The following is a 72,089-nucleotide window of genomic DNA, read 5'->3' as shown; positions in this document are numbered from 1 at the left end:
GCTAGATTCCCTTATCCACTCTCCCAGCTAGATTCCATTATCCACTCTCCCAACTAGATTCCCTTATCCACTCTCCCAGTTAGATTCCCTTATCCACTCCCCCCAGCTAGGTTCCCTTATCCACTCTCCCAGCTAGATTCCCTCGTCCACCCCCACAGCTAGATTCCCTTGTCCACTCCCCCAGCTAGATTCCCTTGTCCACTCTCCCAGCTAGATTCCCTTATCCACTCTCCCAGCTAGATTCCCTCGTCCACTCCCACAGCTAGATTCCCTTGTCCACTCCCACAGCTAGATTCCCTCGTCCACTGTCCCAGCTAGATTCCCTTATCCACTCTCCCAGCTAGGTTCCCTTATCCACTCTCCCAGCTGGATTCCCTAATCCACTCTCCCAGCTAGATTCCCTTGTCCACTCCCTCCAGCTAGATTCCCTTGTCCACTCGCACCAGCGAGATTCCCTTGTCCACTCCCATAGCTAGATTCCCTTGTCCACTCCCACAGCTAGATACCCTTGTCCACTCCCACCAGCTAGATTCCCTTGTCCACTCCCACAGCTAGATTCCATTTTCCACCCCCACAGCTAGATTCCCTTATCCACCCCCACAGCTAGATTTACTTGTCCACCCCACAGCTAGATTCCCTTATCCACTCCCACCAGCTAGATTCCCTTATCCACTCCCACAGCTAGATACCCTCGTCCACTCTCCCAGCTAGATTCCCTTGTCCACTCCCACAGCTAGATTCCCTTGTCCACTCCCACAGCTAGATTCCCTCGTCCACTCTCCCAGCTAAATTCCCTTATCCACACTCTCCCAGCTAGATTCTCTTATCCACTCTCCCAACTAGATTCCCTTATCCACTCTCCCAGCTAGATTCCCTTGTCCACTCCCCCAGCTAGATTCCCTTGTCCACTCCCATCAGCTAGATTCCCTTATCCACTCCCCCAGCTAGAATCCCTTGTCCACTCCCATCAGCTAGATTCCCTCGTCCACTCCCATGGCTAGATTCCCTTGTCCACTCCCACAGCTAGATTCCCTTATCCACTCCCCCAGCTAGATTCCCTTGTCCACTCCCCCAGCTAGATTCCCTTATCCACTCCCACAGCTAGATTACTTTATCCACCCCCACAGCTAGATTCCCTTATCCACTCTCCCAGCTAGATTCCCTTGTCCACTCCCCAGCTAGATTCCCTTGTCCACTCCCCAGCTAGATTCCCTTGTCCACTCCCCCAGCTAGATTCCCTCGTCCACTCCCACAGCTAGATTCCCTCGTCCACTCTCCCAGCTAGATTCCCTTATCCACACTCTCCCAGCTAGATTCTCTTATCCACTCTCCCAACTAGATTCCCTTATCCAATCTCCCAGCTAGATTCCCTTGTCCACTCCCCCAGCTAGATTCCCTTGTCCACTCCCATCAGCTAGATTCCCTTATCCACTCCCCCAGCTAGAATCCCTTGTCCACTCCCATCAGCTAGATTCCCTCGTCCACTCCCATGGCTAGATTCCCTTGTCCACTCCCACAGCTAGATTCCCTTATCCACTCCCCCAGCTAGATTCCCTTGTCCACTCCCCCAGCTAGATTCCCTTGTCCACTTCCATCAGCTAGATTCCCTTGTCCACTCCCACAGCTAGATTCCCTTGTCCACTCTCTCAGCTAGATTCCCTTGTCCACTCCCACAGCTAGATTCCCTCGTCCACTCTCCCAGCTAGATTCCCTTATCCAATCTCCCAGCTAGATTCCCTTGACCACTCCCCCCAGCTAGATTCCCTTGTCCACTCCCCCCAGCTAGATTCCCTTGTCCACTCTCCCAGCTAGATTCCCTTATCCACTCTCCCAGCTAGATTCCCTCGTCCACTCCCACAGCTAGGTTCCCTTGTCCACTCCCACAGCTAGATTCCCTCGTCCACTGTCCCAGCTAGATTCCCTTATCCACTCTCCCAGCTAGGTTCCCTTATCCACTCTCCCAGCTGGATTCCCTAATCCACTCTCCCAGCTAGATTCCCTTGTCCACTCCCTCCAGCTAGATTCCCTTGTCCACTCGCACCAGCTAGATTCCCTTGTCCACTCCCATAGCTAGATTCCCTTGTCCACTCCCACAGCTAGATACCCTTGTCCACTCCCACCAGCTAGATTCCCTTGTCCACTCCCACAGCTAGATTCCATTTTCCACCCCCACAGCTAGATTCCCTTGTCCACTCGCACCAGCTAGATTCCCTTGTCCACTCCCATAGCTAGATTCCCTTGTCCACTCCCACAGCTAGATACCCTTGTCCACTCCCACCAGCTAGATTCCCTTGTCCACTCCCACAGCTAGATTCCCTTATCCACTCCCCCAGCTAGATTCCCTTGTCCACTCCCCCAGCTAGATTCCCTTGTCCACTTCCATCAGCTAGATTCCCTTGTCCACTCCCACAGCTAGATTCCCTTGTCCACTCCCACAGCTAGATTCCCTTATCCACTCCCACAGCTAGATTACTTTATCCACCCCCACAGCTAGATTCCCTTATCCACTCTCCCAGCTAGATTCCCTTGTCCACTCCCCAGCTAGATTCCCTTGTCCACTCCCCAGCTAGATTCCCTTATCCACCCCCACAGCTAGATTCCCTTATCCACACCCCCCAGCTAGATTCCCGTATCCACTCTCCCCCCAGCTAGATTCCCTTGTCCACTCCCCCCAGCTAGATTCCCTTGTCCACTCTCCCTGCTAGATTCCCTTATCCACTCTCCAAGCTAGATTCCCTCGTCCACTCCCACAGCTAGATTCCCTTGTCCACTCCCCCAGCTAGATTCCCTTGTCCACTCCCCCCAGCTAGATTCCCTTGTCCACTCCCCCAGCTAGATTCCCTTGTCCACTCCCACAGCTAGATTCCCTTGTCCACTCCCCCCAGCTAGATTCCCTTGTCCACTCCCCCCAGCTAGATTCCCTCGTCCACTCCCACCAGCTAGATTCCCTTGTCCACTCGAAACAGCTAGATTCCCTTGTCCACTCCCATACCTAGATTCCCTTGTCCACTCCCACAGCTAGATTCCATTATCCACCCCCACAGCTAGATTCCCTTCTCTACCCCCACAGCTAGATTCCCTTATCCACTCCCCCCAGCTAGATTCCCTTGTCCACTCCCCCAGCTAGATTCCCTTGTCCACTTCCCACAGCTAGATTCCATTTTCCACTCTCCCAACTAAATTCCCTTATCCACTCCCACAGCTAGATTCCCTAATCCACTCCCCCCAGCTAGATTCCCTTGTCCACTCCCAGCTAGATTCCCTCATCCATTCCCACAGCTAGATTCCCTTGTCCACTCCCCCCAGCTAGATTCCCTTGTCCACTCTCCCAGCTAGATTCCCTTGTCCACTCTCCCAGCTAGAATCCCTTATCCACTCTCCCAGCTAGATTCCCTCGTCCACTCAAACAGCTAGATTCCCTTGTCCACTCCCCCAGCTAGATTCCCTCGTCCACTCTCCCAGCTAGATTCCCTTGTCCACTCCCACAGCTAGATTCCCTTGTCCACTCCCACACCTAGATTCCCTCGTCCACTCTCCCAGCTAGATTCCCTTATCCACTCTCCCAGCTAGATTCCCTTGTCCACTCCCACAGATAGATTCCCTAATCCACTCTCCCAGCTAGATTCCCTTATCCACTCTCCCAGCTAGAATCCCTTATCCACTCTCCCAGCTAGATTCCCTTGTCCACTCCCACAGCTAGATTCCCTTGTCCACTCTCCCAGCTAGATTCCCTTATCCACTCTCCCAGCTAGATTCCATTATCCACTCTCCCAACTAGATTCCCTTATCCACTCTCCCAGCTAGATTCCCTTATCCACTCCCCCAGCTAGATTCCCTTGTCCACTCTCCCAGCTAGATTCCCTTGTCCAGTCTCCCAGCTAGATTCCCTTGTCCACTCCCACAGCTAGATTCCCTCGTACACTCTCCCAGCTAGATTCCCTTGTCCACTCTCCTAGCTAGATTCCCTTATCCACTCTCCCAGCTAGATTCCCTCGTCCACTCCCACAGCTAGATTCCCTTGTCCACTCCCACAGCTAGATTCCCTCGTCCACTGTCCCAGCTAGATTCCCTTATCCACTCTCCCAGCTAGGTTCCCATATCCACTCTCCCAGCTGGATTCCCTAATCCACTCTCCCAGCTAGATTCCCTTGTCCACTCCCTCCAGCTAGATTCCCTTGTCCACTCGCACCAGCTAGATTCCCTTGTCCACTCCCATAGCTAGATTCCCTTGTCCACTCCCACAGCTAGATACCCTTGTCCACTCCCACCAGCTAGATTCCCTTGTCCACTCCCACAGCTAGATTCCATTTTCCACCCCCACAGCTAGATTCCCTTATCCACCCCCACAGCTAGATTTACTTGTCCACCCCCACAGCTAGATTCCCTTATCCACTCCCACCAGCTAGATTCCCTTATCCACTCTCCCAGCTAGATTCCCTTGTCCACTCCCACAGCTAGATACCCTCGTCCACTCTCCCAGCTAGATTCCCTTGTCCACTCCCACAGCTAGATTCCCTTGTCCACTCCCACAGCTAGATTCCCTCGTCCACTCTCCCAGCTAGATTCCCTTATCCACTCCCCCAGCTAGATTCCCTTTTCCACTCTCCCAGCTAGATTCCCTTGTCCACTCTCCCAGCTAGATTCCCTTGTCCACTCCCACAGCTAGATTCCCTCGTCCACTCTCCCAGCTAGATACCCTTGTCCACTCCCCCCAGCTAGATTCCCTTGTCCACTCCCCCAGCTAGATTCCCTTGTCCACTCCCACAGCTAGATTCCCTTGTCCACTCCCCCCAGCTAGATTCCCTTGTCCACTCCCCCCAGCAAGATTCCCTCGTCCACTCCCACCAGCTAGATTCCCTTGTCCACTCCCAACAGCTAGATTCCCTTGTCCACTCCCATACCTAGATTCCCTTGTCCACTCTCCCAGATAGATTCCCTTGTCCACTCTCCCAGCTAGATTCCCTTATCCACTCTCCAAGCTAGATTCCCTCGTCCACTCCCACAGCTAGATTCCCTTGTCCACTCCCCCAGCTAGATTCCCTTGTCCACTCCCCCCAGCTAGATTCCCTTGTCCACTCCCCCAGCTAGATTCCCTTGTCCACTCCCACAGCTAGATTCCCTTGTCCACTCCCCCCAGCTAGATTCCCTTGTCCACTCCCCCCAGCTAGATTCCCTCGTCCACTCCCACCAGCTAGATTCCCTTGTCCACTCCCTACAGCTAGATTCCCTTGTCCACTCCCATACCAAGATTCCCTTGTCCACTCCCACAGCTAGATTCCATTATCCACCCCCACAGCTAGATTCCCTTCTCTACCCCCACAGCTAGATTCCCTTATCCACTCCCCCCAGCTAGATTCCCTTGTCCACTCCCCCAGCTAGATTCCCTTGTCCACTTCCCACAGCCAGATTCCCTTTTCCACTCTCCCAACTAAATTCCCTTGTCCACTCCCCCCAGCTAGATTCCCTCGTCCACTCCCACCAGCTAGATTCCCTTGTCCACTCGAAACAGCTAGATTCCCTTGTCCACTCCCATACCTAGATTCCCTTGTCCACTCCCACAGCTAGATTCCATTATCCACCCCACAGCTAGATTCCCTTCTCTACCCCCACAGCTAGATTCCCTTATCCACTCCCCCCAGCTAGATTCCCTTGTCCACTCCCCCAGCTAGATTCCCTTGTCCACTTCCCACAGCTAGATTCCCTTTTCCACTCTCCCAACTAAATTCCCTTATCCACTCCCACAGCTAGATTCCCTAATCCACTCCCCCCAGCTAGATTCCCTTGTCCACTCCCAGCTAGATTCCCTCATCCATTCCCACAGCTAGATTCCCTTGTCCACTCCCCCCAGCTAGATTCCCTTGTCCACTCTCCCAGCTAGATTCCCTTGTCCACTCTCCCAGCTAGAATCCCTTATCCACTCTCCCAGCTAGATTCCCTCGTCCACTCAAACAGCTAGATTCCCTTGTCCACTCCCCCAGCTAGATTCCCTCGTCCACTCTCCCAGCTAGATTCCCTTGTCCACTCCCACAGCTAGATTCCCTTGTCCACTCCCACACCTAGATTCCCTCGTCCACTCTCCCAGCTAGATTCCCTTATCCACTCTCCCAGCTAGATTCCCTTGTCCACTCCCACAGCTAGATTCCCTTGTCCACTCCCACACCTAGATTCCCTCGTCCACTGTCCCAGCTAGATTCCCTTATCCACTCTCCCAGCTAGGTTCCCATATCCACTCTCCCAGCTGGATTCCCTAATCCACTCTCCCAGCTAGATTCCCTTGTCCACTCCCTCCAGCTAGATTCCCTTGTCCACTCGCACCAGCTAGATTCCCTTGTCCACTCCCATAGCTAGATTCCCTTGTCCACTCCCACAGCTAGATACCCTTGTCCACTCCCACAGCTAGATTCCATTTTCCACCCCCACAGCTAGATTCCCTTATCCACCCCCACAGCTAGATTTACTTGTCCACCCCCACAGCTAGATTCCCTTATCCACTCCCACCAGCTAGATTCCCTTATCCACTCTCCCAGCTAGATTCCCTTGTCCACTCCCACAGCTAGATACCCTCGTCCACTCTCCCAGCTAGATTCCCTTGTCCACTCCCACAGCTAGATTCCCTTGTCCACTCCCACAGCTAGATTCCCTCGTCCACTCTCCCAGCTAGATTCCCTTATCCACTCCCCCAGCTAGATTCCCTTTTCCACTCTCCCAGCTAGATTCCCTTGTCCACTCTCCCAGCTAGATTCCCTTGTCCACTCCCACAGCTAGATTCCCTCGTCCACTCTCCCAGCTAGATACCCTTGTCCACTCCCCCCAGCTAGATTCCCTTGTCCACTCCCCCAGCTAGATTCCCTTGTCCACTCCCACAGCTAGATTCCCTTGTCCACTCCCCCCAGCTAGATTCCCTTGTCCACTCCCCCCAGCTAGATTCCCTCGTCCACTCCCACCAGCTAGATTCCCTTGTCCACTCCCAACAGCTAGATTCCCTTGTCCACTCCCATACCTAGATTCCCTTGTCCACTCTCCCAGATAGATTCCCTTGTCCACTCTCCCAGCTAGATTCCCTTATCCACTCTCCAAGCTAGATTCCCTTGTCCACTCCCCCAGCTAGATTCCCTTGTCCACTCCCCCCAGCTAGATTCCCTTGTCCACTCCCCCAGCTAGATTCCCTTGTCCACTCCCACAGCTAGATTCCCTTGTCCACTCCCCCCAGCTAGATTCCCTTGTCCACTCCCCCCAGCTAGATTCCCTCGTCCACTCCCACCAGCTAGATTCCTTGTCCACTCCCTACAGCTAGATTCCCTTGTCCACTCCATACCTAGATTCCCTTGTCCACTCCCACAGCTAGATTCCATTATCCACCCCCACAGCTAGATTCCCTTCTCTACCCCCACAGCTAGATTCCCTTATCCACTCCCCCCAGCTAGATTCCCTTGTCCACTCCCCCAGCTAGATTCCCTTGTCCACTTCCCACAGCCAGATTCCCTTTTCCACTCTCCCAACTAAATTCCCTTATCCACTCTCCCAGCTAGATTCCCTTGTCACTCCCCCCAGCTAGATTCCCTTGTCCACTCCCCCCAGCTAGATTCCCTCGTCCACTCCCACCAGCTAGATTCCCTTGTCCACTCGAAACAGCTAGATTCCCTTGTCCACTCCCATACCTAGATTCCCTTGTCCACTCCCACAGCTAGATTCCATTATCCACCCCCACAGCTAGATTCCCTTCTCTACCCCCCACAGCTAGATTCCCTTATCCACTCCCCCCAGCTAGATTCCCTTGTCCACTCCCCCAGCTAGATTCCCTTGTCCACTTCCCACAGCTAGATTCCCTTTTCCACTCTCCCAACTAAATTCCCTTATCCACTCCCACAGCTAGATTCCCTAATCCACTCCCCCCAGCTAGATTCCCTTGTCCACTCCCAGCTAGATTCCCTCATCCATTCCCACAGCTAGATTCCCTTGTCCACTCCCCCCAGCTAGATTCCCTTGTCCACTCTCCCAGCTAGATTCCATTGTCCACTCTCCCAGCTAGAATCCCTTATCCACTCTCCAGCTAGATTCCCTCGTCCACTCAAACAGCTAGATTCCCTTGTCCACTCCCCAGCTAGATTCCCTCGTCCACTCTCCAGCTAGATTCCCTTGTCCACTCCCACAGCTAGATTCCCTTGTCCACTCCCACAGCTAGATTCCCTCGTACTCTCCCAGCTAGATTCCCTTATCCACTCTCCCAGCTAGATGTCCTTTTATAGATTCCCTGGCCAGATTAGATTCCCTCATCCCCTCTCCCAGCTAGATTCCCTTGTCCCTCTCCCAGCTAGATTCCCTTGTCCACTCTCCCAGCTAGATTCCCTTGTCCACTCTCCAGCTAGATTCCCTTATCCACTCTCCCAGCTAGATTCCCTTGTCCACTCCCACAGCTATAGTCCCGTGTCCACTCTCCCAGCTAGATGTCCCTTGTACACACTCTCCCCCCCATGCTAGATTCCCTTATCCACTCTCCCAGGCTAGATTCCCTTCATCCACTCTCCACAAGCTAGATTTCCCTGTAGCCACTCTCCACAGCTAGATTTCCCCTGATCCACTGTCCCCAGCTAGATTCCCTTATCCACTCCCCCAGCTAGATTCCCTTGTCCACTCTCCAGCTAGATTCCTTGTCCACTCTCCCAGCTAGATTCCCTTGTCCACTCCCCAGCTAGATTCCCTTATCCACTCTCCCCAGCTAGATTCCCTTGTCCACTCTCCCAGCTAGATTCCCTTGTCCACTCCACAGCTAGATTCCCGTCCACTCCCACAGCTAGATTCCCTTGTCCACTCCCACAGCTAGATCCCTTGTCCCCTCCCAGCTAGATTCCCTTCCACTCTCCCAGCTAGATTCCCTTGTCCACTCCCTCCAGCTAGATTCCCTTGTCCACTCCCACCAGCTAGATTCCCTGTCCACTCCCACAGCTAGATTCCCTTGTCCACTCCCCAGCTAGATTCCCTTGTCCACTCCCACAGCTAGATTCCCTTGTCCACTCCCACAGCTAGATTCCTTATCCACTCCCACCAGCTAGATCCCTTATCCACTCCCCAGCTAGATTCTCGTCCCCCCCCACAGCTAGATTCCTTGTCCACTCTCCCAGCTAGATTCCCTGTCCACTCCCCAGCTAGATTCCCTTGTCCACTCCCACAGCTAGATTCCCTCGTCCACTCACAGCTAGATTCCCTTGTCCACTCCCCCAGCTAGATTCCCTGTCCACTCTCCCAGCTAGATTCCCTTGTCCACTCCCAGCTAGATTCCCTTGTCCACTCCCACAGCTAGATTCCCTCGTCCACTCTCCCAGCTAGATTCCCTTGTCCACTCCCCCAGCTAGATCCCTTGTCCACTCCCCCAGCTAGATTCCCTTGTCCACTCCCACAGCTAGATTCCCTTGTCCACTCCCCCAGCTAGATTCCCTGTCCACTCCCCCAGCTAGATTCCCTTGTCCANCTTGTCCACTCCCACAGCTAGATACCCTCGTCACTCTCCCAGCTAGATTCCTTGTCCACTCCCACAGCTAGATTCCCTTGTCCACTCCCACAGCTAGATTCCCTCGTCCACTCTCCCAGCTAGATTCCCTTATCCACTCCCCCAGCTAGATTCCCTTGTCCACTCTCCCAGCTAGATTCCCTTGTCCACTCTCCCAGCTAGATCCCTTGTCCACTCCCACAGCTAGATTCCCTCGTCCACTCTGCCAGCTAGATACCCTTGTCCACTCCCCCCAGCTAGATTCCCTTGTCCACTCCCCCAGCTAGATTCCCTTGTCCACTCCCACAGCTAGATTCCCTTGTCCACTCCCCCCAGCTAGATTCCCTTGTCCACTCCCCCCAGCTAGATACCCTCGTCCCACTCCCAACAGCTAGATTCCCTTGTCCACTCCCAACAGCTAGATTCCTTGTCCACTCCCATACCTAGATTCCCTTGTCCACTCACCCAGATAGATTCCCTTGTCCACTCTCCCAGCTAGATTCCCTTATCCACTCTCCAAGCTAGATTCCCTCGTCCACTCCCACAGCTAGATTCCCTTGTCCACTCCCCCAGCTAGATTCCCTTGTCCACTCCCCCCAGCTAGATTCCCTTGTCCACTCCCCCAGCTAGATTCCCTTGTCCACTCCCACAGCTAGATTCCCTTGTCCACTCCCATACCTAGATTCCCTTGTCCACTCCCACAGCTAGATTCCATTATCCACCCCCACAGCTAGATTCCCTTCTCTACCCCCACAGCTAGATTCCCTTATCCACTCTCCCCAGCTACATTCCCTTGTCCACTCCCCCAGCTAGATTCCCTTGTCCACTTCCCACAGCTAGATTCCCTTTGACACTCTCCCAGCTAGATTCCCTTGTCCACTCCCACAGCTAGATTCCCTAATCCACTCCCCCCAGCTAGATTCCCTTGTCCACTCCCAGCTAGATTCCCTCATAAATTCCCACAGCTAGATTCCCTTGTCCACTCCCCCCAGCTAGATTCCCTTGTCCACTCTCCCAGCTAGATTCCCTTGTCCACTCTCCCAGCTAGAATCCCTTATCCACTCTCCCAGCTAGATTCCCTCGTCCACTCACACAGCTAGATTCCCTTGTCCACTCCCCCAGCTAGATTCCCTCGTCCACTCTCCCAGCTAGATTCCCTTGTCCACTCCCACAGCTAGATTCCCTTGTCCACTCCCACACCTAGATTCCCTCGTCCACTCTCCCAGCTAGATTCCCTTATCCACTCTCCCAGCTAGATTCCCTTGTCCACTCCCACAGATAGATTCCCTCGTCCACTCTCCCAGCTAGATTCCCTTATCCACTCTCCCAGCTAGAATCCCTTATCCACTCTCCCAGCTAGATTCCCTTGTCCACTCCCACAGCTAGATTCCCTTGTCCACTCTCCCAGCTAGATTCCCTTATCCACTCTCCCAGCTAGATTCCATTATCCACTCTCCCAACTAGATTCCCTTATCCACTCTCCCAGCTAGATTCCCTTATCCACTCCCCCAGCTAGATTCCCTTGTCCACTCTCTCAGCTAGATTCCCTTGTCCACTCTCCCAGCTAGATTCCCTTGTCCACTCCCACAGCTAGATTCCCTCGTCCACTCTCCCAGCTAGATTCCCTTATCCAATCTCCCAGCTAGATTCCCTTGTCCACTCCCCTCAGCTAGATTCCCTTGTCCACTCCCCCCAGCTAGATTCCCTTGTCCACTCTCCCAGCTAGATTCCCTCGTCCACTCACACAGCTAGATTCCCTTGTCCACTCCCACAGCTAGACTCCCTCGTCCACTGTCCCAGCTAGATTCCCTTATCCACTCTCCCAGCTAGGTTCCCTTATCCACTCTCCCAGCTGGATTCCCTAATCCACTCTCCCAGCTAGATTCCCTTGTCCACTCCCTCCAGCTAGATTCCCTTGTCCACTCGCACCAGCTAGATTCCCTTGTCCACTCCCATAGCTAGATTCCCTTGTCCACTCCCACAGCTAGATACCCTTGTCCACTCCCACCAGCTAGATTCCCTTGTCCACTCCCACAGCTAGATTCCATTTTCCACCCCCACAGCTAGATTCCCTTATCCACCCCCACAGCTAGATTTACTTGTCCACCCCCACAGCTAGATTCCCTTATCCACTCCCACCAGCTAGATTCCCTTATCCACTCTCCCAGCTAGATTCCCTTTTCCACTCCCACAGCTAGATACCCTCGTCCACTGTCCCAGCTAGATTCCCTTATCCACTCCCCCAGCTAGATTCCCTTGTCCACTCTCCCAGCTAGATTCCCTTGTCCACTCTCCCAGCTAGATTCCCTTGTCCACTCCCACAGCTAGATTCCCTCGTCCACTCTCCCAGCTAGATTCCCTTATCCACTCTCCCAGCTAGATTCCCTTGTCCACTCCCCCCAGCTAGATACCCTTGTCCACTCCCATAGCTAGATTCCCTTGTCCACTCCCACAGCTAGATACCCTTGTCCACTCCCACCAGCTAGATTCCCTTGTCCACTCCCACAGCTAGATTCCATTTTTCCACCCCCACAGCTAGATTCCCTTATCCACCCCCACAGCTAGATTTACTTGTCCACCCCCACAGCTAGATTCCCTTATCCACTCCCACCAGCTAGATTCCCTTATCCACTCTCCCAGCTAGATTCCCTTGTCCACTCCCACAGCTAGATACCCTCGTCCACTCTCCCAGCTAGATTCCCTTGTCCACTCCCACAGCTAGATTCCCTTGTCCACTCCCACAGCTAGATTCCCTCGTCCACTCTCCCAGCTAGATTCCCTTATCCACTCCCCCAGCTAGATTCCCTTGTCCACTCTCCCAGCTAGATTCCCTTGTCCACTCTCCCAGCTAGATTCCCTTGTCCACTCCCACAGCTAGATTCCCTCGTCCACTCTCCCAGCTAGATACCCTTGTCCACTCCCCCCAGCTAGATTCCCTTGTCCACTCCCCCAGCTAGATTCCCTTGTCCACTCCCACAGCTAGATTCCCTTGTCCACTCCCCCAGCTAGATTCCCTTGTCCACTCCCCCCAGCTAGATACCCTCGTCCACTCCCAACAGCTAGATTCCCTTGTCCACTCCCAACAGCTAGATTCCCTTGTCCACTCCCATACCTAGATTCCCTTGTCCACTCTCCCAGATAGATTCCCTTGTCCACTCTCCCAGCTAGATTCCCTTATCCACTCTCCAAGCTAGATTCCCTCGTCCACTCCCACAGCTAGATTCCCTTGTCCACTCCCCCAGCTAGATTCCCTTGTCCACTCCCCCCAGCTAGATTCCCTTGTCCACTCCCCCAGCTAGATTCCCTTGTCCACTCCCACAGCTAGATTCCCTTGTCCACTCCCACAGCTAGATTCCCTCGTCCACTCTCCCAGCTAGATACCCTTGTCCACTCCCCCCAGCTAGATTCCCTTGTCCACTCCCCCAGCTAGATTCCCTTGTCCACTCCCACAGCTAGATTCCCTTGTCCACTCCCCCCAGCTAGATTCCCTTGTCCACTCCCCCCAGCTAGATACCCTCGTCCACTCCCAACAGCTAGATTCCCTCGTCCACTCCCAACAGCTAGATTCCCTTGTCCACTCCCATACCTAGATTCCCTTGTCCACTCTCCCAGATAGATTCCCTTGTCCACTCTCCCAGCTAGATTCCCTTATCCACTCTCCAAGCTAGATTCCCTCGTCCACTCCCACAGCTAGATTCCCTTGTCCACTCCCCCAGCTAGATTCCCTTGTCCACTCCCCCCAGCTAGATTCCCTTGTCCACTCCCCCAGCTAGATTCCCTTGTCCACTCCCACAGCTAGATTCCCTTGTCCACTCCCATACCTAGATTCCCTTGTCCACTCCCACAGCTAGATTCCATTATCCACCCCCACAGCTAGATTCCCTTCTCTACCCCCACAGCTAGATTCCCTTATCCACTCTCCCCAGCTAGATTCCCTTGTCCACTCCCCCAGCTAGATTCCCTTGTCCACTTCCCACAGCTAGATTCCATTTTCCACTCTCCCAGCTAGATTCCCTTGTCCACTCCCACAGCTAGATTCCCTAATCCACTCCCCCCAGCTAGATTCCCTTGTCCACTCCCAGCTAGATTCCCTCATAAATTCCCACAGCTAGATTCCCTTGTCCACTCCCCCCAGCTAGATTCCCTTGTCCACTCTCCCAGCTAGATTCCCTTGTCCACTCTCCCAGCTAGAATCCCTTATCCACTCTCCCAGCTAGATTCCCTCATCCACTCACACAGCTAGATTCCCTTGTCCACTCCCCCAGCTAGATTCCCTCGTCCACTCTCCCAGCTAGATTCCCTTGTCCACTCCCACAGCTAGATTCCTTTGTCCACTCCCACACCTAGATTCCCTCGTCCACTCTCCCAGCTAGATTCCCTTATCCACTCTCCCAGCTAGAATCCCTTATCCACTCTCCCAGCTAGATTCCCTTGTCCACTCCCACAGCTAGATTCCCTCGTCCACTCTCCCAGCTAGATTCCCTTATCCACTCTCCCAGCTAGATTCCCTTATCCACTCTCCCAGCTAGATTCCATTATCCACTCTCCCAACTAGATTCCCTTATCCACTCTCCCAGCTAGATTCCCTTATCCACTCCCCCAGCTAGATTCCCTTGTCCACTCTCTCAGCTAGATTCCCTTGTCCACTCTCCCAGCTAGATTCCCTTGTCCACTCCCACAGCTAGATTCCCTCGTCCACTCTCCCAGCTAGATTCCCTTATCCAATCTCCCAGCTAGATTCCCTTGTCCACTCCCCTCAGCTAGATTCCCTTGTCCACTCCCCCCAGCTAGATTCCCTTGTCCACTCTCCCAGCTAGATTCCCTTATCCACTCTCCCAGCTAGATTCCCTCGTCCACTCCACAGCTAGATTCCCTTGTCCACTCCCACAGCTAGACTCCCTCGTCCACTGTCCCAGCTAGATTCCCTTATCCACTCTCCCAGCTAGGTTCCCTTATCCACTCTCCCAGCTGGATTCCCTAATCCACTCTCCCAGCTAGATTCCCTTGTCCACTCCCTCCAGCTAGATTCCCTTGTCCACTCGCACCAGCTAGATTCCCTTGTCCACTCCCATAGCTAGATTCCCTTGTCCACTCCCACAGCTAGATACCCTTGTCCACTCCCACCAGCTAGATTCCCTTGTCCACTCCCACAGCTAGATTCCATTTTCCACCCCCACAGCTAGATTCCCTTATCCACCCCCACAGCTAGATTTACTTGTCCACCCCCACAGCTAGATTCCCTTATCCACTCCCACCAGCTAGATTCCCTTATCCACTCTCCCAGCTAGATTCCCTTTTCCACTCCCACAGCTAGATACCCTCGTCCACTCTCCCAGCTAGATTCCCTTATCCACTCCCCCAGCTAGATTCCCTTGTCCACTCTCCAGGCTAGATTCCCTTGTCCACTCTCCCAGCTAGATTCCCTTGTCCACTCCCACAGCTAGATTCCCTCGTCCACTCTCCCAGCTACATTCCCTTATCCACTCTCCCAGCTAGATTCCCTTGTCCACTCCCCCCAGCTAGATACCCTTGTCCACTCCCCCCAGCTAGATTCCCGTGTCCACTCACCCAGCTAGATTCCCTCGTCCACTCTCCCAGCTAGATTCCCTCGTCCACTCCCACAGCTAGATTCCCTTGTCCACTCCCCCAGCTAGATTCCCTTGTCCACTCTCCCAGCTAGATTCCCTTGTCCACTCCCACAGCTAGATTCCCTTGTCCACACCCACAGCTAGATTCCCTCGTCCACTCTCCCAGCTAGATTCCCTTATCCACTCTCCCAGCTAGATTCCCTTGTCCACTCCCCCCAGCTAGATTCCCTTGTCCACTCCCACAGCTAGATTCCCTCGTCCACTCCCACAGCTAGATTCCCTTGTCCACTCCCCCAGCTAGATTCCCTTGTCCACTCTCCCAGCTAGATTCCCTTGTCCACTCTCCCAGCTAGATTCCCTTGTCCACTTCCACACCTAGATTCCCTCGTCCACTCTCCCAGCTAGATTCCCTTATCCACTCTCCCAGCTAGATTCCCTTGTCCACTCCCCCCAGCTAGATACCCTTGTCCACTCCCCCCAGCTAGATTCCCTTGTCCACTCCCCCAGCTAGATTCCCTTGTCCACTCCCACAGCTAGATTCCCTCGTCCACTCCCACAGCTAGATTCCCTTGTCCACTCCCCCAGCTAGATTCCCTTGTCCACTCTCCCAGCTAGATTCCCTTGTCCACTCTCCCAGCTAGATTCCCTTGTCCACTCCCACACCTAGATTCCCTCGTCCACTCTCCCAGCTAGATTCCCTTATCCACTCTCCCAGCTAGATTCCCTTGTCCACTCCCCCCAGCTAGATACCCTTGTCCACTCCCCCCAGCTAGATTCCCTTGTCCACTCTCCCAGCTAGATTCCCTTATCCACTCTCCCAGCTAGATTCCCTCGTCCACTCCCACAGCTAGATTCCCTTGTCCACTCCCCCAGCTAGATTCTCTTGTCCACTCTCCCAGCTAGATTCCCTTGTCCACTCTCCCAGCTAGAATCCCTTGTCCACTTCCACAGCTAGATTCTCTCGTCCACTCTCCCAGCTAGATTCCCTTATCCTCTCTCCCAGCTAGGTTCCCTTATCCACTCTCCCAGCTAGATTCCCTAATCCACTCTCCCAGCTAGATTCCCTTGTCCACTCTCCCAGCTAGATTCCCTTGTCCACTCTCCCAGCTAGAATCCCTTGTCCACTTCCACAGCTAGATTCCCTCGTCCACTCTCCCAGCTAGATTCCCTTATCCACTCTCCCAGCTAGATTCCCTTGTCCACTCCCCCAGCTAGATTCCCTTATCCACTCTCCCAGCTAGGTTCCCTTATCCACTCTCCCAGCTAGATTCCCTAATCCACTCTCCCAGCTAGATTCCCTTGTCCTCTCCCACAGCTAGATTCCTTCGTCCACTCTCCCAGCTAGATTCCCTTATCCACTCTCCCAGCTAGATTCCCTTGTCCACTCCCCCCAGCTAGATTCCCTTATTCCCTTATCCCGATGTCACAGGAAGGCCATAAAGATCATCAAGGACAACAACCACCCGAGCCACTGCCTGTTCACCCCGCTATCATCCAGAAGGCAAGGTCAGTACAGGTACATCAAAGCTGGGACCGAGAGACTGAAAAACAGCTTCTATCTCAAGGCCATCAGACTGTTGAACAGCCACCACTAACATTGAGTGGCTGCTGCCAACACACTGACTCAACTCCAGTCACTTTAATAATGGGAATTGATGGGAAATGATGTAAAATATATCACTAGCCACTTAAAACAATGCTACCTAATATAACGTTTACATACCCTACATTATTCATCTCATATGTATATACTGTGCTCAATACCATCTACTGTATCTTGCCTATGCCACTTTGTACCATCACTCATTCATATATCTTTATGTACATATTCTTTATCCCCTTACACTTGTGTCTATAAGGTAGTAGTTTTGGAATTGTTAGCTAGATTACTTGTTGGTTATTACTGCATTGTCGGAACTAGAATCACAACCATTTCGCTACACTCGCATTAACATCTGCTAACCATGTGTATGTGACAAATACAATTTGATTTGATTTGATTTATCCACTCCCCCCAGCTAGATTCCCTTATCCACTCCCCCAGCTAGATTCCCTTGTCTACTCCCACAGCTAGATTCTCTTATCCACTCCCCCAGCTAGATTCCCTTATCCACTCCCCCAGCTAGATTCCCTTGTCTACTCCCACAGCTAGATTCCCTTATCCACTCCCCCAGCTAGAATCCCTCGTCCACTCCCCCAGCTAGATTCCCTTGTCCACTCCCACAGCTAGATTCCCTTGTCCACTCCCACAACTAGATTCCCTTGTCCACTCCCACAGCTAGATTCCCTTATCCACTCCCCCAGCTAGATTCCCTTGTCCACTCCCCCAGCTAGATTCCCTTGTCCACTCCCATCAGCTAGATTCCCTTATCCACTCCCCCAGCTAGAATCCCTTGTCCACTCCCATCAGCTAGATTCCCTCGTCCACTCCCATGGCTAGATTCCCTTGTCCACTCCCACAGCTAGATTCCCTTATCCACTCCCCCAGCTAGATTCCCTTGTCCACTCCCCCAGCTAGATTCCCTTGTCCACTCCCATCAGCTAGATTCCCTTGTCCACTCCCACAGCTAGATTCCCTTGTCCACTCCCACAGCTAGATTTCCTTATCCACTCCCACAGCTAGATTCCCTTATCCACCCGCACAGCTAGATCCCTTATCCACTCTCCCAGCTAGATTCCCTTGTCCACTCCCCAGCTAGATTCCCTTATCCACACCCCCCAGCTAGATTCCCTTATCCACTCTCCCCCCAGCTAGATTCCCGTATCCACTCTCCCAGCTAGATTCCCTTGTCCACTCTCCCAGCTAGATTGCCGTATCCACTCTCCCAGCTAGATTCCCTTGTCCACTCCCCCCAGCTAGATTCCCTTGTCCACCCCCACAGCTAGATTCCCTTGTCCACTCCCACAGCTAGATTCCCTTGTCCACTCCCACAGCTAGATTCCCTTATCCACCCCCACAGCTAGATTCCCTTGTCCACTCCCACAGCTAGATTCCCTTGTCCACTCTCCCCCCAGCTAGATTCCCTTGTCCACTCCCACAGCTAGATACCCTTGTCCACTCCCACAGCTAGATTCCCTTGTCCACCCCCACAGCTAGATTCCCTTGTCCACTCCCCCCAGGTAGATTCCCTTGTCCACCCCCACAGCTAGATTCCCTTATCTACTCCCCCAGCTAGATTCCCTTATCCACTCCCCAAAGCTCTACTATTGCCTCTTCTTAAAGTTCACAAGTGACCTACTATATACACACACACAAACTGAGAGTATGTGAAAAAAGTATGTTGCTCTTCCCCCTGTCTGTCTCTCTGTCTGTCCCTGTCTGTCTCTCCTGCTCTTTCCAATATTCACCTCCCCTTTCCCTCCCTCCCTGTCTGTAAATGTCACTACAGAGAAAGTGTGCAGGAGAGATGGATGGATGGAGGGAGGCAGGGATGTATTGCTGGATGGAGTGAGTAGGGAAATTAGCAGTTAGTGTGTTATGAGGATCTCTGTATAAAGATCTATTGTCTTTATCCCCTGCACATCTGCATGCAGACACTAAACCACTGCCATATCAATCCCGTTTTTCCCCTCATCGTTCCCTCTGTTCCTCAATCCCCCTCTTTTCTAACACTGCATCTCTCGGCTGATGGATGTCAGCTTAACAGTCCAGAGCAGGGTAGGCCCAATGACAAATGTCTCCGCTGGTCCTCTGTTGATGGAAATACGTTGGGGAAACTTAACGTACTGCATTGAGTTAGAGAAACGCAGAAAAAGAGCCATGCGTGTCCATGCATCTGTGTCCTCTGAAACACCACAAACAAGCCTCAACAGAGAACACCACGTCAGCACTAAACACAGCCCGATTGACAGGGCATCATGGTTTTATATTAGACCAAATGGTTTCATGTTAGACCAAATGGTTTTATACTAGACCAAATGGTTTCATGTTAGACCAAATGGTTTTATACTAGACCAAATGGTTTTATACTAGACCAAATGGTTTCATGTTAGACCAAATGGTTTTATACTAGACCCAATGGTTTTATACTAGACCCAATGGTTTTATTAGACCAAATGGTTTTATACTAGACCAAAGGGTTTTATATTAGACCCAATGGCTTTATACTAGACCCAATGGTTTTATACTAGACACAATGGTTTTATACTAGACCCAATGGTATTATATTAGACCCAATGGTTTTATACTAGACCAAATGGTTTTATACTAGACCCAATGGTTTTATACTAGACCCAATGGTTTTATACTAGACCCAATGGTTTTATACTAGACCCAATGGTTTTATACTAGACCCAATGGTTTTATACTAGACCCAATGGTTTTATACTAGACCAAATGGTTTTATACTAGACCCAATGGTTTTATACTAGACCCAATGGTTTTATACTAGACCCAATGGTTTTATGTTAGACCCAATGGTCTTATGTTAGACCAAATGGTCTTATGTTAGACCAAATGGTCTTATGTTAGACCAAATGGTTTTATATTAGACCAAATGGTTTTATATAGCCTATACATATCCTATGAGGAATGAAGAATAGAGATGTGGGTAGACATTTAGACCTAGCACAGACTCTTAACAATATGAAAGGGAACCACCACTGCACATTGTATTAAAAAATACAACTTTATATTGTGGGAAATTGCTGTGTAGTTGCTGACTGTTCATAGGATTTTATGAGCAGGTGTGGACAGTTGTAACTTAAGGTTTCTTCATTCGCTGAGAGGTTTTGCTCTTAAATATATTTTGGGGGGACAGCTCTCTTGGGAGAGGGGAGCCAGTGATCCTGATGCAGCTGTTTTAACAGAGATGACTGAAACAAAGGATCTAACCACAGCAGGGAACTAACTTCCCACTCGCTGACTTTGATCTCTCTCCTTCTCGCTTTCTCTTTATATCCCCCTCTCTCTTCTCTTCTCTCCCTCTCCTCCACCTCCCTTCCTCGCTCTCCCCCTTCCCTCCCTCTCTCCCTCTCCCCCTTCCCTCCCTCTCTCCCTTCCCTCCCTCCCTCTCTTCTCCAGGATGCTGAGGAGTACGGGGAGCTGCCCGACAGCGCCCACATCAAGACCCACCTGCTACTGCAGGCCCATTTCAGCCGCGCACAGCTGCCCTGCTCCGCCTACGGCACCGACACCAAGACCGTGCTGGACAACGCCATACGCATCTGTCAGGTTAGTGGCTGACTATGTGTGTGCAAGATCTGCTGTGTAGGTTTATGTACTGTACCACACACTGCATCCCTCTGGGGACACCCACCACCCTGCTCCTTTCTGAACAGTGCACCTATGAAATATTTCCTCTGTTTTCTTGTCCTTTTGTTCCCATCAAAAAGAACAGCTTGCTTTCATACATCCCAGAATGGATCCTCTCTCAGCCCTGGGATTCAGACCCTGAGCACATTGCCATGTGTCAGTCAGAGCACCAGTACTTAGATGTTCTGGGTGGAAGAAAGCTCTTCCCTGTTCATTCAATATGGGAAATGGAAGGCTTATCTAAAGACACAGAGAGGCAGTTTCTGCTTAGTGCTTGGAGCCACTTTGTAGAATGGTCAGGACAGAGTGCAGTAGAGGTGACATAAGGATGACATAGAGAAGATATAGACAGGGCTCTAAATGAATGTTTTTATTGGTAGCACTGGTGCTCCCAACTTTTAAAAAGTTAGGAGCACAACATAAAATATTGGAGCACCAAAATATACATATGTTTTAATTGATTGAGATATAGCATATTGGGCCTATATGAATACCAGCTACTTTTGGGGCACATGTTGTGGTATATAACTCATATTTAACCCTGTAAGATTTGTTTATTGTCAAAATCTAAAATGTTGATACAAAAACCTGTCATTTAAATGACAAAGTCTTTGGCAGGTGGGGTTTGTGTACTGCGTGTTTGTGTACTGCGTAATAGAGTTCGCCAAATAAAGGACCACTCGATTGGTACAAATCATCAAGATATCATATCATTCTTCCAGGTAAGTCTACTTCGCAGTTAACATTTAATTTAGAAAGTTGTATGGGAAAGCCTTTAGAAGTGACTGTTTTGGCGTCGCTAACTGGCTACAGGAAGTGGTGGACACGGGCATTCCCATGCCGTCACGTCTTCACAAAGTTGAAGGAAAAATACAAGTTAGTGATGCATACTTGAATATTCTTGAACATTCTTTACTTTGGATTGAATGACTCTACGGTAGGGCACTCAGAAACAACTGCGCAGTGAAGCATATCATTACAACCATTATTACCTGGGTCATTTGTTTTCCTGGTTATACTGGTGCTCTCAAAATAAAATGTTAGCCCCACAGCATGATATCCAGGAGCACGTTGCCACCAAATGGTTGCTTTTTAGAGCCCTGGATTTAGACATGACATAGAGGTGCCATAGGGGTGTCATAAAGGTGTCATAGAGTGCATCAGATGCCAGGAGACTGGTAAACCGAAAGCCTGACAAGGTTTTGAAATAATCTAAATGATCATTGTTGACTTGTGTTCAAACTATTTCCATTTCAGTGTGATAATGAACCTGTATATGTGTTTACTGTTGTTGTTTACTGTTGTTGATCCAGGGCTCTAAAAAGCAACCATTTGGTGGCAACGTGCTCCTGGATATCATGCTGTGGGGCTAACATTTTATTTTGAGAGCACCAGTATAACCAGGAAAACAAATCACCCAGGTAATAATGGTTGTAATGATATTTCAGCCTTTTTAAAAGACAAAGGCAAATACTGTGTCTATTTTGGGTCTCTTGCTTCCTAGCGTGAAAGTGTTGAGCATGATGAGGAAGACAGTCAGGTTTGACCACAGGACCTCACAAGCACTTTAACAAGACAGACTGCACTGTCTGCCACTAACCACCACACACACACTTACTGCTGATAGTTCCAGTACACACACAATACTCACACACACAATCTTAGAATACACACACACATAATGTGGATCCTGACCGGCAGGAGGCCCTGTCACTCAGGAGGCTGTTGAGGTGTGCAGATGAGTTGTAGCTCCTCGTAAAAAGAGCCTTGTCAGGCATTCCTCCTAACAACCAGGCCTGCCCACCAAGTGCCCTGGCCACCAGATCCCAGGTCTGCTGGTGATTGGCCATGCCTGGGAGAGATTTGGTCCATGTCTGCCTGTAGGATCTGGTTCTGTAACCCATTGTTGCTGCCTTTGTACTGTATGTGTGGGGGGATGATCTGCGAAGCGCTGACTGTGTGTGTGTCTGGTAGTGATTGTCCGTTGCTCGTCCACAGGCTAACAGAGCCTTTTTCCTCATGTGGCGAGGGTATCGTATTCATTAGAGCCAAACGCAAAATGAAATCAAACGTCTCTTTTTGGACTGAAGTTTCAGTCTGTTTTCTTCCGTTTGGTGCCTAATGAATATGGCCCAGCTAACGGGGACTCCAGTGACATCAGCTGTAGTTCTGTCACCATCCATTTGCTTCTTCAGCTTCTGTGAAATGTTAATCAGTACTACTTTAATTTGTACTGCATTAGCATTTTGATTAACTCTGCCGGGGCTTCGCCTGTGCACTCAAGGTCCTCTTTAGTCATAGTTACTGCCTGGGAATTACTTTCTGATTATTTAAGTTTGTTAGAATGCATCGGAGCTTGGCAACTCTAACCTTACGAGGGAGGGAGGGAGGGAGGGAGGGAGGGAGGGAGGGAGGGAGGGAGGGAGGGAGGGAGGGAGGGAGGGAGGGAGGGAGGGAGGGAGGGAGGGAGGGAGGGAGGGAGGGAGGGAGGGAGGGAGGGAGGGAGGGAGGGAGGGAGGGAGGGAGCAGGTTTCGTCATGAATCTTGTTCTGGAGGGAGCTCTGCAGAGTGGTCATAAAATATGATTTTAAACCTTAACCCTAACCTTAACAACACTGCTAACCCTAACCTTAAATGAACACCAAAAAGCAATATAGCCAATTTTTACTTGTCAGCTTGCCCCAGTTCTGGCTCCAGGACAAGGCTCATCCCAAAAAAGGTCAACCTGCGAAAAAGTAGTGTTGGGGGTGTTAGAGAAATTGAGGGCTGTATTTATTGTGTAGATGTTTAACATATGTGCATGAATGTGTAAAGACATGCTGAATTTGAGTGTGCAAAATGGGCTCAATCCTAACAGTAAATCTTACACTGATGTCAGTGGGGGATGTTATATAGTCATATAAATGCACGCATTTTTCAACTAAAGTATTCCCTGTCTGTCTACAGGCCATGCTGGACGTAGCAGCCAACGAGGGCTGGCTGGTGACTGCTCTCAGCATCTGTAACCTGGTGCAGATGATCATTCAGGGCAGGTGGCTCAATGACTCCTCTATACTGACCCTACCTACCATAGAGCAGCAGCACCCCCCCCCCTAATTAACGCTCTATGGCATGGACCATTTTATAATCCACAGACACTATCAAACTCTGCAAGAATTCTTATCATTAGGCAGCATCGGTTACATTCTGCTAACCTCAGGGCTGCTCATGCACACACACTAACACACACACACAGAGAGAAGAAATTCAAGAGTGAGTGTCCAAGGCAATCTTAATTATTTTTACATACACACCATGTGGATTTGAGACACTGTGTCCTGCAGGGAAGAATAATTTTGTGCCAACTCAATAAATATGGTAAGGAGAAAGGGATAGAGGGATGAGAGAGGACACAGAGGTTCCAGTGGCAACGACACAGCAGGAAGTGTGGTTAGGATTTAAAATCACATGACTAGATCTGCCCCCTGTTGTTCCCCGCAGCAGGTGGAGCTCCAAGGGAGGGAGGGGCGGAGCCAGGGGCTTCCCCGGACCAATAGAAGGGCTCCCTGAACTGGTTGCCTCCTGCGAGGGGCGGGAGAACACCTTCGCTGCCATCTTGGGGTAGGAGCTTCAGCCCCATCAGATCTCCCAGGTAACAACCTTCTAACATTCTGCGTTCCTTCACCTCACTGTTATAGGACACATCCAGATACTGGAAGTGTAAAGTGACACTTTCCATTAGAAACAGAGGCTTTCTAGGGGTACATACTCTTCAAATCAAATCAAATCAAATGTATTTATATAGCCCTTCGTACATCAGCTGATATCTCAAAGTGCTGTACAGAAACCCAGCCTAAAACCCCAAACAGCAAGCAATGCAGGTGTAGAAGCACGGTGGCTAGGAAAAACTCCCTAGAAAGGCCAAAACCTAGGAAGAAACCTAGAGAGGAACCAGGCTATGTGGGGTGGCCAGTCCTCTTCTGGCTGTGCCGGGTGGAGATTATAACAGAACATGGCCAAGATGTTCAAATGTTCATAAATGACCAGCATGGTCGAATAATAATAAGGCAGAACAGTTGAAACTGGAGCAGCAGCACGGTCAGGTGGACTGGGGACAGCAAGGAGTCATCATGTCAGGTAGTCCTCGGGCATGGTCCTAGGGCTCAGGTCCTCCGAGAGAGAGAGAGAGAGAGAGAGAGCGAGAGAGAGAGAGAGAGAGAGAGAGAGAGAGAGAGAGAGAGAGAGAGAGAAAGAGAGAAAGAGAGAATTAGAGAACGCACACTTAGATTCACACAGGACACCGAATAGGACAGGAGAGGTACTCCAGATATAACAAACTGACCCTAGCCCCCCGACACATAAACTACTGCAGCATAAATACTGGAGGCTGAGACAGGAGGGGTCAGGAGACACTGTGGACCTATCCGAGGACACCCCCAGACAGGGCCAAACAGGAAGGATATAACCCCACCCACTTCACCATGAACCCTCCCGTCTCTATTGTCCTCCACCACAATGAAATAACGTGAAATACTTCCAAGGTGTCGGCCTCATCTCTCTATTCATGTAATGTTCTCAAATACACTACCAGAGCACTACCAAACAACATATACACACACTCTACCAACGTCAGCCCACACACACACACACACACACACACACACACACACACACACAGAGTGAGAAGCATCAGAGAAGCATCAGTCTGTCGCGGTGGTCCAAGGTACCTCCAGGATCTCCTATTACGGTCCAATGCAAGGATTTACAGCACCAATCTAAGTGCTAATTGCAGCTGTAATGAGAGCGTCCAGGCTCCACTGCCAGCCCAGCGGCCTTGCCCAATCAGTGTCCCTGCTCCCCCGCCTCCCAGCCACTCAACGCTCTCCCCCCATGGCATTGCGGCCTGGCTAATTAAATAACTAGATGCGTGGCAGCATCCCAGTCTGATTCGCCAGGGGACAGTAATCCTTACATAAATAGCTTTTGTTGGGTGAATCTGAGAGGCTTTTCTCCTTCTCCCATCCCAGTCCCTCCCTGACACTGACAGGGTCTTCAGGAGGAAAACATACACACACTCAGACACACACATTCGCACACCTATCATCCATACTCTCTCTCTCTACCTTCCCTCTACCTCTCTTGCTCTCTATCCCCTTTTTGATTTGTGTTTTCTTCTCCATTCGAGTCAGAGATGTTAAAGTCACCATGACAAAGCTTTAAGAGGCACCTAAGACCATGGGAATTATGTGTGTTTGAATGAATCAAGCTTTCTTCAAACGCTCCAGTCTTACCAGATAGATATGTCCATCTTATACAAGGCTCTCACTTAAGTCTGACTCACTCTCTCTTCACCTCTGGCTCTTTGTTTGTCTCCCTCCTCTTTTCTCTCTCTCTGCACTTCGGTCTGACACATTTCCTTGTCTCTCTCTCCCTCTCTCATTTCCCTGCACCCCTCTCTGTTTCTCTCTTACTATCCCTCCTCCCTCTCCTCTCTCCTCCAGGCCTGGTCGTTCCTCAGCCATCTGCCGGTGGTGGAGGTGCGTCTGAGTGTGAAGGGTTGGTGGGAGGTTGTGTGGGGAGCAGGCACAGCGCCCCCTCCCTGCGGCCGGGGGAAAGCTCAGAGACGAAAGAAGCTGGCTGGACGTCCATGCTGACCAGGAGTACGTCCTGCAGGTCTCACTGCAGCGCATCAACACCGGCCAGCAGAGGGTACGTACACACACTCATGCTCACACATATATAAAGGAGCTCACACAAACATTATTGACGTTAGTTATGAGTTGATTTGTCATCATGTTTTCCAGAGGAAGCAGGACAGTAAGACCCAGGCCCCCAGGTTCCCCAAGAATAAGGATGAGGGCTGGTTTCTTGTTCTAGGAGAGGTGGAGCGCAGAGAGCTACTGGCCGTCAAACACATTGGATACTGCCGACACCGCAGCACCGTTTCCCTGGCCTTCTACACCCCTGAGAAGACTGGAAAGTACGTACGGGAATGTTAAAAAGAATAGGAAAAAGTTCAACACTTTATTTTCTTTGGGGTCTAAGCCCGGTTACTTTATGCATCTTGGGACAGCTGCCAGTGTTAAAGGGCTTTATAAAATAGTTTGATTAATTGATATAAGTTTAAGTTCCTCGGCATACACATCACAGACAAACTGAATTGGTCCACTCACACAGACAGCATCGTGAAGAAGGCGCAGCAGCGCCTCTTCAACCGCAGGAGGCGCAGCAGCGCCTCTTCAACCGCAGGAGGCTGAAGAAATTCTGCTTGTCACCAAAAGCACTCACAAACTTCTACAGATGCACAATCGAGAGCATCCTGGCGGGCTGTATCACCGCCTGGTACGGCAACTGCACCGCCCACAACTGTAAGGCTCTCCAGAGGGTAGTGAGGTCTGCACAACGCATCACCGGGGGCAAACTACCTGCCCTCCAGGACACCTACACCACCCGATGCTACAGGAAGGCCATAAAGATCATCAAGGACATCAACCACCCGAGCCACTGCCTGTTCACCCCGCTGTCATCCAGACGGCGAGGTCAGTACAGGTGCATCAAAGCTGGGACCGAGAGACTGAAAAACAGCTTCTATCTCAAGGCCATCAGACTGTTAAACAGCCACCACTAACATTGAGTGGCTGCTGCCAACACACTGTCAATGACACTGACTCAACTCCAGCCACTTTAATAATGGGAATTGATGGGAAATGATGTAAATATATCACTAGCCACTTTAAACAATGCTACCTTATATAATGTTACTTACCCTACATTATTCATCTCATATGCCTACGTATATACTGTACTCTATATCATCGACTGCATCCTTATGTAATACATGTATCACTAGCCACTTTAACTATGCCACTTTGTTTACATACTCATCTCATATGTATATACTGTACTCGATATCATCTACTGTATCTTGCCTATGCTGCTCTGTACCATCACTCATTCATATATCCTTATGTACATATTCTTTATCCCCTTACACTGTGTATAAGACAGTAGTTTTTTGGAATTGTTAGTTAGATTACTTGTTCGTTATTACTGCATTGTCGGAACTAGAAGCACAAGCATTTCGCTACACTCGCATTAACATCTGCTAACCATGTGTATGTGACAAATAAAATTTGATTTGATTTGATTTGAAGAAAAATATTTATCCCACCACAAACTCTTACTTCCCCTGGTAACCCCCTCCTCTCCCTCCAGGTGTATCTACACGCTATACTTGATGAGTGACAGTTACCTGGGTCTGGACCAGCAGTATGACCTCCACCTCAACATGACCCCTGCCTGCATCGCAGCCCAGGTCAACAGTGAAGTCACTGAGGCCATGGGAGGAATGTCCGTCAAGTGATATGATGACATCATCATGAGTGACATGGTGACAATGACCATCTAAAAATGACAAGAGACAATGGCCATATGTCTTTAGAGGCCAATGTTTGGGATATTTATTTACCCTGATGATGTGATGGTGGTAATTGTGTGACTGGATGTTAGCCTTAAAGCAGGGATGTCAAGCTCATTCCATGGAGAGCCTAGTATCTGCGGGTTTTTGTTTTTGCCTTTCAATTAAGACTTTGACAACCAGGTGAGGGGAGTTGTTCCTTACTAATTTGTGACCTTAACTTATCAATCAAGTATAAAGGATGAGCCAAAAACCCTCAGACACTCTGCCTTCTGTGGAATGAGTTGGACACGTGCCTTAAAGGGTCCCATGCCTGTCTGGTCCTAATATGGAGGGAGGGAGGGAGGGAGGGAGGGAGGGAGGGAGGGAGGGAGGGAGGGAGGGAGGGAGGGAGGGAGGGAGGGAGGGAGGGAGGGAGGGAGGGAGGGAGGGAGGGAGGGAGGGAGGGAGGGAGGGAGGGAGGGAGGGAGGGAGGGAGGGAGGGAGGGAGGGAGGGAGGGAGGGTCATGGGCTATGGGCTATGGGCTATGGGCTATGGGCTATAAGAAACTGTTGGGCCTAATGGGACCCTCCTGTACAATGATCAGTCAGTCAATAGAAATCATGAAAGATGGGGCTGTGAAGTTACCTCATCAACATTGTGTAATACAATGAATACCTATTTTGTTGCAGTATATCATATCATTCCCCAGTCATATTATGTCAATTATATTTCCAGGCATTGGCCTACTATCTAAAACTCCCCAAATCCACCAACTTTTGAACAGGTATTGAGAAAAATAGAATAGTGCTGTGGGGCTACAGGTACTGCCCCCCACCCCCACAATCCTTAGTGTATAGCACAGAATTGCCTCCTCCTTTCCTTCTTCCTCCTCCTCTTTCTTTGGAAGATTCATCTATAGAAGCTGATCAAACTGCCGTAGACAGTCATACAAGGAACAGAAGAACATAACCATAATACACAGAGATAAATGTGTAAAGATGTCTGTGTCTCATTGATTAGTATGTTGTAACTGTGTTTATTTTCTTGGGAGAGCTGACAACTATATTTTAGAACCAAACTTATGAGACAAAATCCAGCTGCGTCTTTGTTCTGATTTTTGGATTGTCCAATTTTCAATTGAAGCATATGTGACTTCTCTGTTGATTGAATATAATGACTTTTGAAAAATACTTTTGTTTGGTTTGAAAAGTCTTGAAATTATTTGGGGGGTTTTCAACTTTGAGATAGTGACCTATATATTGTTATGTTATATATTACAGTTATTATCAACGGCAAAAAAACATATCATGCAAATAATTACCGATAAACCTCCTATTATAAAAAGCACACCATTTCATCTCAAACTACACAGCATTTACAAATACTTTCTCTACTGACACTGTCTGTCTGGTTGCACCACCATGTCCTTTCTATAGGATACAGTCTGTGGCTGGGGCCATTTTCCTCTGCTATGGTTTCATCTGAATATGGAAACCGTGTGGTCCTAAAGAACAACACTGTCAGTCAGACATGGGTCAAATAAACATGTCAAACAGTTTCAAGTATTTGGTAGTGTTTGTGGTGAGCATCATTTAGATCTGTACCTCGACCCCTGCACTGGACTCTCCTCTCCTGTAGCGGTCAGGTTCACCACGCCATCACCGTATTTCCACTGCTTCACTATTGGATTCAGAATTGCAGAATGCTAATAGGCCTATTGTATGGGAATTAAACCATAAGGAATGCGTTGCTTCGTCTCTGTAAAAAAATAGCAGAGGCTACTTTTTTTCAGTCTGTATGCAGGGTATCCCAAATTTGAGCTTAATTAAATACGAATATCATTGTGTTACTTTATAGCCAAAGTGTGACAGGGACTCCAATGTAATTTGATGATTTTCATCTGAGTAGGCCATATAGCTAAATAGTGGGCTGTGCAGGCCTCAGTGCTAGACCTGTATTTTATTATAGGTGTAGGTTGTTTGGTAGTGTAGCCTACTGCATTACGGTTAGTTATGGATATTAGTCTAGCAGTGCCTAATGTGATCATCCACGTTTTCCAGTTAAAAACTATGGAGTCTAATCTAATTAGCATAATGAACAAATCACCATCAAAATCCTTCTGTTTAAGCTAGCTAGAGGTATCTGTTTATATCGGATGGTTTTTTTGCATGGGCTGCGTCTCAATCTACTGCATCGGCCAATGGCGGCCTTCTGCATCTGTGGTGGAAGGTGATCGAGCTACAGCGGTGTTTGTCAGATCAGGAGACATCTTACAAAAGCGTCTGTCATCTGAACGGTTTGGCCTAAAAAACGAATATGTTCTCTGTTTTCCCTACTACCCCCACAAGCGTCACTTCATGGGACACCCCCACAAGTGTCACTTCATGGGACACTACATGGGACACTTCATGGGACACCCCCACAAGCGTCACTTCATGGGACACTTCATGGGACACCCCCACAAGCGTCACTTCATGGGACACTTCATGGGACACCCCCACAAGCGTCACTTCATGGGACACGTCTGAGGTCTTACCACTGATCTGCCAACTTTCGGTCTGAATGATCAGTTTGGGCTACACACTAATATGACCCCTCTATGGAAAGGTGAGGCTATTATGAACATATACATGTTGTTTTGCTCTAGGACACCCACAAGCCTCATCTGAAGGTGGCCCAGTACCAGATTTATGGAAATAGTTTAGCACCCAAAATGTAATTTGTTTTAAATATGGGTTAAATAAAAAACATATTTCCTGATCTTTAATCTCTCAGATATAGGACAGATACTTTCAAATAAACATTTATTCCATGTATGAATGTTATTCGATGTGTTTCTATAAACTAATAGCAGTAAGGCCAAATTCAATGTTTCATCAAGTAAGTGAATACTCTTTTTATAGGCCTACCTAAAGGGGTCCTAAAATTCAAAATCATAGCTAAATGATCCTTGGTATGACCATCTTAAAACAATGCCAAATGTTATTTTAGTAGAACCCCAGCTTAGATTCTTAAGGATGAACTTTTCTGTTATTTTCACAGTGTAGGCTATCTCTGTGTGTAGCCATTTAGACAAAACCGTTAGATTGTCTAACTTGAGGCATGCCACATTACTTTCGATTAAGGCCATCAATGACAGTGAACATGTTGCTGTGAATTTCGTCATGTTTGGCTAATAACTGTATGGAATCATTTTAAGTCCATCCTGGGGACTTAATAAGCTCGAGTATTTTCTATTCTCTTTCCCACAGATATTTGCAGTCTAATTAGTAGTACATTGGGGTTTTACGAAAAGGTTCAACTGGCATCAACTATTCCGTGCATGCACCGCATCCTGGGTTATTTTTCTTAATCGCGCGCCGCAGGAGACATCCTATCATCTGGGCGTCCGTGTCGAAAGTGAAAGAATACGAACACAACACATGATGGGAGAAAGAATAGAAGAGTGTGGATGGGGTGGGGTGGGAGAGTGCACGGGCAAGGGCACACTTGTCTTTCCATTAACTTATCCCAATATGGTGTCAAGATCCGAGAAAAAAAAACGGTATATTACGTTCCAAATTGATGTCGCATAGGCCTAGTTGTTTAAACCTGGGTTGCAATGAATTAACAAATTATTATTTTTTTATATTAACTGATGGAGCTATCATTTATATATTTTGCCGTTTGTCATCAGCGATTTTATTTTGTGCAATTGTCTGTTTTATCGGAAATAAAACGGAAAGGTCGAGATACGGGAAACACTCTTTTCACGCCACTTTGATACTGAAGTGACTTTTTCGTAGCAGGTAAGGAGACTGGGGTTGGGGTTAGGGGTAAGCAAAAATACTCTCCTAACCTCCTACAAAAATTGCTAGGTATCGAAATGGCGTGAAAAATGTCCCGTCGACATATAATCTAGGCCTATCTTTCATATATTCCTCATTTTTAATAAAGAATCACTTCAATATTGCAACATTTTTCAATTTTATTCAATATCACTAACGTACATTATTAATCTGTTTTGTGTAAAATGTACCCTATAGGCCCTAGACATCCAGCGTTTCCATATCTGCCATCTCACTTGGCAGTTTATCAACTGCATCAATTGAATCAACTCCGCGGACTAAATGCGTTGTGGCACTGGTCTATCAACATACATCAGGTTATGTTATGGAATTGAAGTCCATCTATAGTGCATGGTCATCTAACCTGCTATCCCCGAGATATTACATTTGAAAAACATTATGCATACCTACATTGTTGAACGACTTGACATTTTGAAATTGTACCATAACCGTGTTTATACTTTTTGGTTATTAACCTACTATGTTATTCCTCCATAGCCCTAAACGCAGCCTATATTTCCTCTTTAGGACTATGAAACATGAAAGCTTTATTTTTAATCTGGAGAATCAGACGATGACAAACGACTAGCCCTATATGATAAACTTGGTTCACACAGCAATAAAAAAATATCAAAAACAATGTATCGCTATAAAAATAGATATATCAACGTATAAGCGTGTATAATGAATAACATGAGCCGTATGGCTCTCTATAGTGTCCCAGGATGATTTCAACAAGGCTAGAGGTGAGGATCTATACGAGCAAATCCCGGATTCACATCGAGCACTGACACGTTTATAATAATAATGCCCAATAGGGAAATGGAACAGACTACTTACTGCCCAATGAGGGACAGGCTGGCTGGTAGAAACGCGGGGGTGGGCCGTTCTCAGATTCTACAGGAGAAATAGGGAGATCGTGTTAAAAACAGAGGAGGGTTTGAAAAACTACTTTTGATACACTCGCAACCCTAAAGTAGAGATGATGGAAGTCTAGTGTGCCTCTGCTGTCGTAGTTGAAGTTCTACTGAGGATTTTGGGGGAAACTAGGACATGAGAACAGAAGTGAGAAGAGGTAACATTGCTGCGGACTTCTGGAAAAAAAGTTGGGTTTGGTTGTATCGACGCTCCGAGGTAGGTTGATAATCTAGCATGTTTCCAGTACTGTATCTGACACTGCCTTGAAACGAAGATACAGTCATTAAGGACCACTAAAATGAGATTGTGCGTATTGGCACTCTGTCTCTAGGCTAATTACTCAGGTTTAGTAAACCAACCTAATTGGTGTGTAATGCGCATTGCAATCAATGGTCACCACAAGTGTGATGTTCACATTTTACCTAGGCCTATCTGGTGCAATTGAACTTGTGCAAATTACAATTTTACATCAGTAGGCCTATTCCTACTTGAACAGTATTAGGTTAATAGTGTTAATGTATTCGCGCATATTATTGTGATTTTTTTCAGAGGGACATGATGTCTTCGGAAACGGTGTGAAGGACCTGAACTCATCAAAGAGATGTTGGGCCCAAGCGGACGTCATGTACAGTGATTCTGACGCTATGGGCGATTACTCCTCATAATATACAGGATACTCAGATCCTTCTTCGCCAGCTTAATCTATCCTGGAAGTAACATGGGAATGTTCATATTGTATTTCTGGATTTAGTCAGGAAGGAGAACCGAGCAGCTACGGTGTTATCTTGACCTACCACACAAGGTATCCGCGCCAGAGAAATACAGTTCGTGCTTTTGAAGAGACAGCGCATTAAACAGAAGGCATGTGTGTCAAAGCAGTACAATGATCTAGAATTGAGATCTGTATATTGACTGACTTTTATTGTTTGGTGAAATCACGCCCAGGTCGTGGAAAATAGAATTATTCGAAAATGAAAGAAAAATCGAAAAATGCTGCCCGGACTCGACGGGAAAAGGAAAATAGTGAATTCTATGAGCTGGCCAAGCTATTGCCTTTACCTTCTGCCATAACGTCTCAGCTTGATAAAGCTTCGATTATTCGACTCACAACAAGTTACTTGAAAATGAGAATTGTTTTTCCTGAAGGTAAGGTTATTATATTATTATATTAAATGTATATTATGATGATTATTATTAGGCTATTATAACAACCAACAATATTGATGTTATCATAAGTGTTATTGGTGTGTTTAATATTCTATTTGTGTCACAGATATGCTTTTTGTTTTGATGCTAGATATTCATGTTCTGATGCAAGGATAATAATTAAAATAATAATTCCAAATATTGCCACATATTATCCAATGACTTTGCCTTATCTATACACTGATATGCATTTGTTATATTATAATGATGTCTTATAATGATGAATCATGTCATGTTATTAACGTTTTAATTCCGCTCTCATTCTGCAAAACGCCTGTGCTGCCACTTCTCCTCATTTACACGAATCATTGGGGAATCAATAAGACTACAGTAATTATTGTGTTTACGTATGGGAGAGGTGTAGGCCTACATGAATCTAAATTAAGCTATATGTTGCACAACATAACTCGTTAGTTACTCCAATTAAATTTCATTCAATAATCTCGCCACTGTTGCACGTGAAGGGAATACTGTTATTTACCTGTTATTTCCCATACTGATGATATATGGAATAGTTGTATATATTAGTTGGTTATATATAGTCAAATATAGGCAATCGGAGAGATGGTCAAAATACCATACGACTTAAGGTAACTTTTGTAGGACTTTCGAATTATGGCCATGAAATTGTGTCAATATTATTAACTAGAACTAAGAAATGTTTTTCATTGGAATCTATTCAATCCGAATCAACCCTAATGTTTTTCCAAAACAAACTTGATTTATGCCTAAGTAGCCTAACGATGGCAACTTTATGCACACAATGTCCTGTGAAATAAGTAGTGTGCGCGCATAAATGGACCTTTGTACACACCTCTTTGTCTGTGAAGAATACACTGTGCGTGTCTTTTTACATTTATACACGTGTAGTAGCCTTTCAGAGTCAGGCGACCATGATGCCCCTGGAAGACGATTAGCCGTCATTTGCCACCTTCTCCCCGCGGTCTCAACGGGCCCCTGTTCTGCGTGACCGCTACAGAGCCGCGCCAATTAGCGTCACCCGAGCGACTAGCGGTCTGATCCTTACGAACATATGGGGGGGCCTTGTGACACTGAGGCAAAGAAGAGAAGCGACTTCTCAAGAATGACTTGTCAAGCTTAGGCTCTTAACACACACACACAACAACAAAAACGCACGAGAGTATATGGATTGTGGATTTTGCTTAAGATCGATTCCCCCTATGTGTCGAATGTTGTTTTTAGGCCTATAGGCCTAACCTATGTATGACGTTGCAGGTGATCAACGATTCATCGCATGCACGGGCGTCTATGGCGTACCCGTAGATATTAGCCTATCAATAATGTTAATGCAGTCAGTATAAGAAGTGGAACACTGCAGGTAATAGGCCTACTAAACATATGTCATCTAAAGTCTAATTGACTAATTGACTAATTCTATAAGCACACGCGATTGGTTGTTTTGACGTTGTTGTGACAAGTGTCATATATTGTCTATTGTTAATTGGATCTTCATCAATGTTTTACTGAGTTGTCCAAGGTCCACATATCTGATTTACACTATAAACCTACTTTGTATTGGGGGATTCCTCCTGTACTAAAAACAAAAAAATACCATGATTTTGGGGATTTTCACGAAATTGAATCCATAGAAGGGTCCTTTGGAGGAAGAATTGTTGACATAAATTTGACATTTGTATCTTAAAGGATAATTGAGAAATAAAGACTTGAATTTCGAATATTTGTGACATTGTTGTCCTACCCTTTAATACTCTATAATGTTTCATCTGTAGGTGCTGCAAAACTAAAATTGGTTTCACATGAAGCTTTACTGCTTGCTCTGTGATATTAGGACTATTTTGATTTCAATAACCATTTTCTTACATTCATTTATAACAATTGAAAAATTGGATTTGGCTATTCTTTTTTTCAATATAGGCCTACGGTTTAACATAATATAGGTCTACCTACTCTACAGGCATATCAAAGTTTCAGAGTGGGATCTCTGCTAGTTTTAAATTTATGGACCATTTTATACAGAGAAATTGACAAAGTAGGCAATGTAACCAATCACAACCCTCCTTTAACTTGCATCATTGCTCATCCTGCAAATCACCCACAGAGGGCGACCATTTTGAGTACATTTTCACTCATTGACTCATTGATAATACTTGCAAATTGGATCATTACTCTAAAAGTAGCAGAGATCCCACTCTGGAACTTTGATAGCCTGTAGAGTATATTATGTTCAGCAATATATAGAGAAATTAGCCAAATCCAAAATGGTAGCCTATATTTTCAACGTTCATGTTTTATATTTTTCAATATTATATATTTATGTCATACATTTTTAGAAGAAAAATATGGCTGATATCACCGAGCAAGCGGTAAATATTCATGTGAAACCAATCTTTTATTTGTAGCCCCTACAGATGAAACATTATGGCGTCTTAAAGGAGGCCTGGGTAAGGCGAAAATGTCATATATTCCAACTTCAATGAATTATTTCTCAATCATACAAATATAAAATATATGTCAACAATCCTTTCTCCAAAGGACCCTGCTTTCGATTACATCTAGTGAAAATCACCAAAATCAGGCCACTCCAATCTGTCCCCTATACATTTTAAATTTATGAGCCATGATAACCATAGAAGTTAAATTGGTACAGCATTCACAGGTGCAACAAATATAGCCTCTTACAAGGCACGCCTCAAAATATGTTAATGAGCCAGAAACAACAATAAGCCTACTAGTGGTGAAAAGGTTTTTGGCGCTCCAAAGATACGTTTATTTATTTTTTACTGTTGATAATACCTCAAATGTGAGTTTTGCGTTACAGTGTAGGCTATAGGCTATCATAGGCTATCAATTGAAGCTTCTTATAGATAGGCCCGCCTATTATTTAATATTAATAAAAGACGAGTGTAGAAAAAAATGTCAACCAGAAATAGTCTATCTAGCGTTAGTAGCCTATCCATTCTCACCAGAAGCTCATTTCAGTCACCGTTTGTCTGTGTGAATGGAATGATGAGGAAATTATGACAGGACTATGCTTAATTCCTTTTTTATCACCGTTCCAGGATTTTATTAGGCTACAGCTCACCGTTTCCACACTTGATAAGGAAACAAAGCATGCGGTCGTTTTCCCAACACTAGCATATGGTAAAATAAACTGATGAATAATTTAAGCTACAGTCTCACAGGGAGGAAGGGATAGTGACTGTATGGGGGAATCTTCTGTATACTCAGTTTAGGAGGGTCCTGTCACTGATGCGTTTTACGATCCGTTTTGGGAGCCATGTGCTTACCTCATTAAATAGCCTCTGCTGTTTTAAAGGACTGTCCAAACACACACACTGCTGCAAAACAAATCGCCTTGAAGCACATAACACAATGTCGAATTAGGCCCGGAAAGTGACCGCGTTTATTGCAAAGAAAATGTTCTGAGTATTCGCCCGTAAAATATTATATGACAATGTATAGAGGTGAGAGTGTTTTATGGCCGTTATTGACAGCGAGCGGCCAATAACCTTCGCTCCACCCTATGTTGTCCCACGGTGTTGAATTACAAGTCACATCAGAGAGAGAGAGAGCGGGAGAGACGTGTTGATGCGTTTGTTTTGCTGAAGTCTTCCGCCGCTGTTAGATTAATCGAAAGCACAAACAGACATACAATGCGTATTTGGGCCACCTCACATTTGATTTGGTTCAACAAAATGTTTCGACAATAGATACCCATAACAGCAAACAATACGCAAATATGCAATATTAGAATCATAATTCCAATATAGGACATTATTAGGCCTATCCCATCTCTTGGAAGGATATTTTTAAGCGTTTTATATTCTTATACGTCGTTGAAACCTGCACAACTAATGGAATACGATATATTTGTGTGTAGGCCTACAAAACGTATTATGCTTCTTCTAAGAGCTGAGGCCCATGTAAATAATGATCTAAATCTGTTATGCACGCGCACGTGAGCAAAATAACAAATTGAGCTCAGAGAAACTGGGATCTTTTCCAACTGCAATTTTATAGGAGACGAATACATTTTCTAACCCTGCATGCGAGCAATAGAACACTCTTTCAGGACAGGGCTCTCCAGACTCATCTTTGAGTCGTCGCTAACGCCTCTTTTGTTTGAAATGTAGGCCTACTTTTGTTCAGCTTGGACCACTTCATGTCGCAGGAGAATCTTTAGATCCTATTTCTGAATGTAATGCCCAATTTAGTGATTATCATAAGCGCGCGTTGATGTCGAAGAGAGCCTAATTCCCTGCGGTAGGTCAAGTGCGAGAACCTAAAGGCCCCAGCTCGAGCTTCCACACAGATTACCACGGCGCGGAGAGGAACATACAGTCCCAGCTATGGGGTGGGACTAGTTATCACAGCCTATTTGTGCAATTTTATTTTCAATTGATTTGAAATCTAACCCTAATCATAACCACACTGCTAACCTTATGCCTAACCCTAACCTTAAATTAAGACCAAAAAAACAAACAAAAATGTCATACATTTTTACAATATAGCCAATTTAGACTTTGTGGCTTTGGTACCTAGTGGAAACCCACCTATGGCCCCGCTTGATTGCAATTACCTTAAAACATGACGGATTGACACACAAAAAAACGTTCCTAACTCCCCCACCCCCCCACCCCCCAAACCGCTTCTTCTACACGTTACGTTATCACCAGTAGGTCTATCGGTGATGGTCATTCATTAGAATTATATGAAATGCCAAAAGTTAAGAGATTTAGATGTAATAAATGTCTATTGAATAATATATGATTTTCCAAATGATGCTGAATGGTCCAACTCCTGTAGTGAAGAGGCTGCATATTTGAGTTGTGGTTAAGGAGTTATTTGTTTGTTTCCGTTGTGTAAACGTGAAGTGCATTTTTGGTTAATATTAAAATGCGAAATGTTTCTGTCATTGTTGTGATCTTTGCACTGGCGCGTGTTTGTTTTCGTATGGAATTTGCATTTCAATCGGGATTGCGCGGTGGTTTACCGGGGACACCAACTCTTATTTGCTTTATCGAGTTTAGTTGGTTCCTTCGGGTGTGCGGTGGAGGAGATTTGCACGTCCAATGTCTTGCCAACCTGTTTCAGTCCATTAATTGCGAAAATATTTTCGTTCGCTGTGAATTCAGGTGTGCTCAATTGAACGAATAATATTAGGTTTTTAAATATAGACCCTAACATTATATTTATTTCAAGTGTGAATATTATTATGATATTATCATTGATTTTAACGCTGATAGCCATATTATTACATTTACACAATTACATCGAAAATGTCTGCATCTCAAAGGCATCCTCTCTAGGATATTGATTGGGCCTATGTAGGATTATTATTGTCATGTTTGGTTATTATGATGATGAGGATTATTATGTCGCTTTAATTATAACTTATGTACGTACATTCATTCTAAAATACTCACTGATATTCACTTATTTTCCTATGTGTGTTGCAGGGCTGGGAGAGTCCTGGGGCCACGTGAGTCGGACCAGATCTCTGGATAATGTTGGGCGAGAGCTGGGATCACATCTGTTACAGGTGGGATCACATATACTACAGGTGCAGACTTATTTGAATTATGAACGCCATTTTTATCTTTGGAATATAATAGAAATGGTTTTTTTAAAATGTCGAATGGAAAACTTGTTTTTATTATTGTAAATTCTGTATGCATGATAATTTTTTTTATTATATTATTATCATTATTATTATTATCATTATCTCACGTGACAGCAGCAGTTGTCGCCCGTTATCCATGTTTTAAAAGGAGAGTGATTTTCTTCCTCACAACGCCTCCTGCTGCTCTCATTCTTGTGGATATAAATCTGGAAATATCTTCAACGCATTCATAGTCACGCGCTGCGCCTCTCTTCTCTCCTCCAAGCGTCTCTAGTTACAAGGGTTCGTTCCTACATGATCGTAACAACACTAAATGCAACACAGCAAGAGCACCATGGCCTAGTATAGTATAGTGCTAGACTATAATAATGATCATAATGATCATAATAATATTAAGTATGCATACATTATTAGTGTTTTTCTATTGATAAGTTCGAGATAATTAATAATTTCAATATAAATCATTTGGATACATGAAGTAAATTGTGTTATTATTATTATTATGCTAATTGGCAACAACCTTTTTGATACAGTCAACCAATAAAAAAAACACTATGCTACGATGCTGTCATAGACGTGTATCCGATATTTTCCTTATTTTGCATTGACAACAGATTGATTGATTATTAATATGATAAATTAAATGATCTAATAACCTGTATAGTAACATTAATATGTAGGCCTAGCTAGGCAAAAGTCTACGCACATTTTGTCCACGTTGGACCAAATTAATATGTACATTACATTTATTTTTCAGACGTTGGACGGGTTCATTTTTGTGGTTGCTCCGGACGGGAAAATAATGTACATATCTGAAACAGCATCGGTCCATTTGGGCTTATCACAGGTACGCTGCTACTGATTGCTTTATTTTGCATTCGATTTAAATCGATCATTGTGCTTTGTGCTACGGTAGACATAGCCTATAGTCCTATGTTTTACGTTCCTTGAAAACAATGACTAAACGTGTATTTTACAGGTAGAGCTGACGGGAAATAGTATTTACGAGTACATCCACCCCGCTGACCACGACGAAATGACAGCGGTGCTGACAGCTCACCAACCTTGCCACTCGCACTTTGTCCAAGGTATGGTAGCCTGTGTGTGCTATGGTGACTGAATGAGCACTGAATCATGTGTCGTGGTATTTACATTATATGGTCGTCTTTCATTGCGTTTTCTCTCTGTCTTTGAAGAATATGAAATGGAACGTTCATTCTTTTTGAGAATGAAATGCGTCCTCGCGAAAAGAAATGCTGGTCTGACATGTGGTGGATACAAGGTAAGCCTGTTGGTGCCATCTTTCTCTATGTCGAAGTTGTTAGATTTTATAGTCAGTCATTCCAGTTTGTACTGCTTGTGTGACCGAATTCTTGATAGTTTGCACATCATCTTTATAAATTAAGCCTATATTTTCAACTTTTCTGGCAAACTGCAGTTGGTTTTTGAAAAATCCATCAAACTGTAGGTTAGCCCAGCTAGAAACTCTCCATTGCCATGCAGTCCATAATAACACAAATCTCTTGCAATAGTTCTAAACTGGTTGAATACATATTTCCATATGTGTATTCTTATGTATTGTAGGCCTACATGCATATTTGTGTGTACAATTCTGTCAGGTGATCCACTGCAGCGGGTACCTAAAGATCCGTCAGTACAGCCTGGACATGTCTCCATTTGATGGCTGCTATCAGAACGTGGGCTTGGTGGCGGTGGGCCACTCTCTACCCCCTAGCGCTGTCACTGAAATCAAACTACACAGCAACATGTTCATGTTCAGAGCCAGCCTGGATATGAAGCTCATCTTCCTCGACTCCAGGTAAATAGAGTATTTAACACCACTCACACACTGGAGAAGCTTAGTGGTTCCAAATACTTAAGGCTCCACTTGAAACAACTTCTAACGGCTTTGTTGAGCATTCATAACGTCTTCATAAACACTACATAGATGCATGAGTAGTCATACACCTCTGAAATAAGGAGGAAGATGCGGAAATTGGGTACATTCTGTATGCACATGTATCAGTAATTCTGAGTGTATTTAATATTGTCTGTGTCCCAGGGTAGCTGAGCTGACAGGCTATGAGCCCCAGGATCTTATAGAGAAGACCCTCTATCACCATGTCCATAGCTGTGACTCCTTCCACCTGAGATGTGCACACCACTTGTGTGAGTTAGGTTTGTTTTGCTCTCCTACAGTTACTATCTCCCAGTCCTCAGAACTAGTATTTTCTATCTGTGATATATTAAAAGTGTAGTGGCAATAGTAATACAATAGACAAAACTAACACCACTGTCTGTGCTTAATGTTATACACATATATAATGTACTTACAGTGCATTCGGAAAGTATTCACACCCCTGACTTTTTCCACCTTTTCCCCCCTCATCAAACTACACACAATACCCCATAATGACAAAGCAAAAATAGGTTTTTAGACATTTGCAAATGTATTAAAAATAAAAAACTGATATCATATTTACGTAAGTATTCAGATCCTTTACTCAGTACTTTGTTGCGGCACTTTTGGCAGCGATTACAGCCTCAAGTCTTCTGGGGTATGACGTTACCAGCTTGGCACACCTTTATTTGGGGGGCTTCTCCCATTCTTCTCTGCAGTTCCTCTCAAGCTCTGTCAGGTTGGATGAGGAGCGTTGCTGCACAGATATTTTCAGGCCTCTCCAGAGATGTTCGATCGGGTTCAAGTCCGGGTTCTGGCTGGGCCACTCAAGGACATTCAGAGACATGTCCCGAAGCCACTCCTGCGTTGTCTTGACTGTGTGCTTAGGGTCGTTGTCCTGTTGGAAGGTGAACCTTCACACCAGTCTGAAGTCCTGAGTGATCTGGAGCAGGTTTTCATCAAGGATCTCTCTGTACTTTTCTCCGTTCATCTTTCCCTCAATTCTGACTAGTCTCCCAGTCCCTGCCGCTGAAAAACATCCCCACAGCATGATGCTTCCGCCACCATGTTTCACTTTAGGTATGGTGCCAGGTTTCCTCCAGACATGACACCTCGCATTCAGGCCAAAGAGTTCAATCTTGGTTTCATCAGACCAGAGAATCTTATTTCTCATAGTCTGAGAGTCTTTAGGTGTCTTTTGCCAACTCTAAGTGGGCTGTCATGTGCCTTTGACTGAGTAGTGGCTTCTGTCTGGTCACTCTACCATAAAGGCTTGGTTGGTGGAGTGCTGCAGAGATGGTTGTCCTTCTGGAAGGATCTCCCATCTCCACAGAGAAACTCTGGAGCTCTGTCAGAGTGACCATCATGTTCTTAGTGACCTCCCCGACCAAGGCCCTTTCCCCCCGATTGCTCAGTTTTTCCCGGGCGGCCAGCTCAGAAAGAGTCTTGGTGGTTCCAAACTTCTTCCATTTAAGAATGATGGAGGCCACTCTGTTCTTGGGGACCTTCAATACTGCTACTGTGGGACTTTATATAGACAGGTGTGTGCCTTTCCAAATAATGTACAATCAGTTGAATTTACCACATGTGGACTCCAATCAAGTTGTATAACGAGCAGCCTGGTGACCTAGATGCCAGAGAGGGAGCACAGGTGACAGTCTCATAGCAAAGGGTCTGAATTCTTATGTAAATAAGGTATTTCTCTTTCTTATTTTGAATACATTCGCCCCCAAAAATATCTAAAAACCTGTTTTCATTTTGTCATTATGGGGTATTGTGATTTATATTTTATTTGATAAATTTTAGAATAAGGATGTAACGTAACAAAATGTGAAAAAAGTCGAGTGGTCTGAATACTTTCTGGATGCACTGTAATTGTATTTTAATATTAGCTTACATCACCTGAAACAAAGTGCCTGTATTGCTTTATGAACTATCTGATTGATATTATGGTTTCACGTCGCCAGAGTCTAAATTATTATCTGACAAATAAAATATATATTTTATGTTTTATCAGTTCTAATATATTTTGTGTATATGACAGCGTAATTATAATAACCTGTTCTACTTTGAACAACATCCATGTTGCACTACAATCATACGTTATGTTATACATGACCACTAATTAATGCTTCAATATTTTGAACAATGATATAAACAAGAAATGCAATTTCCCTCTAACTCTCTCTCTCCCCATCTCTTTGTCTCTGTGTCTCCCTCTGTCTCTCTCTCTTTGTCTCTGTGTCTCTGTCTCTGTCTCTCTCTCTCCCCCTCTCTTTGTCTCTGTCTCCCTCTCTTTGTCTCTGTGTCTCTGTCTCTCTCTACCCCTCTCTTTGTCTCTGTCTCCTTCTCTTTGTCTCTGTCTCTGTCTCTCTCTCTCCCCCTCTCTTTGCCTCTGTGTCTCCCTCTCTTTGTCTCTGTGTCTCCCTCTCTTTGTCTCTGTCTCTCTCCCTCTCTTTGTCTGTGTGTCTCCCTCTCTTTGTCCCTGTGTCTCCCTCTCTTTGTCTCTGTATCTCCCTCTCTGTGTCTCTGTCTCTGTGTCTCTGTGTCTCTCTCTCCCCCTCTCTTTGTCTCTGTCTCCCTCTCTTTGTCTCTGTCTCTCTCTCTACCCCTCTCTTTGTCTCTGTCTCCTTCTCTTTGTCTCTGTCTCTCTGTCTCTCTCTCCCCCTCTCTTTGCCTCTGTGTCTCCCTCTCTTTGCCTCTGTGTCTCCCTCTCTTTGTCTCTGTCTCCTTCTCTTTGTCTCTGTCTCTCTGTCTCTCTCTCTCCCCCTCTCTTTGCCTCTATGTCTCCCTCTCTTTGTCTCTGTGTCTCCCTCTCTTTGTCTCTGTCTCTCTCCCTCTCTTTGTCTGTGTCTCCCTCTCTTTGTCCCTGTGTCTCCCTCTCTTTGCCTCTGTATCTCCCTCTCTTTGTCTCTGTGTCTCCCTCTCTTTGTCTCTGTCTCTCTCCCTCTCTTTGCCTCTGTGTCTCCCTCTCTTTGTCTCTGTGTCTCCCTCTCTTTGTCTCTGTCTCTCTCCCTCTCTTTGTCTGTGTCTCCCTCTCTTTGTCCCTGTGTCTCCCTCTCTTTGTCTCTGTGTCTCTGTGTCTCTGTGTCTCTGTGTCTCTGTGTCTCTATCTGTCTATCTGTCTGTCTGTCTGTCTGTCTGTCTGTCTGTCTGTCTGTCTGTCTGTCTGTCTGTCTGTCTGTCTGTCTGTCTGTCTGTCTGTCTGTCTGTCTGTCTGTCTGTCTGTCTGTCTGTCTGTCTGTCTGTCTGTCTGTCTGTCTGTCTGTCTGTCTGTCTGTCTGTCTGTCTGTCTGTCTGTCTGTCTGTCTCCCCAGTGCTGGTGAAAGGCCAAGTGACCACTAAGTACTATAGGTTCCTGGCTAAGCAGGGTGGCTGGGTTTGGGTCCAGAGCTATGCCACCATCGTACACAACAGCCGTTCCTCCAGACCCCACTGTATCGTCAGTGTCAACTACGTCCTCACGTAGGTACCTCAGCAAAACCCCAGAGGACAACACATGAGAGCCATTGTACAACAGTTATTTCTTATGTGATCCTTGGTGGATGACATACAGGACCAACACTACATCAGTGGGTCATAATATGTGTGCTAGTCCCACAGTGTGTATAGCCTACCCCTTTTGGTTTGTCTGTGCTGTAGGTCTAGGGTGTTTGGTGTTTCTTCAGTGGATGCTTATATCTTCTATCGGGAGGCATAGCACCGCAGAGACATCAGCAGTCACATCTGTCCTTGATTTGTTTGGTCTGATGTGATTCCTGGCTCTGGGAGGGTCAGGCCAGGCTTGAGCCTGTTCAGGTTTTTACACAGCACCACACACACACACACACACACAGACTTCTTTGTAGCTCAGCTTAGCTGTCGTTTCCCTCTCTGATAAGATAATGAGTATTATCGAGGTTTACACAAGCCATCACTGCAAAGCAATTAACGAGAGGTTAATAAGAAATATATTTATTTTGAGGTTAATAAGAAACATGACACGTTTTTTTGTTCATTTGCTTAAATGACTTAAGTGTAGTGGATGAGGTGTTTGTTGAAGGTAGGTTTTGACAGGATTGTAAAAATGACTTTTTATCTGTTAAGCTCATTTATAGTGGAACGAAATTGTGTATTTTCGTCTCATCAAAGCCTGTCGACTGTGTTTTTTGTTGTTCTGTAGATGTTAGGATGAAATGTTCTGTTAGATTTTTCTGACTAATAGGGTGAGAGTTTACAGTAGCTGACAGGAAGGATGCAGTGTTCTATCACTGTTTTCAATTAGAATCATATTTTCTTGAAAAACTGAAAGTTGTTTACGGTCACTTTCTTCTGCTGTAGGATAGTTATTGTGTAGTAGTGTGGATGTCTGTGTGTAGAATCGTTATTGTGTAGTAGTGTGGATGTCTGTGTGTAGAATCGTTATTGTGTAGTAGTGTGGATGTCTGTGTGTAGAATAGTTCTTGTGTTGAGTAGTGTGGATGTCTGTGTGTAGAATAGTTATTGTGTTGAGTAGTGTGGATGTCTGTGTGTAGAATAGTTATTGTGTTGAGTAGTGTGGATGTCTGTGTGTAGAATAGTTATTGTGTTGAGTAGTGTGGATGTCTGTGTGTAGAATCGTTATTGTGTTGAGTAGTGTGGATGTCTGTGTGTAGAATCATTATTGTGTAGTAGTGTGGATGTCTGTGTGTAGAATCGTTATTGTGTTGAGTAGTGTGGATGTCTGTGTGTAGAATCATTATTGTGTAGAAGTGTGGATGTCTGTGTGTAGAATCGTTATTGTGTTGAGTAGTGTGGATGTCTGTGTGTAGAATCATTATTGTGTAGAAGTGTGGATGTCTGTGTGTAGAATCGTTATTGTGTAGTAGTGTGGATGTCTGTGTGTAGAATCGTTATTGTGTAGTAGTGTGGATGTCTGTGTGTAGAATCGTTATTGTGTAGTAGTGTGGATGTCTGTGTGTAGAATCGTTATTGTGTAGTAGTGTGGATGTCTGTGTGTAGAATCGTTATTGTGTAGAAGTGTGGATGTCTGTGTGTAGAATCGTTATTGTGTAGAAGTGTGGATGTCTGTGTGTAGAATCGTTATTGTGTAGAAGTGTGGATGTCTGTGTGTAGAATAGTTATTGTGTTGAGTAGTGCGGGTGTCTGTGTGTATTATAGTTATTGTGTTGAGTAGTGCGGGTGTCTGTGTGTAGTATAGTTATTGTGTTGAGTAGTGTGGATGTCTGTGTGTATTATAGTTATTGTGTTGAGTAGTGTGGGTGTCTGTGTGTAGTATAGTTATTGTGTTGAGTAGTGTGGGTGTCTGTGTGTATTATAGTTATTGTGTTGAGTAGTGTGGGTGTCTGTGTGTATTATAGTTATTGTGTTGAGTAGTGTGGGTGTCTGTGTGTATTATAGTTATTGTGTTGAGTAGTGTGGGTGTCTGTGTGTATTATAGTTATTGTGTTGAGTAGTGTGGGTGTCTGTGTGTAGTATAGTTATTGTGTTGAGTAGTGTGGGTGTCTGTGTGTAGTATAGTTATTGTGTTGAGTAGTGTGGGTGTCTGTGTGTATTATAGTTATTGTGTTGAGTAGTGTGGGTGTCTGTGTGTAGAGGTCATTGAGTTGTCAGGTTTACAAAATCTTATTCATGTCTATGGACTTGGCTGTTACCTTTGGAACCCTCACCCAGGAAGGGAAAGTCAGTTGGCAAGGTGTCTGTGGAATGAACAACATGTCCATCTGTCTGTCTGCAGACTGTGTCAACTGTCTCAGTCAGGCATGGGTTCACAAAGTCTTTTTTTTCTTCCTTATAGTTTTCATTTGTTTGGTTGAGTCAACCTGGCCCGAGGTGTCAGATAGAAGGGGGTGTACTGTTGGCACTATTCCATTGTCTCTATTGGCCTTGGCAAACCTCAATACAGTCAAGCTTAAGTATTAGAAAGAAAACGAATACAGTTTGAACCCAGATCTGGTGGACTGTCTTTCTCAGTCAGTGGTATTGAGCTAAGTGTGGGCCTCCATCATGCATGAGCACTGATAAACAACACAATTTGCTTCAACCCAGTTTTCCACTGGACAGGTCACCAAAACGTTCAAACCTCTTTTCACTCGCCATGCGCGAACAGTCCAAATATATATATATATATATATATATATATATATATATATATATATATATATATATATATAGAGAGATATAGTCTGAGTCAAGCTCTATTGGTTCTGTGTATTAGTATTGGCTCAGTACAGATGTAGAATCTTAATTTGATCACCTTGTTGCAGGAGAACTTTCCTACAATGCAGGAAATGTATAACTTGTCATGCATTTGAGGTTTAAAAAGGCTTCTGAAGTTTGTAATTTCCACTTAGAAATCTTATAATTATATTCCACATAATAATTCACATTTCCTGTTTCTGCAGGATTATTTTCCTGCTGTTGCAAACTGGCTCAAATTAAGATCCTACAACTGTAACATCCGTAACCTTCCGGTTAGGTCTGTGGAAACGGTGCCACTGCCTTCTAGGATGGGACATTTAGCCTATTTCCTGGTGTGCTGCTGTGTGTAATGTGTATTGCTGCAGATGTAAAAGTGTTTCAGTAAATGAATTAGGCCCATAAAACACTCCATTAACCAGAGGAGGCAGAAGAGGCTTCTCCGTACAGAGGAGAGAAGAAGGAAATTACTCAACATACACAGCCGCAGACTACCCCCCTCCCCAAATCCATAACGGTGTTTATGAGGTTTTAATTGATAGGCCATAAAGATGAGGAGTGTTTATGGCTGCCAGCTTGGTGAGAGAGTAGAGAGTTTAACGTTTGGATGGAGATTTCTCATTCCCCCCATGTGATCTTTTTTTTTAAACAATTGCTTTATTTTTATTGAATCACATACTGTACAGTCAATTAGTACCGTCTTGTGATCTTGTTGAGATGTTTTATTGTGTGATACATTAAGCTGTAATGAGACTATGTGCAAACGTGTTTTTTTGCCTCAACGTATCTGTGAGAATAGCATCAGTCAGTCAGTGAATTCATAGTAACTCAGTTCATTAGCAGAGAGAGAGAGATAACGATACAATGTCATCCACTAAGTGTTCCTGTCCCGTCTGAGGCGAAATAATAATGATAATAATGAGTTCATTGTTTCCCCTAAATTTCTGAGAGAGGGGCATGGGATTTAGTCTGTTCATCAGAGAACAATCACAGCCCCTTTCTCACTGTTGTTATCAGAGGCAATGGTGGGTGATTCACACAGTAGCAGGTAGAGGTGTACTAGTCTACACTGATTAACACACAGCTAGTAGGGAACACAGGAGTTCACCTCTGGTTGAACTGCCTCTATGTGTACTAGTACTGATAACCTATCTGCCTCGTCCTATTGGCTAGTACTGATAACCCTTCCACCTTCTGTCCCTTCCTATTGGCCAGAGCCTGTCACTGTGATCCCTGACCTTTCTTAGGCAATACTCTGTGTTTACAGAGAGACACGAACACTTTATCACATAAAGGAGTTGGTGTGTGTGTCATGGACTGAAATGCGTGACCTGACCTGATCCTATGAGAATACTATTCTTTATGTTTTTAATGGTGTTTGTATGGAACGTGTACTTCTTGATTGTGATTGTGTGTGATTTAGAAATCAAAGATTGTGTGTGTGTGTGTGTGTGCATGTGCATGTACCTGTAAATGTCTCTGTGTGCGAGTGAGCATGTGCACATGCTTGGGGTGTGTGTGTTTGTTTATGTGTGTGTGTGTGGAGGATGGATCAGTGTTTGGCCAGAGTAAACCATGTCCAGATTTTTCCATCCATCTTCTCCAACTTGATTCATCATAGTGAACAGAATCCATACGGGGAGGACTGGGACCTGAAATCGGCCCTGGCATTTCTAACACACTGGCCCATTTTCTTCCTTGAGGCCCCTACACCTGCCCATTTTCCCCCTTGATGGCACATTATTAGCCAGATAATGCTTATGTACCAGCCCATCTGGCATTTGCCTGAAATGCCAGCTGGCCAGTCCACCCCTGCTTAACAGAGAAATCAATTTCCATGTCCAAGTACTGTCTCCTGGCATGGTGTTCCCGTGGGCTTGGTTTAGCCTGTGGGCTTGGTTTAGCCCATGGGCTTGGTTTAGCCCGTGGGCTTGGTTTAGCCCATGGGCTTGGTTTAGCCCGTGGGCTTGGTTTAGCCTGTGGGCTTGGTTTAGCCCGTAGACTTGGTTTAGCCTGTGGGCTTGGTTTAGCCCGTGGGCTTAGTTTAGCCCGTGGGCTTGGTTTAGCCTGTGGGCTTGGTTTAGCCCTTAATCGCATGTGTATTTGAACGGACAGCCTCCCCTCTGTTGTATGTTTGTTAAAGGCCATGTTACAATCCTGATGGAGAAACAAGTCCTTCCAAAAGCCTCTCTACCCCGCTCTCACTCACTCACTCACTCACTCACTCACTCACTCACTCACTCACTCACTCACTCACTCACTCTTTCCATGTCTCTCCCCTGCCTCAGTATGAACCCACAGCCCAGACATCCTCTCTCTGGGGTCAGTCTGCTGTCTGTGCCCCTCTACGAGCTTTGACACACACACACACACACACACACACACACACACACACACACACACACACACACACACACACACACACACACACACACACACACACACACACACACACACACACACACACACACACACACACACACCACACACACACATACACACGCCATGCTTTAATTACCAGACAGATGTTATTGGGTACATGCACACTGAGAGTGAAAAAAATAAAATACCCAGGTAGACAAGCCACACTTGGATAAACAGTCGTAACATTGGAGCTGCCTTGTCTTGTTTAATGATGGTCTTTATGTAATCCTAACACAGTTAAATCAGGAATATATCTGTGTATCTACATCAGGGCTCTCCAACCCTGTTCCTGGAGAGCTATCATCCTGTAGGTTTTCACTCCAACCCTAATCTAGCACTCTTGATTGATAAGCTGAACCAGGTTAGTTACAGCTGGGGTTGGAGAGAAAACCTACAGGAAGGTAGCTCTCCAGGAACAGGGTTGTATAAACCTATGATCTACATGATCTACAGTACATACTGTATGTGTATGTTTCTGCAGGGATACTGAGTATAAAGGACTCCAGCTGTCTCTGGACCAGGTGACAGACACCAAGCCCTCTGTCCCCTTCAGCAGTGCTCCCACCAGCCTCACTGAGAACCGCAGAGCACCCAAGAGCAGAGTGTCCCGAGCCAAAGCCAAGGCTCGACTCTCCCCCTACACCCAGGTGAGGCTCTATAGGAACATAAAGCACTGGTCCTGTACACATCCTACACAGAGGCAACTCTCTCTATTTGAGCCAGGATACTGCATGATCTATCAGTGATGGGAGGTGGTTTATACCTGATGTATCACTTCTTGATTACCTAGGTAATGTCTCATATTTCTCCTCTCTCTCGCCCTGTCTGTCTCTCTCCCTCTCTCTCGCGCTCTCTCCCTCTCTCTCGCGCACTCTCCCTTTCTCTCGCGCACTCTCCCTTTCTCTCTGTCTCTGCAGTACGCTGGTTTCCAGGCCGAGCGTTCAGAGTCGGACCAGGATAGCCCTTGGGCAGGATCTCCCCTCACAGACTCCGCTTCCCCTCAGCTGCTGGAGCAGGGGGAGGGGCTTGGCACCTCCTGTGCCTACAGGCAGTTCTCCGAGCCACGTCCCCTCTGCTACAGCCTCCCAATCACTGAGGAGCAACACCACCACCACACCCCCAGCAACAGCCACTCCCACCTCGACACACACGGCCACAAGCAGACGTGCGAGCGGGGCCGCTGTGAGGCAGGGAGGTACTTCCTGGGTGCTCCCCAGGGTGGGAGAGAGGCGTGGTGGGGAGCTGCCTGCTCTGTGCTGCCCCTGGTCAAGACCTCATCCCTGGAGAATGGAGAGGGATATGAGAGCAGCGTGCCCCACATCACATCCATCCACAGTCTGCATAGTAAGTCCCTATCCCTGGCCCTTTAGCTTGTATTACTGTAGGAGGCTGAAGATGGGTGAACTCCACTGTTGCAGGCTCAAACACACACATATTTGATTCGGGTTGGTGCAAAAACCTGCTCACACTTCAGATCTCCCACCTCTGCTTTATTTAACCTTTATTTAACCAGGAAAAAATCTTGTGGTTATAACCTCTTTGCAATGGTGACATGGAAGAGGTCAGCAGCAAAACACAGGTTAGTTTTAACACGTAAGATAACATGCTGCTAACTCTGCTTAGCCCTGGATATAGCTTCCTGTTGGCTCTAAGATCAGTGTCCTGTCCCTCCCTCTACAGACCGTGGCCAATGGGACCAGGACAGTGTGGTCAGCTCGCCAGACGGGGGCTCCGCCAGCGACTCTGGGGACCGTTACCACGCAGACTACTTCCGGGCCAGCACCCAGGAGCCGAGCAAGATCGAGACCCTGATCCGAGCCACGCAGCAGATGATCAAGGAGGAGGAGAATCGTCTGCAGCACCGCAGCAAGCTCCACCCAGGCCCTGACACTCCTCTAGGGCCTGCCAACGGCCTCCCGAAGGGCCCCGGCCCCTGCTTCACCACCGACTACACCCAGGGGGTGCTACAGAGTGTGTTGTGCCGTGGCCTGGGTCACCTGGGTCAGGTGATCAGCCCCGGATCAAGCCCTGCCCCTCTCTCCAGGCTCAGCAGCCCAGGGTCTGACCACTACCTCCCCAAGCCCAAAATCTACCTCCAGCAGGCAGGACAGTCAGACCTGTCCCCTCTCTCCCAGCCCCTCCACCACCAGCTTGGCCGTCCAGGCCCCTGCACATCCTCCTCCCCTACCCCTGCCCCGGCCCTCTACCCTTCCCACCCCCAAACCCAAATGGGGAGGCCTTATCTGGACAAGCAAGCTGCTACCTACTCCCTGACGGGCTACGCTCTGGAGCACCTGTATGACCCCGAGAGCCTCAGGGACTTCTGTTCCTCCGCTGGCTCCACCCACTACGACGTGACTTCACACCTGCGCATGCAGGCAGAGCAGGGGCCGGGACACAAGGGGACCTCCGTCATCATCACCAACGGCAGCTAACGCCTGCTTGTCCAATAACACTAAAGTAAAAAATGTCAGCCTATTCCCTACATAGGGGAATAGGGTGCCATTTCCCTGCACGCTACTTTTGATCAAAGCCTGCATAGGGCTCTGGTCAAAAGTAATGCACTACATAGGGAATAGGCTGACATTTCGGGTTCTCACTAAAACTCATGAAGAAGAAACTGTAGATCCATGGAATCTCCATGCTATAGCCCAGCTTCAACTGCCTCATCTGCATTTTAGCCAGCAAAAATACTTTTTTCCTATCCTACTTCTTGTGTTTCCTTTTCTTTTAGTTTTTACAGAGCTACGTTATTCCATTTGCACTGTCAGAAATGGAGTTTCATTGTGGGAACCTCATCCCTAGGGTTGAAGATAGGCTTGTGGATATGTTTTGAGGTAACCGGGAAGGGTTCAACGTTAGTGCACTTTTTAGTGTTGGTGGTCAGAATCCTCTTATCACAGCACAACTCTAGAGTTAAAGTCAACTAGACCTGGTTAAATTGATATCGTTTTTTGTCCGTGCTACAGACGGCTATATCTGTCTGCTAATACAGGACTAGTAAAGGCCCAGGGCAGTACTTTTGTGATAATAATTCAGGGGGTACTGCAGCACCCTCAGCACCCCTACTTCCAGTAGTTATGATTAAAGTTGTGCAGTATAGATATGAAGCAAAAATGACACAAAAACAATTCACAGACATCAATGATTATGCAAATTCATTCTATCTATGTTCTCCCCAGTAGGTAAGCTATGGATTAAGGGAAGTGTACCCACACTTTCAGAGAAAGCAAAGGGGGGATTTAAGGGATACATGCAAGAGATGATACATATGCCTACATTTACATGGAGACATACAGTAGTTCACCTGGACTGTCAGGTAGCAGGCTTTACTTGGGCTAAATGTCTTGTTGGTGTGTATAACAACAGTTATTAGTGCTTTGGTCTGTCACCTCAGTGAGGATAACAACATTATATACAACCTCTAATGAACAACCTTATTGAGGTGTGATTACTGAGGGGCTAAGGGTCAATATGATGACGTGGATTGTCTTATTAGCCAGGTGTAGTGGTAAACGCTGAGGTGGGAGTTAGCATGCTAACCAAGCTGATGTGGGAGTTAGCATGTTAACAAAGCTGATGTGGGTGTTAGCATGCTAACAAGGCTGAGGTGAGAGTAAGCATGCTAACTCGGCTGACATGAGAGTAAGCATGCTATCTCGGTTGACTCGAGAGTTAGCATGCTAACTCGGCTGACGTGAGAGTTAGCATGCTAACACGGCTGACATGAGAGCTAGCATGCTAACATGGCTGAGGTGGGAGTTAGCATACTTATAAGGTTGAGCATGTGTGTATCTCCGAAGCATGTCGTGTTAAATTGTCAACAAGGGGAAAGAGATGCTCATTGTTTATTGAACTTTTGATGAGATGAAGGAAATATCAAGAGAGGTGAAATGGAGAGGTTGTGTCTGCTGTGGTTGATAGTACAGTGTTTAGGAGAGCGGTTAGGTCACTTTCTGTCTAATACTACAGAACGATGCCATGGCAACGCTTGCTTGTACCAACATGACGTTAGTTATTAGTACCATAATAATGAGTTATATGACAATTCATGAGATGTTTTCACAAAATCATGATACATGCAGCAATATGCAATCCAACCAGTTGGGTATTCGATTAGACAGCCTAAATCATCATCACATCTGATCATGCTAATGCTTGCATTACCTTTCACTAACGCTTGTGACAACCTTCATATCATGTTTATTATACTGTTTTGTAGGCAGTGTGACACATTTCAAACGTTCCCTTGGATTCTATTGTAAATGTGGTTACCATATCTCTTATATTTATACGTTTGGATTTGTTAGTTTTCTGAATTGTGCTTCTCCAAAGTTATTTATGATGTAAATATGCTCAGAAAAAGACACCACTTTGAAGCACAGGGGAAAAGTTGTATTTATTTAGTGAATGTTTATTTAGGATTTTGAAGTATAGTTGCAATCAAAACAGTCTGCTTGCATATGAGTGTGTTTTGATTGAAACAAATTCTATGAAAAAATTAAATAAACAGAACACTTTTTGCAAAGAACAAATGACTCATAATTGACGGGTGATTTATATTGTAGGCTACTGTAAGCATTTGAGTGTCAATGCAATAATTAACTTATATTGGCTATAGATGTTGAAAAACATATAAGAAAAAAAGTCTATTAGACAACATGAAACTGTATATTTACTGTTACATTTACCCATAAAAATAAAAGTATTGCATTCTGACTAGCTAATTATACACAAAAAAGACTGAAGTGAACTGCAATTTCTTTTTTAAAAGACTTTAAAAAAAGACACCCCAAAACTGTGGTATGTTTACTATGTTTACGTAAACCATTTTCTGCAATGATTCAATTTAATAGCGTTTCAGAGATGGGACATTTTAGCAGTGAGAAGCACAATAAATGTCCCCTGGTTATGTGTGGCTGCTACGGCAAATAAAGAGACGGATGAAAATCGATACGGGACGATCTCCAATTAAGCGAGAAGATTTGTGGGTCTAGAGAGGTCAGTGATGAGGAGCTTCCTCTCTCTTTTCTCTCTCTCTCTCTCTCTCTCTCTCTCTCTCTCTCTCTCTCTCTCTCTCTCTCTCCTCCCCTTCTCTCTATTGTCTGATGGATGTTTACTGGGTGTTTGCTACAGTCGTTTCAACCCTAGACAGCTCAGGCTCCAGCACTGCATCACTTTCCCCATCCCTGTGCCTCTGTCTGTCATAGATATTACAAGGACGTTAAGACCATTTAATCCCACAGGTGGTGGTGGTTCTTCTTCTTGTTGTTAGTCTTGTTCTTGTTGTTTTTGTTCTTTCTCTTCTTCTTGTTCTTCACTTTACTTCCTCAGCTAGGACCAGAAGGAAGGAGATATTTGTCATGGTATTGGACTTGTTTTTTTTCTTCACAATTTCATACAAAGGAACATAGGTTGACAGGCAGGCTAGAGAGCTGATTTATAAACTATTGTTTATAAATACTTATTAACATAATAAGATTTATCCTGAAATGTCAGAATACACAACAAAAAAATGGAGGAAAAAAAACAAGTGCATTGGAATCTAAATTAACAAAAAGTCCTAGTGATCGAAAAAATGTTTTTATCCCCTATGGGAATCCTGCATAAAAAAAATACTGCAGAAAATCTTGTATAGGAAGTCATGCAGGATATTCCATAGGATTTTTGGGCCCACTTTCCTGTAGGACAAACCTGCTGGATCCCTTCCTCAACCTTCAGAGAATTTAATCTAGGACAATCCACAATCTTTCAAAAGATTGTACAGAAAGCACAATACAACAGACTGCATGGTAATTTTGATTGTTTGTCCATTTCACCATCACTGCATAAAATATGATTTGTAGGATCATGGTAAAAAGCATATTTTGTAACATACTGTATGTGAGTATGCGTATGTGTTGGACTCTTATTTTTTCTATTTTACCCTCTTTTCTCCCCAATTTTTGACCTTGTCTCATTGCTGCAACTATCCAATGGGCTCGGGAGAGGAGACAGTGGAGTCCTGCGTGACCTGCATAACCTCCCTCCTTAACACCCGCCAGATTAACCCGGAAGCCAGTCGCACTAATGTGAGGAAACACCATTCAACTGGCTACCGGTGTCAGCCTGCAGGCACCCGGCCCCCCACAAGGAGTCGCTAGAGCGCGGATGAGCCAAGTAAAGCCCCACCGGCCAAACCCTCCCCTAACTCGGACAACACTGGGCCAATTGTGCACCGTCCTATGGGATTCCCAGCCACAGCCGGTTGCGGCACAGCCCGGGAATTAACCCGGGACTGTAGTAACGCCACTAGCATTGTGATGCAGTGCCTTAGACCGCTGTGCCACTCAGGAGGACCTGAGGCTCTGTTTTAAAGGGAGAAATGAGAGGCTGAAACTGTGTTTGCTGTTATTTTTGCCTGCATGGCTATCCAGTGCTGCCTTCTGTTGTAGTCAGTCTCACTGTTGTTTACAGTCTCTGTCTTAAAAGGAGAGGAGAGGAGAGAGATGAGAGGGGCAGAGTTCAGAATATAACTGCAAGAACATCTGTGTGCGTGTGTGTTATATAAAAAAAAGCGACAAAATAGAGCAAATTACATACTGTACTAGTAGAATACAACCTACTAAACCTTAACTTAACTAGTAGACTACTGGCCAAACAGTTATATTTTTGTTTCATCAGACCAGAGGACATTTCTCCAAAAATTACAATCTTTGTTCTCATGTGCAGTTGCAAACCATAGTCTGGATTTTTTTATGGCGGTTTTGGAGCAGTGGCTGAGCGGCCTTTCAGGTTATGTCAAACCATCGTTATGTTTGGAGGAAAAAGGGGGAGGCTTGCAAGCCGAAGAACACCATCCCAAACGTGAAGCACAGGGGTGGCAGCATCATGTTGTGGGGGTGCCTTGCTGCAGGAGGGACTGGTGCACTTCACAAAATAGAAGGCATCATGAGGATTGAAAATTATGTGGATATATTGAAGCACAATCTCAAGACATCGGTCAGGAAGTTAAAGTTTGTTCATAAATGGGTCTTCCAAATGGACAATGACCCCAAGCATACTTCTGAAGTTGTGGAAAATGGCTTAAGGAGAACAAAGTCAAGGTATTGGAGTGGCCATCACAAAGCCCTGACCTCAATCCAATAGAAAACTTGTGGGCAGAACTGAAAAAGTGTGTGTGTGCAAGGAGGTCTACACCAGCTCTGTCAGGGGAAATTGGCCAAAATTCACCCAACTTATTGTGGGAAGCTTGTGGAAGGCTACCCGAAACGTTTGACCCAAGTTAAAGAATTTAAAGGCAATGCTACCAAATACTAATTGAGTGTATGTAAACTTCTGACCCACTGGGAATGTGATGAATGAAATAAAAGCTGAAATAAATAATTCTCTCTGCTATTATTCTGACATTTCACATTCTTAAAATCAAGTGGTGATCCTAACTGACCTAAGACAGGGAATTTTTACTCTCATTAAATGTCAGGACTTGTGAAAAACTGACTTCAAATGTGTTTGGCTAAGGTGAATGTAAACTTCCAATTTCAACTGTAAATGCAATCACTTCCTTATTTATGTCACAGGTCATCATCGGTCATGTGACTTGGATAATGTCATCAAGTGCTAGCCTAGACATTCAAAAAATATAATATATCACCATCCATTTCAAAACACTTAAAAAACTTGTGACAACAGTACTAAAGAGACATAGCAAGAGAGATATCAAACATCATTTGTCACTTTCCATGGAAGCAAAAGTTGTAAACGTTTTGTTTTTGTCAGAGCTAGCCAGCTAGGAGCCAGTGGTAGAGAACATGCTAGCTAAGCTTGCTAACTTACTCATAAAAAATATTCTGCAAACACAACATATAAAAAATAACTATGCTACCTCCTAACATGTTCATATAAACATTTGTTGTAGTTTTAGTATGCTTCTCTGACTCCTTGCCTGTATTTGTTTTTAATTAGCAGTAGTTGAACTAGCTAAACTGCCTGACAGACATTTCCTCAACTGCCAACCTGTCAACTGTTACTATGGTGACCAAGATGTCACATGACCTTTCCTCTTCTTGTTGTAAATTGTAAAGGACAGGTAAAACCAAGTTTTCTGGGATATACAAAATGATGTGCACTCATCTCCATATACAATCTATCGCCTCCTTCAGCAGTTTGACTATATGATAAAATAACTCATTTCTGCAGGAATCATGCTGGGATTTACTTGGCAGGTCCTGAAGCAATTGCCATATCCTGCAAGAATATCACAAGTCCTGTGGTATTCAACCTGGAATTGACTTAGTCCTGCACAAATATAAAAATACGGCAGGTTTCATACCTGAAGTATTCCTGCAGGAGTTTACTTGGTCCTTCAGGAATGACCATATCCTGCAGGAATATCATAATCCTGCAGGTTTCGATCCTTCAGGATTCATGTCATGGTCTTTCAGGAATTGCCATCTTTGTGTGCAAGATTGTCAACATTTCTGCTGGACAAGTCATACTCCTGCAGGAGTTGTGCAGGAGTTATGACTCAGCATGTAACCTACCCACCCACATATGGTGTGATAATCAAATACTTATTTCAAATACAATTTTCAAATACCTGGGTGAAATGCATGGGAGTGCATTTGAGTCTGTGTATTTGAGTATTTCAAAATAGTATTTTACGAATATATTCCAATATTCAACTACTGTTTGTTTTTTTAAAGAAAGGTGGTCTGAATACTTATTTTGAAATGTGTTTAAAGTAATTGAAATACCTGAAATAGTATTTTAACTCATACGTTTAGTATTGGTCAGGGAGAAAAGCATACATATTTGATAATGATTGGATGTATACAGTATATTTGTTGGATTTATATACTTTATGCACAGTATTTTATTTTATTTTATTATAAACAGAACACTATGTAATCCAATTAGTCAACATAATCAACTAGAATAATTGTATTTCTATACTGTAGTTAGATCAGGTTCAATGCATGGCCTCCTCAATGGACTGGATAGCTACCAGATGCCGGACTGGAGGAGGTCTATGGAGTGGATTTAAACACATTGCTATATTGCTCAGGTATTATGTCCACTCTGGTTAGGTTGCTATTGTTAAATCTCCAACCATTAGACGTTCTGATTGGATTAACTAGGATATTGAAATGACTGGGGGTTTCCCCATAGGGGAAGTAAGAGCAATCTTTCACACTCCTCATTATTCCCCCCCCCCCTCCCTTTCCCTGCAGAAGTATCAATGCATGTCTAATGGTGGTCCAGTGGGGTTAATGCTTCATTTATTATGCTACCTTTCACTGTGACTATATATCCACGCCTGGCTGGCTGTATACATCCATCCAACACTCCACAGACTCACTAATCATTTACAGATGCCTTTCCATTCTGAAGCTCATGGGGAGGGAAACGACCAAGCCAATGTTGTGATATATTCTCAGTGACCAAGCCAAATGGATCTGTTGGATTTAGGTCCTACCCAGTCAGAAAACAACTGTTTATCAGAACTTGTTGTTTACTCATCATTTGTGGAAGAAGAAGAACTGGTTGTTAGTCCATGACCCCTTCTCCTCGCTCTCTGTTAACTTCCAGCACACATAGGTTAGCTTAGCCACCACAGTTACCAATTGCAGAATATTGTCCAAACAAAAGGTGTCCATTTTGGTGTAGCCTGGTGCAGGTCTACAATTTTGTTTCGGGTGTCCTTTGACAGCTCTTTGGTCTTGGCCATAGTGGAGTTTGGAGTGTGACTGTTTGAGGTTGTGGACAGGTGTCTTTTGTACTGATAACAAGTTCAAACAGGTGCCATTAATACAGGTAATGAGTGGAGGACAGAGGAGCTTCTTAAAGAAGAAGTTACAGGTCTGTGAGAGCCAGAAATCTTGCTTGTTTGTAGGTGACCAAACACTTATTTTCCACCATAATTTGCAAATAAATTCATAAAAAATCCTACAATGTGATTTTCTGGATTGATTTTTTCATTAGTTGAAGTGTACCTATGATGAAATTACAGGCCTCTCTCAGGCCTCTCTCATCTTTTTAAGTGGGAGAACTTTCACAATTGGTGGTTGATAAAATACTTTTTTGCCCCACTGTAGATGTCTGTGATATGTACATGTCTGTTATACGTAGTTCTCTGTTCCTAGGCCGTCATTGAAAATAAGAATTTGTTCTTAACTGACTTGCCTAGTAAAATAAAGGTAAAATTAAGTATGTCTGTTATACGTAGATGTCTGTGATTCTTTATTAGATTTTTTCACCTTTATTTAACCAGGTAGGCAAGTTGAGAACAAGTTCTCATTTACAATTGCGACCTGGCCAAGATAAAGCAAAAATGTTCGACACATACAAAGACACAGAGTTACACATGGAGTAAAACAAACATAGAGTCAATAATACAGTAGAAACAAGTCTATATACGGTGTGAGCAAATTAGGTGAGATAAGGGAGGTAAAGGCAAAAAAAGGCCATGGTGGCAAAGTAAATACAATATAGCAAGTAAAACACTGGAATGGTAGATTTGCAGTGGAAAAATGTGCAAAGTATAAATAAAAATAATGGGGTGCAAAGGAGCAAAATAACGAAATAAATAAAACGAATACAGTTGGGAAAGAGATAGTTGTTTGGGCTAAATTATAGGTGGGCTATGTACAGGTTCAGTAATCTGTGAGCTGCTCTGACAGCTGGTGCTTAAAACTAGTGAGGGAGATAAGTGTTTCCAGTTTCAGAGATTTTTGTAGTTCGTTCCAGTCATTGGCAGCAGAGAACTGGAAGGAGAGGCGGCCAAAGAAATAATTGGTTTTGGGGGTGGCCAGAGAGATATACCTGCTGGAGCGCGTGCTACAGGTGGGTGATGCTATGGTGACCAGCGTGATATGTACATGTCTGTTATACGTAGATGTGATATGTACATGTCTGTTATACGTAGATGTGATATGTACATGTCTGTTATACGTAGATGTCTGTGATATGTACATGTCTGTTATACGTAGATGTCTGTTATACGTAGATGTGATATGTACATGTCTGTTATACGTAGATGTCTGTGATATGTACATGTCTGTTATACGTAGATGTCTGTTATACGTAGATGTGATATGTACATGTCTGTTATACGTAGATGTCTGTGATATGTACATGTCTGTTATACGTAGATGTCTGTTATACGTAGATGTGATATGTACATGTCTGTTATACGTAGATGTCTGTGATATGTACATGTCTGTTATACGTAGATGTCTGTTATACGTAGATGTGATATGTACATGTCTGTTATACGTAGATGTCTGTGATATGTACATGTCTGTTATACGTAGATGTCTGTGATATGTACATGTCTGTTATACGTAGATGTCTGTGATATGTACATGTCTGTTATACGTAGATGTCTGTGATATGTACATGTCTGTTATACGTAGATGTCTGTGATATGTACATGTCTGTTATACGTAGATGTCTGTTATACGTAGATGTGATATGTACATGTCTGTTATACGTAGATGTCTGTGATATGTACATGTCTGTGATATGTACATGTCTGTTATACGTAGATGTCTGTTATACGTAGATGTCTGTTATACGTAGATGTGATATGTACATGTCTGTTATACGTAGATGTCTGTTATACGTAGATGTGATATGTACATGTCTGTTATACGTAGATGTCTGTGATATGTACATGTCTGTTATACGTAGATGTCTGTTATACGTAGATGTGATATGTACATGTCTGTTATACGTAGATGTCTGTGATATGTACATGTCTGTTATACGTAGATGTGATATGTACATGTCTGTTATACGTAGATGTCTGTGATATGTACATGTCTGTTATACGTAGATGTCTGTGATATGTGCATGTCTGTTATACGTAGATGTCTGTTATACGTAGATGTGATATGTACATGTCTGTTATACGTAGATGTCTGTTATACGTAGATGTGATATGTACATGTCTGTTATACGTAGATGTCTGTGATATGTGCATGTCTGTTATACGTAGATGTCTGTTATACGTAGATGTCTGTTATACGTAGATGTCTGTGATATGTACATGTCTGTTATACGTAGATGTGATATGTACATGTCTGTTATAGGTAGATGTGATATGTACATGTCTGTTATACGTAGATGTCTGTGATATGTACATGTCTGTTATACGTAGATGTGATATGTACATGTCTGTTATACGTAGATGTGATATGTACATGTCTGTTATACGTAGATGTCTGTGATATGTACATGTCTGTTATACGTAGATGTCTGTGATATGTACATGTCTGTTATACGTAGATGTCTGTTATACGTAGATGTGATATGTACATGTCTGTTATACGTAGATGTGATATGTACATTTCTGTTATACGTAGATGTCTGTGATATGTACATGTCTGTTATACGTAGATGTCTGTGATATGTACATGTCTGTTATACGTAGATGTCTGTGATATGTACATGTCTGTTATACGTAGATGTCTGTTATACGTAGATGTGATATGTACATGTCTGTTATACGTAGATGTGATATGTACATGTCTGTTATACGTAGATGTCTGTGATATGTACATGTCTGTTATACGTAGATGTCTGTTATACGTAGATGTGATATGTACATGTCTGTTATACGTAGATGTGATATGTACATGTCTGTTATACGTAGATGTGATATGTACATGTCTGTTATACGTAGATGTGATATGTACATGTCTGTTATACGTAGATGTCTGTGATATGTACATGTCTGTTATACGTAGATGTCTGCGATATGTACATGTCTGTTATACGTAGATGTGATATGTACATGTCTGTTATACGTAGATGTCTGTGATATGTACATGTCTGTTATACGTAGATGTGATATGTACATGTCTGTTATACGTAGATGTCTGTGATATGTACATGTCTGTTATACGTAGATGTGATATGTACATGTCTGTTATACGTAGATGTCTGTTATACGTAGATCTTTGTGATATGTACATGTCTGTTATACGTAGATGTCTGTTATACGTAGATGTCTGTTATACGTAGATGTCTGTTATACGTAGATGTCTGTTATACGTAGATGTCTGTGATATGTGCATGTCTGTTATACGTAGATGTCTGTTATACGTAGATGTCTGTGATATGTACATGTCTGTTATACGTAGATGTCTGTGATATGTACATGTCTGTTATACGTAGATGTGATATGTACATGTCTGTTATACGTAGATGTCTGTGATATGTACATGTCTGTTATACGTAGATGTCTGTGATATGTACATGTCTGTTATACGTAGATCTCTGTGATATGTGCATGTCTGTTATACATAGATGTGATATGTACATGTCTGTTATACATAGATGTGATATGTCCATGTCTGTTTTACGTAGATGTCTGTGATACATAGATCTCTGTGATATGTACATGTTTGTTATACGTAGATGTCTGTTATACATAGATCTCTGCGATATGTACATGTCTGTTATACATAGATCTCTGTGATATGGACAGTGCATTCGTAAAGTATTCAGACCCATTGACTCCACATTTTGTTACAGTACAGCTTTATTCTAAAATGGATTAAATTGTTCCCCCCCCTCATCAATCTACACACAATACCCCATATTAACAAATCAAAAACAGGTTTTTAGAATTTCTTGCAAATTTATAATTATTTTTAAACATAAATATCACATTTACATAAGTATTCATACCCTTTACTCAGTACTTTGTTGAAGCACCTTTGGCAGCAATTACAGCCTCGAGTCTTCTTGGGTATGACGCTCCAGCTTGGCACATCTGTATTTGGGGAGTTTCTCCCATTCTTCTCTGCAGGTTGGATTCTCAAGCTCTGTCAGGTTGGATGGGAGCATCGCTACACAGCTATTTTCAGGTTTCTCCAGAGATGTTTGATCGGATTCAAGCTCTGGCTGGGCCACTCAAGGACATTCAGAGACTTGTCCCAAAGTCACTCCTGCGTTGTCTTGGCTGTGTGATTAGGGTCGTTGTCTAGTTGGAAGGGGAACTTTCGCCCCAGTCGGAGGTCCTGAATGCTCTGGAGCAGGTTTTCATCAAGGATCTCTCTTTGGTCCATTCATCTTTCCCTCTATCCTGACTAGTCTCCCAGTCCCAGCTTCTGAAAAACATCCCCACAGAATGATCCTACCACCACCATGCTTCACATTAGGGATGGTGCCAGGTTTCCTCCAGATGTGACGCTTGGCATTCAGACAAAAGAGTTCAAGCTTGGTTTCATCAGACTAGAGGATCTTGTTTCTCATGGTCTGAGAGTCTTTTAGGTGCCTTTTGGCAAACTCCAAGCGGGCTGCTATGTGCCTTTGACTGAGGAGTGGCTTCCGTCTGGCCATTCTATCATAAAGGCCTGATTGGTGGAGTGCTGCAGAGATGATTGTCCTTCTGGAAATGTCTCGCATCTCCACAGAGGAACTCTGGAGCTCTGTCAGAGTGACCATCAGGTTCTTGGTCACCTCTCTGACCAAGGCCCTTCTCCACCAATTGCTTAGTTTGGCCGGCGGACAGTTCTAGGAAGAGTCTTGGTGGTTCTGAACTTCTTTCATTTAAGAATGATGGAGGCCACTGTGTTCTTCTTTCATTTAAGAATGATGGAGGCCACTGTGTTCTTGTGGGGCTTCAATGCTGCAGACATTTGTTAGTACCATTCCCTAGATCTGTCCCTCAACACAATCCTGTATCGGTGCTCTACGGAGAATTCCTTAGACCTCATGACTTGGTTTTTGCTCTGACTTGCACTTTCAACTGTGGGACCTTATGTAGACAGTGCCTTTCCAAATAATGTCCAATCAATTGAATTTACCACAGGTGGACTCCAATCAAGTTGTAGAAACTTCTCAAGGAGGAGCAATGGAAACAGGATGCATATGAGCTCAATTTCGAGTCTCATAGCAAAGGGTCTGAATTCTTATGTAAATAATATATTTATGTTTTTTATTTTTAATGCATTTTCAAACATTTCTAAAAACCAGTTTTTCTCTTTGTCATTATAGGGTATTGTGTGTAGATTGATAAGGAATACAAATAATTTAATCCATTTTAGAATAAGGCTGTAACGTAACAAAATGTGGAAAATGTCAAGGGGTCTGAATACTTTCCGAAGGCCCTGTATATGTCTTTCCCTGTGACGAGCAGAGGGCCACTGTCTGTCTTTCCGTCTATCCGGGAATGTGTGTGCATGCGTGTGTGTGCGTGCGTCCATCTGCCTGAACAGAAGGCTTGTTTACCCCACCAACCTGTTATTCAACTGTGAAAAGAGTGGCTTGTCTATTATATCGATCCTAGCCACACAAGCACAGACTTCACTGTTAGTTTTGGGGATTATCTTGATGCTAGTCCAGATTATATATTCTTGTCCCATCTGAAATGTTTGTTCTTATGCTCAAATGTCAGAAAATGTCACAGCAAACAACGCAGTCCAGTTCGATACGTCTGCACAGAGAAAGGTTACAGATGCAAAAACCAATGAGGCTTTAGATAAAATATTTTATTGAATATATTTGAAAAGATTTATTGGTCGTACTACTGTCTCCATTGCTCACTGTGTAGTATAATGTAAGTGGACTATAAATGTATACAGATGTACTGTATATAGCCTAAATGTACAAGTGTACTATACTGTAAATGTATATTGTATGATATTATTCAGACATGGAGGTTTGTTCAGGGACTGATCATATTATTTTTTTTCTTCAACCCATCAAAGATGGCAAGTGGGATCATACATTTGAATTTCATACCGTGTTTATCATCTAGTTTGCGTGATGACATCCCTCACAAGCCACCTAAGGCCACGCAGCAGTGAAACCTAAATCTCAAATGCTTTTCCCCACTAACCTTTCAGTTTTGTGTGTTTTTGGAATAAAGCCATATTGTATTTTATTTTCCTCTCTCTTCATCTTAAGGAATGTTTATGAGGTCACTCTCAAAGAATCCTTAAACCCTCATCCTTGAAACCCCCTCAGCATTGGGTCGGCTCACGCATACCTCTATGAAGGGGGGGGGGGGGTCCTCCTACCAGCCCGCCCGCCACTCTAATGCTCCTTTCACAGTCTCAAATAATCTCTCTGTTGGCGATTTCACGCATGAGCTTTTGACTCCAGTGTTATTTTCACAACCTTTCCTCACTAAGTCCGGCAGGAGCCTGAAACAGAACACCTACATCCTCCTCCTCCTCTTCTCCTCCTTTCCTCATCTCTGGCTTCATGTGTGTCCCTCTGTTTTCTCAAGGCAAAGTCCAGCCTTATCTCTGATTCCCCTCATCAAAGATAAAGGCTAAATGGAAAGAGAGGAATGAAAGGATGAAAGCCCCCTCATCAGTTGCGTTCTGGGCCAGCTGCACCACAGCTCCACCACAGCTTTATGAGGCCCAGCGGAGTGGCAGGCAGGCCAAGTGGATTGGTGGGATGGGCATGGTGCTACACAGACAGGGACAGAAGGACACGGACAGAGAGATACAATTGGAATGTTTACCTAAGGGAAAGTGAAATGAAGCCTGTCACGACCGGTGGTTAGATACCATCACCACACTATCACACTCTCAGATTCACTTACACAACACAGCCACACACATCCAGTACTGTGGCCCACACACAGGCATCACTTGATCTCATCAGTATGTAACACATATTTATGCCTTATTGTTCCTGGTTGAGATGAAAGTGTGTAGACACACACATTGTAGAATCCACAGAGTGAAGTAGGTTCAGTATGCTCTGCCTCTGCAGTGACTAAAGATTCTCTCTCCTGCTGTGATGAAAATAAACTTGATGAGTGTGACAAGGCACACAGGGTCACAAGCACTCAAACAGGCACGAACACACACACACACGCTTACACACTCACACACTCATTCTGTGTGTAAATTCTGTAATGTACATACTAACATGGATTAAGGGAGTATAATTGATTTGAGGAAGAACGTGTCCAGGTGCTTGTTTAGAACAACATGCTGGGGTGAAAGTTCACGGTGTAGGAGTTTGACGAGAGAAATAATGAGAAAGAAATAGAGAAAACAAATAATCCCCCCCCCCCCATCTCTTTCACCCAACAAAGCAGCAATCAAAACTGGAACCTAAAAACATCATTGAGGCAAAGCATTTCCACAGTGAATTATTCTGGGAAGACCAGGGTTATTCTGAGAAGACCAGGGTTATTCTGAGAAGACCAGGGTTATTCTGAGAAGACCAGGGTTATTCTGAGAAGGCCAGGGTTATTCTGAGAAGGCCAGGGTTATTCTGAGAAGACCAGGGTTATTCTGAGAAGACCTGGGTTATTCTGAGAAGACCAGGGTTATTCTGAGAAGACCAGGGTTATTTTGAGAAGACCTGGGTTATTCTGAGAAGACCAGGGTTATTCTGAGAGAGCAGGACTGTGTGAGGCGAAACCTGCTGCGTGTCGGCTGATGTATTGGAGAGGTCCTTAGCTTTGGAAAGGTCCTTAGCTTTTCCATTGTTGAAGTCATCAGCTCAGCCTGATTGAGTGAGAGGTGGATTGTCCTGCTCTGGCTGATGAGAAATTACTGAGAAAAATGTGTTTTCCAAAACTCATCTTATCTTCTTTGAAAAATCAGTTCGTGTTGCTGTTTTCCATCTGAAGATTGGATGTCTTGTAAATTGATGAATGCTGATGTTCGAACAAATCAATATAATGACTGTTAGAGGAAGTAGAAATGTCTTCTAGCCACTTGTATAGTAAAGAAAAACGTATATACGTTCAATGTAACATGTATAATTAGATTGTTTATGTATCTTGTTTGACAGATTTGATGAAAGTCTTGTTTGATATACAGTACCAGTCAAATGTTTGGACACACCTACTCATTCAAGGGTTTTTCTTTATTGAGACTATTTTCTACATTGTAGAATAGTAGGGAAGACATCAAAACTAGGAAATAACACATATCATGTAGTAACCAAAAAAAGTGTTAAACAAATCAAAATATGTTTTATACTGTATGTTAGATTCTTCAAACTAGCCACCCTTTGCCTTAATGACAGCTTTGCACACTCTTGGCATTCTCTCAACCAGCTTCACCTGGAATGCTTTTTCAACAGTCTTGAAATGAATTCCCACATATGCTGAGCACTTGTTGGCTGCTTTTCCTTCACTCTGCTGTTCAACTCATCCCAACCAATCTCAGTTGGGTTGAGGTTGGTTGATTGTTGAGGCCAGGTCATCTGATGCAGCACTCCATCACTCTCCTTCTTGGTCAATTAGCCCTTACACAGCCTGGAGGTGTGTTGGGTCATTGTACTGTTGAAAAACAAATGATAGTCCCACTAAGCGCAAACCAGATGGGATGACGTATTGCTGCAGAATGCTGTGGTAGCCATGCTGGTTAAGTGTGCCTTGAATTCTAAATAAATCACTGACAGTGTCACCAGCAAAGCAACCCCACACCATCACACCACCTCCTCCATGCTTTACAATGGGAACTACATATGCGGAGATCATCTGTTCACCTACTCTGAGCCTCACAAAGACACGGCGGTTGGAACCAAAAGTCTCAAATTTGGTCTCATCAGACCAAAGGACAGATTTCCACCGGTCTAATGTCCATTGCTCATATTTCTTGGCCCAAGCAAGTCTCTTCTTCTTATTGGTGTCCTTTAGTAGTGGTTTCTTTGCAGCAATTCGACCATGGGAAGGCCTGATTCACGCAGTGTCCTCTGAACAGTTGATGTTGAGATGTGTCTGCTACTTGAAGCATTTATTTGGGCTGCAATTTCTGAGGCTGGTACCTCTAATGAACTTATCCTCTGTAGCAGAGGTAACTCTGGGTCTTCCTTTCCCATGGTGGTCCTCATGCGAGCCAGTTTCTTCATAGCGCTTGATGGTTTTTGCAACTGCACAACTGCAAAGCTCTTGAAATGTTCCTGATTGACTGACCTTCACGTCTCAAAGTAATGATGGTCTGTCATTTATATTAGCTTATTTTAGCTGTTCTTGCCATGTTATGGACTTTGTCTTTTGCCAAATAGGGCTGTCATCCGTATACCATCCCTACCTTGTCACAACACAAGTGATTGGCTCAAACGCTTTAAGAAGGAAAGAAGTTCCACAAATGAACTTTTAACAAGGCACATCTGTTAATTGAAATGCATTCCAAGTGGCTACCTCATGAAGCTGGTTGAGAGAATGCCAAGAGTGTGCAAAGCTGTCATCAAGGCAAAGGGTGGCTACTTTGAAGAATCGCAAATATAAATATATTTAGATTTGTTTAACACTTTTTTTGTTACTACATGATTCCATTTGTGTTAATTCATAGTTTTGATGTCTTCACTATTATTCTACATTGTAGAAAATAATCAAAATAAAGAAAAACCCTTGAATGAGTATTTTGTGTCCAAACTTTTGACTGGTACTCTATTTAAAGTATTGGGATGTATTTATTGTATGTGTGTGGTCTATGCGTATGTGACCATATAAGTGTGAATGTTGAGTACCATAGTGTGGGATGTGAGTGTCTGAGAATGTATCTGTATGTTTGTCTGTATGTGTATCTGTGTGTGTGTACCATAGTGTTGTGCTGGGAGGGGTTCTCAGCCATCTGTCTCTGAGCAGACTGGTAGAGCTGAGTGAGCTGAGTGTTAACAGCAGACTGGTAGAGCATAGTGAGCTGAGTGTCTAACAGCAGAATGAGGAGTTTGTTTGTTTAAGCAGACAATGGGGAACAAAGGAGAAGACATCATAGCTCATGGCCCCTGCCCTCCCCGTGCCCCCTCCCCGTCTCCCCCTCCTTTCCCCTCTTCATCTCTCCCCCATACCCCTGTATGCTCATGACACCCCGTATGTCTCTGTCGCTCTGTCTATCAACCCATGGTCCTCCAACCCTCCACCCAGGCTCCAACAGCGCCTCTCGCTATCAAAACGCCACTATTACCAGTCAGCAGTAGGCAACAGATTGGTGGCTGCTGAGGGCACCTAGGGGCACTCCCTCATGTCGGACGTCCCCCATATACTCCCTTCTTTAACATACAAATTGCCTGTTTTGTGTGGAGGATTGGAGATGAATTAAACACACCATTTGGTGCTGCTGCTTGTTGAGATTCACTTTTTTCTTCACTCATTATTTTTCCCACTCTCTCTCTCTCCCCTGCCCCCACTCTCTCTTTCTCTCTCCCCTGCCCCCACTCTCTCTTTCTCTCTCCCCTGCCCCCCCTCCCTCCCCACTCACTCACTCACTCACTCACTCACTCTCTCTTCCCCTCTCCTCTGCCCCCCTTCCCCACTCACTTACTCTCTCTCTTTCTCTCTCCCCTGCCCCCCTCCCCACTCACTCACTCACTCTCTCTTCCTCTCTCCTCTCTCCCCTGCCCCCCTACCTACTCACTCACTCTCTCTCTCTTTCTCTCTCCCCTGCCCCCTCTCCCCACTCACTCACTCACTCACTCACTCTCGCTTTCTCTCTCCCCTGCCCCCCTCCCCACTCACTCACTCTCTCTTTCTCTCTCCCCTGCCCCCCGTCCCCACTCACTCTCTCTCTCTCTTTCTCTCTCCCCTGCCCCCCCTCCCCACTCACTAACTCATTCACTCTCTCTTTCTCTCTCCTCTGCCCCCCTCCCCACTCACTCACTCACTCACTCACTCACTCTCTCTTACTCTCTCCTCTGCCCTCCCTCACCACTCACTCTCTCTCTCTCTCTTTCTCTCTCCCCTGCCCCCCCTCCCCACTCACTCACTCACTCACTCACTCACTCTCTCTTTCTCTCTCCCCTGCCCCCCGTCCCCCCGTCCCCCCGTCCCCACTCACTCACTCTCTCTTTCTCTCTCCCCCCCACTCACTAACTCATTCACTCTCTCTTTCTCTCTCCTCTGCCCCCCCTCCCCACTCACTACTCACTCACTCACTCTCTCTTTCTCTCTCCTCTGACCTCCCTCACCACTCACTCTCTCTCTCTTTCTCTCTCCCCTGCCCCCCCTCCCCATTCACTCACTCACTCTCTCTTTCTCTCTCCCCTGCCCCCCGTCCCCACTCACTCACTCTCTCTTTCTCTCTCACTGCCCCCGTCCCCACTCACTCACTCTCTCTCCACTGCCCCCCGTCCCCACTCACTCATTCTCTCTTTCTCTCTCCACTTCCCCCCTCTCCACTCACTCACTCTCTCTCTTTCTCTCTCCTCTGCCTCCCCTCACCACTCACTCTCTCTCTCTTTCTCTCTCCCCAGCCCCCCCCTACCCACACACTCAGCCTCTCTCTCCCCTGCCCCTCGTCCCCATTCACTCACTCTCTCTCTTTCTCTCTCCCCTGCCCCTCGTCCCCACTCACTCACTCTCTCTCTTTCTCTCTCCCCTGCCCCTCGTCCTCTCTCTCTCTCTCTCTCTCTCTCCCCTGCCCCTCGTCCTCTCTCTCTCTCCCTCTCTCTCTCCCCTGCCCCTCGTCCTCTCTCTCTCTCTCTCTCTCTCTCTCTCTCTCTCTCCCCTGCCCCTCGTCCTCTCTCTCTCTCTCTCTCTCTCTCTCTCTCTCCCCTGCCCCTCGTCCTCTCTCTCTCTCTCTCTCTCTCTCCCCTGCCCCTCGTCCTCTCTCTCTCTCTCTCTCTCTCTCTCTCTCTCTCTCTCTTCTCTCTCTCTCTCTCTCTCTCTCTCTCTCTCTCTCTGTGTGACTAAGGTTAGAGATTACATTGGGTCTTACATTGTCCCACTACAGAGGAGCTGGGTGGATAACACTATAACTTATTCTGAACAGGTGGTTCTCAGTTAGAGAAGATCTTAGACACACGTTCCTTTCCTCTCCCATTAGCACCCTGTAATCACTCAACACCTATTCCTTCACACCCCTGCCCCAAGAAGGAGAAGGTCCTCTTCCTTCACATTTCAAGGGCTGGGTGGTCATATTTAATGGCGTTTTAGTTTCTTGTCTAGTATTAGAATTTCATTTTTAATAATAGACAGAGACATTCATAAGGAATGGAGATCATGCTCAGGGAATTGAACTTTCCTCATTCTTCTCTATCCAATCCCTGGCCTGCTAGCCTGGTCCCAGACCTGTTTGTGCTGGCTTGCCAACTCATATGGTCATTGTCACACCACTGACAAGGCGGCACTAATAGATCTGGAACCAGTGTGCTTCTTGAATCTGGTGGATGGAATTTGGAGAGAAAGTAATTCATCTTGTGTGGAAGGCAAACAACCATGTTGCAAGTCAATTAAGGTTCTGGCAGATCCATTCCAGATGTGATGGCATCTGTTTATCCTGCCATGTTACAGTGAGAAAAAAGGAGAGAGAGAAAGAAAGGGGAGAGGGGAAGGTGAGAGAGAGAGGAGAGGGAAGAGAGAGAGTTGAGAGGGGAAGGTGAGAGAGAGAGAGAGAGAGAGAGAGAGAGAGAGAGA

At 45.4% G+C, this 72,089-nt stretch overlaps 1 protein-coding gene across 1 annotated transcript; it reads left to right on the top strand.

Annotated features, from left to right (window-relative positions):
- The first annotated feature begins 33,006 nt into the window (after positions 1-33,006).
- Positions 33,007-54,274, top strand: LOC109901766 (single-minded homolog 1-A-like). The gene is made up of 11 exons (XM_031787503.1): positions 33,007-33,596; positions 39,098-39,180; positions 40,019-40,108; positions 40,241-40,349; positions 40,458-40,543; positions 40,881-41,080; positions 41,324-41,430; positions 44,479-44,626; positions 50,244-50,409; positions 50,680-51,106; positions 51,443-54,274. The coding sequence occupies exons 1-11, from the start codon at positions 33,422-33,424 to the stop codon at positions 52,195-52,197; spliced, it is 2,346 nt and encodes a 781-aa protein (XP_031643363.1). The 5' UTR covers positions 33,007-33,421; the 3' UTR covers positions 52,198-54,274.
- Positions 54,275-72,089: the final 17,815 nt, after the last annotated feature.

This window comes from Oncorhynchus kisutch, linkage group LG2, assembly GCF_002021735.2.
Source record: "Oncorhynchus kisutch isolate 150728-3 linkage group LG2, Okis_V2, whole genome shotgun sequence".
NCBI lineage: Eukaryota > Metazoa > Chordata > Actinopteri > Salmoniformes > Salmonidae > Oncorhynchus > Oncorhynchus kisutch.
The sequence above is the reverse complement of the archived record's forward strand: the minus strand, read 5'-3'. Positions and strand labels throughout refer to the sequence as shown.

Excerpts from the sequence above, each read along its gene's own strand:
- LOC109901766 (XM_031787503.1), top strand. The coding sequence starts at position 33,422 with ATGAAAGAAAAATCGAAAAATGCTGCCCGGACTCGACGGGAAAAGGAA. Across the intron at positions 41,081-41,323 it reads CTCATCTTCCTCGACTCCAG|GGTAGCTGAGCTGACAGGCT; the intron begins GTAAATAGAGTA and ends TCTGTGTCCCAG. Across the intron at positions 41,431-44,478 it reads GAGATGTGCACACCACTTGT|TGCTGGTGAAAGGCCAAGTG; the intron begins GTGAGTTAGGTT and ends CTGTCTCCCCAG.